This window comes from Cyprinodon tularosa, unplaced genomic scaffold (genome assembly GCF_016077235.1).
Source record: "Cyprinodon tularosa strain WSP-4 unplaced genomic scaffold, ASM1607723v1 ctg685, whole genome shotgun sequence".
Classification (NCBI taxonomy): Eukaryota; Metazoa; Chordata; class Actinopteri; order Cyprinodontiformes; family Cyprinodontidae; genus Cyprinodon; species Cyprinodon tularosa.
In genome coordinates, this window is record NW_024039435.1 from 22,382 (window position 1) to 94,470 (window position 72,089).

The following is a 72,089-nucleotide window of genomic DNA, read 5'->3' on the forward strand; positions in this document are numbered from 1 at the left end:
AGGACACTTGGAATACATTGGACGAGCAGTATGGAGGAATATTGAAACGTTTTTTGTGGACTTTTATGGACCTTTCTGCCTCGGGCGCCATAGACCTCCATTATTTGAATGTCAGCAGACAGCAAGAAGCCTCCCAGATCTCCAGATGCATTTGAGATATTAAAAAAGTACTCCAGAGTGTTGTTCAGCATGGGGGTGAGTAGAAAATGAAGGCTAATCATGTTTTGGGTGTACTATTCCTTTAATTTTAATTTAATTTACAGTAACCTTAATTTCCAGAGGGAGTCTTCCCAAGGGATCAAGTCTAAGTCTACATAAAAATAAAATTATCTGCATGTTGCTCATATTAAACTAATCTCATTTCCTGTCAACTGGGTTATAGAATCCTCTCTATAAATATTTTTTCAGTGAAAAAAAAAAACGCTGATCATTCTTTAATGAATTCCTTATCAAAAGGACATGCATGTTTTTTAAGAATGCAACAAATGCTGTTTGATCAGAAATATTTGAATAGTCTTATAAAAACAAACAAATTATGACATCGGCTCAAACACTCAATTATTATTACTGCTACACTTTCTATATATGTGACTTTTATACTGTTCAAACCGGGACTTATGAAGTGTGTCCTTCAAATTATTTTTCTTTCCATAGATTGAGAATCAACACTCCCTGCTGCTCTTGCTGCTACTGATTATGATCACATTTGTCAGTTTTTACAATATGACGTCTTTTGAACATTGCATACAAATTATTGTTTTTCTGCTTTTCAGTAGCTGCTTATGGTGACAGCCAAGTGACAGTATTTCATAAATTAGAATTTCTGTGTTGAAACTGTGTTTCATACTTCTATAAAGGACACTGTAAGTAGTAAAGCACTCATTTTCCCTGCACCAAACTGAGAGCTATGAAAATATAGATGGGAACATTTCATTTACTTTGTAAAATTAGCAAAGTTCTTGATCTGTTCATAGGGTTTATGGTTTTCCAGAAATATTAGACCTGGTAAAGATCTGTCAGGTATATATCAGTGAGGGTCTCAGTCGTATTGTTCTAGTTCATGCATGGTGTTGTTTTGACTCAATGTTTTGAGAGATAAAGCAAGATAATCAGTACAGTGCTGGGTATTATCGGCTGTTTTTTATTGTTTTTTTCCTCTGTCCACCTGAAAGTAAACACAGATTTTCATTACTTTGTAAGCAATGTTTTATGTTTAGTTCTAAAATGTTAGTTTCTATTTAATGCAGTTTTGACATCTATCTTTTTTCTATTTTACTTATTAGTTTGTGCAAAGCTTTTAGCTAAAAGGTTTTCTCCTTTCTCATGAGAACAATTATTTTCATAGTCCTGAAAAAGTAAAGGAATGTTGAATGTGAAGACTTACCAGTATTTTATTCCGTGAATTTTAGAAGCCATCATCATCAAACTCTTGAAAGTGAATTTTTATATAGATCAAACGGTATCCTGCCTGGTCAGTATTAGGTTGGTTGGACTGACCTTAGCTTTGATAACAGCACACAATATTTTTTCTCATCCATTTGGATGTCACAACATTGACTTCTTTCCAAAAACGTCTTTATCCATGTCCTCAGCATCCACTGTCTCACTTTTAAATTAGCTCACACAGAAGAGTTATTCAGGACAGTTGTTAAAAACTGAACGTCATCCAGAAAATAAATTTCTGTATTGCAATAGTGCAATTCGTAATACACCAATGTATTTATTTATCATCTATTACCAGGGGAATTTTAAATCAGGATTAGCTTATATCCAATCTAACTTCAGTTGTTTTTCTATAGTTTTAGCATTTCTATGAATTTGGAAGATTGATTAAATACCCTACTGTACATCAGTTATTGTTCATATTTAATGAAAAAAAATAAGTTAATGTTAAGGCTTTGAAACCAAATGGTTGAAAGATTTATATCAATGATTCTTTTTAGCAGAAGCTGCTTTATTTTTTCCTTGAACAGCATTTAATACATTTTCTTTCTTCTTACAGGTGCCTGGCTGACTCCCTACCTCTCTCTACCTCTGTTTTGGCCTTTCTAGCTCTCCTATCCCATTTACCCATTCTATCTAAATTATTGGACATTCTATCACTCTATCACATCTATTCTTTACCACTCTATCTGGTTTTTTGTCTAAAAACCAACTTTTCTGGAAAAACGATTTTAAAGCAACTTGTTTCTGGAGAAAGCAATTTCTAAACCAACCATTTTTTTCTGGAACGAAAAGCTTTTTTGAGTACCATATCTGACTGTTTTGCAACATCTGAGAGTTTCTTTACTTTCACCGCTCTCTGTCCTATCCACACTCTTGCACTACTTATTTACATAAGTACCAGAAATCCATCAAAACTTTTTCATATTAAACCATTTTTGGATCTCTACGGAGAATTTAACTTAATTTGACCCACACATAAAACACATTTGATCATATTCAGTATAGAAATTATTAGACATACACATTAATAAAAATACATATAATAAAAATACATCAATATAAATATTTGAACTGCATTACTCATGAAAGGAGCTGTTGCCTGTTTCTGATCCTCCTGGTTTCGAATCAAATATAAGGTTTGAATTCACATATATATTATTACAATTTTTTCATAGAAGTTTATGTATATGAAAGAACAAAAATACCTTAAGAAAACCTGGCCTCTGTTTCCTGCTTTCGTGAATCAACAAGTTCAACCAGATGCTACCTGCTGTGTTTGTGAATTATTACACTGCAACATATCTGACAGGGCAGAGTTTTGACTGTAACCTGAGAGTTGTGTTCTTGGCATTTTATTTTATATGCACATCTACTCAGTGGGGTTTTCCCAAATTGAAAAACATAGATTTTCAAGGGGACAATTGTAAATGGTTTAATTATCAAATCAGTTTCACTTCAATTCAGTGTATTTATATAGCGCCAATGCACAACCTGTAATCTCAAGGCACTTTACAGAGACAATACTGCCAGATTGGTTAGGAAAGCAAGTTGTGGTCCCAGCAACAAAATCATCAATTTTTGAAGGGGAATAAATTAAATGTTTGCCCTCTGCAGTATTGTTCCAGTATGCCAAGGGAAAAAAGTGGAACAGATTTTTTCTTACTGCATTATCTGTCAATGATCTGCTAAAGTGAAACCTTCTTTTAGGGGAAAACTTAAACTAAATAAAAAGTGGTCAGAGGACCGGGTTTTGAGAAAGTATTGTTATTTCTCTACATGCAATGCCTTATTTCAGCACAATGTGCAAAGTATGAAGGTGAGATATGTGTGACAGTGTGAGGTCCTGTCACTATGCCTTGGCTACTTGGCCAAGGGGATATCCCTTTGGCTGACCTGGGATTCTCAGAATTGAGCAGCCCTGTTGTTTACTTTGCCACACATGGGACTCTTCATATTTGAACAAAGCCAATCAAGTCTAAGATGCATAAGAAACATTATAAGGCTGCATTTAAGCTAGTCTGCATGAATAAAAATCTTCCTATATTTAACATTATCCTTTGCAAGTGAGGTCTAACTCATGGATGTTATACAGCTAGGTCTAACACCTTCACCTATAAATCTACAAAAATACTACACATCCGTTATCTTGGCAGCTTCTGCAGTTTTAACTTTAATTACCTAAGTGAACACCAACATTCATATTCTGAACACTATCCCTCATGGCTTCAGATATTTTTGCACTTCTTCACAGTTGATTTCAGACTTTTCTTCTTTCTTTCCAAACCTTCACTGTGGTAACAAACTAACAAAGAGGCCAAAAACAAAATGTAAAACATAGAATATAATAAGACACAATAAGACACCATAATTTCACAGGAAAGCCTTTTCACAAGAATGAGCAACTGAAATAGAGGTTCATAGTCATAGTACATCTCTGAATCCTAAACTGTTAGAGAAATCAAAGATTTTTCTGTTATAGATTTATTAACTACATCTTTACAAAAAGTCCATACTCTACCACAAGCACCACAGTAAACACTTTTTATCACAATTTTATTGTCCAATGAACTGCACAGGCAAATGAGAATGAAGTGATATCATCAGTGCTGTCACATCGGGGAGGTGAGTTTACCTCCGGCTTACTGAGCCTGAATCTGATCAGGCTTTTCAGGCTTTCAAAGTTGCAACTTTGTGTTTGTTTTCATAATGATCCACCATCTGATGTTTCTGGCCCGTCAAACAGTCGCACCACGTCCTGCTTCCTTGCCAGCTGTCGTGCTGTTGCACCAGAGGCATCCTTAGAATCCTTGTGGCCAAGCTGAAAGAGCATCCTGACTGCTTCCGCATTTTGCCCAATGCAAGCCATATGAAGAGCTTACAGGGGGAGGAGACAAGAAGAGCAGTAAATTATGCCAATAAATTACACTTTTAACAAAAATAATAACATGATGGCTGACACACTTCTTACCAGTGCGTCCTTTATTGTCCCGAGCGTGAAGGTCTGCTCCAAGTTCCACCAATGTTTTTATCATGGCAGCATGGCCTTCCTTAAAAAGCACAGCTTTATTACCAGGGTGTAGACCTTCACTTTTACCAGGCTTTGGTGAGATTTCTTTAATTCACAGATCTCTATAGGCTTCTGTTACGAAATCTTAAGCAGTCACTATTGTATCAGTGGTGGATAAGTCTCCTAGACTTTTTCTTTCTTCATACGTAGAGCTTTATGACTAATCTGATTTATCAACTTTAGTTTATAAATATAATATTAGGCCATATCGATCAATCTATCAACATTATTGTCATCTACAATTTACATTGCAATCAGAATTTCATTTTGTAAAACTTCCTTGACCACCATTTCCATTAAAATTCTGTGTAAACTTTCTTGCTTTGTTAATGTTGAAAAAAAATTATTTTCACAATAGTGTTTTTATTTAAAGAGAAATTAAGGTGTTTTCCTGTTGCCTGGTCTGGTTGATAAATGTAAATTCTCAGCTCTGGGACCTTTCTGGCTCATATGTATATATGCTCTCTCGCTCTCTCTCTCTCTCTCTGAGTGCATGCTGGGAGTTTGGTGGTGGAGAGTGTGGCTGAGAGCTTGTGAGTAATCTCAAACTTTTCTTTTTTTTTTCTTTCTAACTGTTTACTGTGTGATTGTTTGTTAATTGTTTATTCTTGTATCACCCCAAGTTACCGTGTGTTTGGGTGCTTTGGGGGGCGGTAGGCCGTGTTTCTTGACAGGGATGGCGTCCTCGGTGGCGCCGTCCCTGTCTCTGAAGCATGGGGTGAGGATTGTGCCGCAGCCCAGCACTACGGTGGAGCAGGTGCTGCTGGCAGTAGGAGAACAGGTGGGACATGGAAACATCTCATATGCCTCACGCATGAATAAGGCAGTGGTTGTGTTTCTAAAAAATCTGGAACATGTAAGTCAGCTCATAGAAACCGGACTGGTCCTGGATGATGAGTTTTTTCAGGTTTCCCCGTTGGCAGTGCCTTCGGTCCGGATCACCGTATCTGGTGTCCCCCCGTTTATTTCCAATGAGGCTCTGGAGACAGAGCTGAAGCGTTTTGGAAGATTTGCGAGCGGTTTCCGGGTGGTGAATCTGGGCTGTAAGGATGCCAAACTGAAACATGTTCAATCTCTGCGGAGACAAGTGTTTATGTTCCTAGATTCTCCAACCCAAACGCTGGACGTTTCGTTCCGTGTCAAACATGAGCAGGGATACTACATGGTGTACGCCAGTTCTGGAAACATGAAGTGTTTTGAGTGTGGAGATGTGGGCCACAAGCGGGTGGCATGTCCCCACAGACAGAGTGTGGTGGGGCCCGCGGCGGGTCCCGCGGCGTGCGCTGCGGCGGGTCCCGAGGCGTGCGCTGCGGCGGGTCCCGAGGCGGGCGTTGCGGGAGAGGATAGCGGGGAGGGGAGCAGTGGACAGCGGGCGCTGCCCGAGGCTACTCCTCGTAATAATACTGAGGGAGACTGCTCCGTGGTAGGAGCTGACAGTGGCTCAGTGGTTGGGACTGAGGGTGATGGTTCCCTCCAGTTGACAGACAGTGCTGTAGGTGAGGAAGAAGCTGTGGACAGGACAGGGCAGAGAGCGGATGACCTGGGGAGGTCAGAAAAGGATGCAGAGTGCAGTCCTGTGCAGGATGCAGAGCTTCTGCAGGTGAACCCTGATAGTGAGGCAGATGATCAGATGGAATCCACTCATGGCCATAATGATTCTGATTCTGATAGTTTCTCTATCGCAGACAGCTACTTTCAGAGTGTTGATTTGTATTCTCTGGAGGAAATCAATGGTTTTCTAGATGACACCTTTGGAAAAAAAGTAAAAGATTATTTTCCTGATGTGGATAAATTTATGAATCGGTCACTACTTTGCAGAGAGTTGTTGGTTATGATTTACTGGACAGCAAGAAACGTTTTCGTCTTAAGAAGCACGTCACAGGTCTAAGGAAAACTCTTAAAACAACAAAGGGTAAAATGTCAAAGAAAATGAAACTTTAACAAACAGTAACATGATTGTACAACACTGGGTGTTTCAATTCTGTTGGTTTTCCCTACTGGTCTGTCTCTATTCTCCTTACATGCAGGGTCTAAGAGTGGCCTCTTTAAACATAAATGGGGGTAGAGATGGAAAAAAAAGGGCTATATTAACAGATGTTATCACACAGAAAAGACTGGATGTATTTTTCCTACAAGAAACACACACTGATAGCACGAATGAAATAGATTGGGGCTTATGATGGGGAGGGCATCATGTCCTTAGCCATGGGACAAATCTAAGTGCTGGAGTTGCCATTCTGTTTTCTTCCAAGTTAAATGTAACTGTTATTTCCAGCACAGAGGTGGTGAAGGGCAGAATGCTTATGGTGAGAGCTGAAGTAGAGGGTTTCAGCTTCATTTTCATTAATTTATATGCACCAAACCAAGGCTCTGAGCGGGAAAATTTTTTTAAAATACTGAAGGAAGAACTAAATAATATTGGTACAGGAGAGTTTATTGTATTGGGTGGTGACTGGAACTGCTGCACTGATTTTACATTAGATAGGACCGGAGAGGAGCCACATGTTCAGTCCTCCTTATTTCTGTCTCAAGTATTTACAAAAAACGATTTGGTTGATGTGTGGAGGATGAAACACCCTTCTGATAGGCAGTACACTTGGGTCAAAATATCAGATGGGAGAGTAAGTGCAGCTAGACTGGACAGGTTTTATCTACCTGCTTCTTTCACTACTAGAGTTCTTAGCTGTCAAATATTCCCAGTAGTTTTTACTGACCACCATCTAGTCTTAATGGAGCTGTTTCTCTCTCCCACTGGAAAACAAACATCTTTTTGGCGTTTTAATGTTAAATTATTAAAGGATCTTACTTTTTGTGAAAATTTTAAATTGTTTTGGGCCTACTGGAGATCCCAGAAAGTTGATTTTCTTTCCCTGGCTCAGTGGTGGGAGGTAGGAAAAGCTCAGGTTAAAGTTTTTTGTCAGGAATATACAGTTGGTGTCACTACAAAAACCAAGAGAGCTGTGCAGGAGTTAGAGGACCAGATAAGGAACTTGGAAAATGCCCTTAAAGAGAATCAGCAAAATGATCTTTTACGATCAAAAAAGGGGGAGCTCAACTCTTTCCTGCAGGAGAGAGCAAAAGGAGCTCTAGTCCGAGCACACTTCACAAGACTACAGGACATTGATGCACCAACCACCTTCTTTTTTAACCTGGAGAAGTCAATTACTTCAAAAAAACAGATGGTGTGTCTCCGTCTCCCGGATGGGAAGGTGACCACAGACCCAACGGAGATGAGGAGGCATGCCGTGGACTTTTACACTGACTTGTTCAGGGCGGACGGCTGTGATGTGGATGCTGCTGCGGAGCTTCTTCAAGGACTACCTCAGTTGGATCCAGGAGATCGGGAGGCTCTGGGTTTGGAAATAACTCTGGATGAACTGACTGCTGCCGTGTCTCAGATGACATCTGGAAAGGCTCCGGGAATAGATGGTCTGCCTTCAGACTTTTTTAAACATTTCTGGACCATCATGGGACAGGACCTTTTGGATGTTTTTAAAGAGTGTCTTATGAAAAAGACACTTCCAGCTTCTTGTAGGCGTGCAGTTCTTTCTTTGCTCCCTAAGAAGGGAGATTTAGCCCTTTTAAAGAACTGGAGACCAGTAGCTCTTTTATGTACGGACTACAAGATTCTTTCAAAAGTCTTATCAAACAGACTGAAAACTGTTATTGATTTTCTAATTGGTGCAGATCAATCATATTGTGTACCTGATAGGTCTATGTTTGATAATTTGTTTTTAATGAGAGATGTTTTTGATATTTGTAAAATTTATGACATTAATGTTGGTATCATATCCATAGACCAGGAGAAGGCCTTTGACAGAGTGGATCATGATTTTCTTTTTACTACCTTACAGGCTTTTGGTGTTGGGGAAGGTTTTCTGTCTTGGGTAAAGCTGTTGTATCGAGGTGCCTGTTGTGTGGTGAAGGTGGGAGGTGGATTGAGTGTTCCAGTGCCAGTTAGGAGAGGGATCAGACAAGGCTGCCCCATTTCAGGCCAGCTTTACAGTATTGCCATTGAGCCTCTCCTCTGTCGGTTGAGGAGTAGACTGCGAGGTCTCTCCCTGCCAGAGTTGGCTAACATGCCCCCTGTTATTGTATCAGCATATGCTGATGATGTAAACATATTTATTTGCAATAAGGGAGACGTTCAAGAGTTACAAGAAAGTTTGTCCTTGTATAGAAAAGCTTCCTCTGCTAAGGTGAACTGGGGAAAAAGTGAGGCTTGTTTAGTGGGGGAGTGGGCTGTGGGGAGCATTCCTTGTCTTCCTGGTAACCTTAAGTGGGGAAAAAGGGGTATAAAAAGTCTTGGAGTTTTTATTGGGAAGGAGGATTTTCAGAGACAGAACTGGGAGGGAGTGCTGGAAAAGGTAGAAGCCAGGTTGTCTAAATGGAAATGGTTGCTACCTCACCTGTCCTATAGGGGAAGAGCTCTGATAGTGAATAACCTGGTTGCATCATCTCTGTGGCACAAGCTCATCGTGTTGGTGCCACCATCAGGCCTACTGAAAGAAGTGCAGCGGCTCCTGGTTGACTTTTTCTGGTCTGGTCAACACTGGCTGAGGGCATCGGTCTTGTATCTCCCTGTGGCAGAAGGAGGACAAGGACTTGTAGACATTCTTTCCAGAACCGCGGCTTTCAGACTGCAGACGGCACAGAGGCTGTTGTATGGTTGCAGTCGCTGCTGGTTATCCCCTGCTCGATTGCTACTTAGGTATGCTGGACGGCTTGGACTGGATAAGCAGTTATTTCTGCTAAGACCATCTGAAGTTGACCTGACAGGACTCACACCTTTCTACACGTCGGTGATTAATGCCTGGCAGACACTGAAGGTCACAAGGAATCAGGACTCTGGGCCAGGGATGTGGATCTATGAGGAACCACTGTTTCACAACAACTTCTTTAGAAACGCTACTTTTTCTTCTGCTATATTAAGAACAAAATTTGTTGAGGCCGGCATTACTAAACTGCGCCACCTCACCAAAACATCCCTGGAGACGCTCAGTGACATTACAAGCATCCAGTCTTACAGAGTGCTGAATAGGATTATGGAGGAAGTCTGGCAGTCCCTGTCTGAACCAATGAGAAGCTTTGCTAAGAATCACGCTGGCCAGTGGAGGGATGATGGTGTGTATATTTTTCCCTCTCTGAGTGTCTGTCCAGCTACTGAGGAGCAACAGGAGAAGAGTTGTTTTCTTCTCAGCATGAAAACACCAGAGCTGGGAATTTTCAGCTCCTGTGGGAGGAAGCAGCTGTACTACAACTGTGTGAAAGTGCTGAATTTTCACTCTCTGGCTGGAGTGAAGGAGTCAAAATGGTGTGAGATATTTGCCTCAGACGTTACCCCTAAAGGCAGGTGGAGGGTCCTGTATAAACCCCCTGTTGAGAAAAGGATGGCGGACCTTCAGTGGAGGATTATACATGGAGCAATAGCCACAAACAGACACAGAGCTCACCTGGATCCAGGCACTGGGGAGGGCTGTCCATTCTGCACTCACAGGGAAACATTAGATCACTTAGTGGTGGGTTGTCCTCGGCTAGTTGATCTTTTTAAAGTTTTGAAAGGATGGGTGGAAGCTTTGGGGGAGGTTTTCTCTCTTCCTCTGTTTGTTTTTGGACCCAGATACACAGTGAGGAGAAAACTGAAATTAGTTTTAATTAATTTTTTGTTTGGGGTGGCTAAACTAGCCATTTGGAGAACCAGGAAGAATCAGATGCTGGGTCAGGGTTGGACAGATGTGGTGCAGAGCCTGAAAGGTCTGGTTGCAGCTCGTCTGAGAGTGGAGCATGCTTTCTACAAACTGACTAATAATGTGGAGGCTTTTAGCGCTCTGTGGGGGACTAGACATGTTTTATGTTCAGTAGAGGAAGATGGCTCCCTGGTTCTTAATATTTAACGTTTGGGGTTTTTTTTGTGTGATAATGGTTGTTTTTTTATTGTGATGATGGAAACAGACTATGTTTTCCTGATGTAAAGTAAATAAACAACGTCAAACCTCTCTCTCTCTCTCTCTCTCTCTCTCTCTCTCTATATATATATATATATATATATATATATAGAGAGAGAGAGTATATATATATATATATATATATATATAGAGAGAGAGAGAGAGAGAGAGAGAGAGAGAGAGAGAAGAGTTATATGTGTAATATATGAGTATTTCTGATTCTAATATAAGGTCTACATCACACTTTGTGCATACTCACACACAGACACACTTTAGACTATGCGAGTGAGTTAGTGAGCATATGTGTGTGATTTGCGCATTAATGCTGTCAAGTTTGCTCAAATGTTGTTCTGCAGGTAGTTTTGCTATCCGTGTTCTGTGATGGTCCTCTCAAGGTTTCCCCATGGATGCTTCAGGAGCAGTTTAAAAGAAGCTGGTTGTTGGATTCTGTTATGTTGTTTCTTTTATGTTCCCCCTCACTCTTCACCCCCCTCTATCTCTCTCTGTCTGTCTGGCATCAGAATGTATGTAGTATACTAAGAATAAATGAATCCTCACGTCAGAAAAATAAGCCTACTTGCCAAGCAGTAAAAAAAAAAAGATATTTAAAAGTGTTACATCAGTAAATACATCAGACTTTTCTGCACTCTATTTTTAGTTTTGAAACATTTCTGACTTTGTATTTTTTCTCATAGTAGCTTCATCTGGTCTGTTCCTGTTTGGCTGTGACTCCATCCTGGAGAGAAATATCAGCTGTGCTGCTGCCATCAACACCTTTGTTTATAGATGCTGGAGATCAACCTGTTTTCCAGTGTAGTCCTGTTTCTCTGACTGTGACTAACTGGATTTGCTCTCTTCATCCTCTGACATGGGAGCTGGCTTGGAGCTCGTCTGCCTGGCTGTGTGTTTCCTGGAGGGGGCCGCCTGTGAGCTGGTTTACAGTTGCCTTTTGTATCTATGCTTCTTTTTCTATGTCTGCTTCTGTCTCCTTGAACCCCAGTCGGCCTCAGCAGATGGCCGCTCACACTGAGCCTGGTTCTGCTGGAGGTTTCTTCCTGTTAAAATTGATTTTTCCTCTCCACTGTCATGGCATGCATGTTCAGTGTGAGGGATTGCTGAAGAGCAAAATTCAAACAAAAAACATTGCCACATTGCTCTTTTACAGCAGCTATATCCTAAAGCAGCAGTAAAATACTAAGTACACATTTCCATGCCTCCATCTAGTGCCGTGAATTCATTTTAGTTAGTTATTTTTCATATCAGTTCCCAGATCTACAGTCTTTCACTGACTCGGATCAGACAGATCTGCATTGTTTTCAGCACCAATTTATAACCCTAAGAAAATGTTCTCAACACTCACTTTTTCTCTATGAACTGCTATGAAAAAGCTTTTGAGGTCCATAAGAAACTCAAATTGATCACTGCTGATCTAACCTTTGCAGCATAATGCAGGGCGGTGAGTTGGATGGCGGTGGCTCTCTGGTTAATGTCCACACCCAGGTCCTGCACCAGAAAACGTAGGGCTTCCTCCTGACCAGTGACAGCCACTTGATGCAGCGGCTGAGTACCGAGTACATCAGCTGCCATCGGAGATGCCTGCAATGTCATGGCAAATATCGAGTGATTAGCCATGCAACATTTATTGTAAAAGTAAAACCTTGTCACATGCCATCAAATTTAGATTTTGGCTCAGATAGGAAAACCTTAAAGCCTCATTTTAAGAGGAACTTGTATTTTACCCTTTTTAAGACACAGTAGTGCATTAAAGGGGTCATAGAATGATTCTATAGGGTATCTGGTGCTCGTCCTTAAGGTCTCTGAATAGGGTGTGTAACATTGGTTGGCATGAAAATGGCATATTTTCTGTTCTATGAGCCCTAATGCAGCCTGGTTAAAAGCCCTAGAATGAAACGACAGGTTTTCTTCCTTTTATGGTATGCTCATGAATATTTAGATGAGCTGTGCTCTGATTGATTGGTTTACAACGAGCAAAGCTGCTGAGCAAAGACGAATCATAGCAACAAGCACTTACTCACTGAAACATCAAATAGTTGGTAGGGTGACCAGACGTCCCCTTTTTCCCGGACATGTCCTACTTTCACACATTAAAAAATGTCCAGGGGGAATTTCAAAATCGTCCCAACCATAGATATGTTAGCATTGCCATCAACAGCTTAGCAACAGATTCATAATTACAGCCAGTGGTTGTGATGGCCTTACGGTGGGAACAGCCCCTAGTTTCAGTAAAAGAAATTTAGCAAATCCTGCTTTGAACTGTCCAAGATTTTGAAAGCTGTCTTCAGTAAAATGAGGAAATGAACAGCTGAGCATCAAACTTTGCGTGGATCTTCTGATAGACAAAAGTAATCCATGCCTGTCGAGTCTTCGGGAACACTGTGAAAATTTTCCCCTTTCGCTGAGCAGCCTGGAACACTTCATTTCCGCCTGTGGACCTGGCTTATTTTCCATAGAGAAACTGCCTGCTTTGTAACTCTTGTAGAAGTAAACCCAACTGTGGGCTAAACAGCTAAACTGGTGTCTTCCATCTACCTCAAGGAGGTTTCGATGGGGTTTGAACTTCTCTGTACGTCCATTTCACCCACTGAATTATCGTCATCCATCTATGACAATGGAAACTAGGTTTTGCATTCTTTGACCCCTTTAAGGACTACTTGTGGAGGCTGGTGTTTGTGTGGGTGTTTAAAAGAAAATAAAAGGGGGAGGATTATTTTAACATCATGGTTGCATTACCCTAAAGAAGTCTTTTAAAGAGCAGATAAATCTTTTAGCCTCCTCCGCAAATTAAATTATCTTTCCCCTGCGATGAGGATTTTCTTGACTTGTTGTATGTCTCAAATGTACGGTAATATAACCTCTGTTTACAACAGTTAAATAAACTAGTCCTGAAGATATTTACCAGATTCTCACTTAAAGAAAATCCCACATTTATTTATTCCACCTGGTGTTTCTCTAAAAGCAGCCGCGCCACAGGGAGGTGTCCGTTCCTGAGAGCGTCCATGAAAGGCGTGACTCCGCAGCTGTCTGTGCTATTTGGGCTGTAGCTACACCTGGAAGAGTAGCAGTAGAGTTAGATCTCAGTCAGAGCATTTTATGCCTCATGGCATAACTATTAACTAATAACATTACAGCTGATAGGTTATGAGGCCTAGTGTTGCAAAGTAATCACCTCTCCATAGGTTTTTCTCAAAATTATAATCCCAAACTTAAGTGATTTATCATGCTTTCACTCAGATCTGCATAACTTTAGAGTTATGGGATGTGCCTCCATCACAAAGTTTTCCAGTGGGACTGAAGCATTCAGGGTAATCTACAGTGTTATTTTTCTACTAATGAGGGTGGATGTAGGTCAAACAGTTTCATGTTTGTCTCATATAACCAGAGAATAAAACTCCACCTGATTACATAGTCCCCCTATATGGAATGTGCTATGAATAGCCCATTTGATAAAGCTTCAGTAGCTAGCTCAATAGTTATGCCAATATGGGCTTAGGCTACTGGATGACATAGGGACCGCTTTTCTTCATTATGCATCGTTCTATCTCTTGTTTTTTTAGTCTGCAGTATTTTTTATTTCAACCACTCACTTTATGTTCTTTCAGTTTAATAGTAGCTTAGTAGCTTCATCTACCCTGGTTCTGTTTAGCCGTGACACCATCTTGGAGGGTGGTATCAACTGGATCACTGCCATTATGAATGATAGAGATGGGCCTCTTTTTCAGGGCTTATTCTTGTTTCTCTCCTAGATATAGCTATGCGGTGAGCTTTAACTGTGACTAACTGTATGTTCTCACTTTCATTCCTCTTTCAAACTGGTTCAGAGCTCATTTGCTTAAGCGTTTCTTTCCTGGACAGAGAAACCTATGGAACTACTTTACTGTTACCTTTTCTAACATAAGTGCTTCTATATTCCTTTTCTGTGTCTGCTTCTGTCTCCTTGAACCCTCAGCCTCCGCAGATGGCGGTTAACACTGAGCCTGGTTCTGCTGGAGGTGTCTTCCTGTTAAAATTAAGTTTTGCCACTCTGTCGCTGCAAGCAGGCCCAGTGTGAGGGATTGCTGTTGAGTCAACCACAAAATGTGACAGTAGGTCTGTTTTTACTAAATGCTTCTCCAAGAGGAGAACATCCAGCAAGCAGCAGGGGTTCTTTAGATAGGAAACTTCTAACAATTCTGTCTAGATGATTCGATTGAATTGTCTTTGGGACAATAAGTGTTGTATATTGGGGCTTTGTAAACAAACAAAATTCAACTGAAGTTATTTATAGGAGTTCAAGCTTTTTTGCAGTTCCACTGACAGAAACTTCCTATCTAATGCTCCACATGATTTTAATTGCAATATTTAACCCTTACCTCTCCAGCAGGATGCTAACGACCTCCACACAGCCGTGCAAAGCTGCAGTAAGGACAAAAATGATGATAATCTGGTAGATCGTGATGATGCCGTGTTAAGTCATCAAATCATTTGTACACAAGATTAATTTACAGATGTGAAGATGCATTACCTGCAGTGTGCAGCGGTGTTCTGCCAGTCTTGCTTTCAGTCCTCCAAAAGTCTGGCGAAGCATGCAGCAGGTATTCCACAACCAGAGGCTCGCCCTCCCTGCAGGCGATGTGGAATGAGTTCCATCCATCCTTGTTTTGCAACCTGGGGTCTGCACTGTAGGACAGCAGCTTCTGAATCACATCAAGGTTCCTTCGAGTGCATGCCATCATAAGGGGAGTCCTGTGAATAAAACCCAAACTTGTTCTTAAAGGTGCAGTAGCAGATACTGGACGGTTCCAGCAAGCTATATTTTTGAAGATACACAACCATGCGTCTCTCTTTGAAACCCTTGAAGCCACGCCTTCAAAACTCATGAATGCATGCTGTCTGCAGCCGCGGCAAACCACGAGGAGATCTTAAAGCCACATGATAGAAAATGCGTCAGATAATATCTCCTACTGCACTTCTAATAAACCAAAGTACTGTAGCTGCTTTAAAAGCTGGAAGACAAACTAGTCAACTATGTTGATTGAAAGGATTTCAGGCCTTCAAATATTTCAGATATAATATATATATATATATATATATATATATATATATATATATATATATACTATTATTTTTATTTATTTATTTATTTTTATTGCACATCTCAGATGTTGGTGCTATTTTCAAATAACCATTACTGTAAAAATGTCCATAGCTGTAAATTGGATATTTATTCTCCTGGTGCACAATATTTATATTGTTAAAACACATTATTTTACAGTATTTTGTTTATTTTTTTAGCTCTTCATTATTATATTATTCTTATACATTTTTCTAAGGCCCACATTTGTGTGACCATTTTTCTATAATCTTTTTGCTGCAAACCAGAATTTTCCCATCGTGGGAAAAAAAAATAAGGGATATATATATACATGTGTGTGTATATATATATATATATATATATATATATATATATATATATATATATATATATATATATATATATATATATATATACAGCTGGCTGGGATAGGGAGGCATAAATAGCAGCAAGTATAGCTGGATGAGAGATGAGAGCATCACGGAGGAAAACAAGACACATCACATACACTATAGAAACGAACTTTAAAAACTCCTTCGAGCCGGATTCGAACCAGCGACCTAAGGATGTCAATTGTTTATGAACTACAGTCCTCCGCTCTACCAACTGAGCTATCGAAGGGGCTCCTAATTCAGCCAATATACACCAATCATGTTATTTCCTACCAGTCGCCTTTTTTTAGGCTGTCTACGGTAGCTCCTTCCTCCATTAAATAGCTCACACACTTTATATGGCCCATAGAGGCGGCTTCATGCAGCGGTCTCTTATAGCCATTATTGTACACATCTACGTCTGCGCCAAGTTGCTTTATAAGGAACTCCATAACATCCAAGCGTCCGTGTCTTGAGGCATAGTGCAGCAGAGTGTCTCCGGAGCGCCCGAAGTGTGTGCTGCTGATAGAAGCAGCAGCTGCAGGGCTCCATGATTTCACATGTTTCTGCAGACAGATTAACCGTCCCTCCTGAGTTAGCTTCACCAGCAGTTTCAAGTCACCCTCATCCATAACCATTTACTGGACAAGATTAACTAAACTCAGTAGATACAACGAAACGCTATGACAAGAGGCAGGAAATAAGATGGCCAAGCGCAAATGATTACGGAGAATTGTTACTAATCTGAAATTAGATAATAATATTTAACCTGAATAATAAAGAAACTTCAGTTACAGTGAACTATTAGCTAACCTTAGTTCAAAATGTAAAAAAAACACCTGAGCTCCGATTTCGTTGTCTTCAAATCGATATAAATTCTTGCAAATTATTGGAGACAGGGTAAGTAAGCTAAAAAAAACTGTTGAGAAATAAAGAACCTTTAGGGTGAGAACAAAATAAAGTAAATCCAGATTATCTCGAAACCGCGCAAACGCATGCGAGGAATTTAAGGGAACAGGGTTTGTCATTTGTTGTCCGTTTGAAGCACAAATAATCACTAGGAACTATGGGAAATGTAGTTCTTTTTCCTGCGTGTTTATTTGCGGCGTCACTACCCTTTTTTATTGAACAAAACTTATTTAGATTTTTTAGTAGGAATCACCACATTTCTTTCTTACGTAAAAAAGAGAAGACAACATATATCATAAACTTAAATACTGCAAAGCAACATAGATAAATGAATAGATAAACAGGCAGTATTATTACAACTGATGGAAACATACAAAACTTAAGAAAAAAAAGAAAAATTTTAAAGAGCCAGCCTCATTCTGCAATAAGACAGTTCCTTACATCACGTTAGCTTTAGCATTTTGTTGAATCAAACACCAGAAATTTTGACATGTCACTACATAGTTTTTGGATATGTCCATATTTGTCAGATAACAGAGATAAAGCTGAGTAGAAGATTTTGAGTTCGTTTAGAAACTTATTACTGAAGGTTTTTGATTTTTCCATTTACATGCATGTATATAATATCTTCCCATATTTATAGCAATATTGACCATATCAGATAAGTCCTTCGGGAATGTCATTCTAGTATGTAAATATTTGATTTATCTCAAATGTTCCAATGGCTAACTGTTTAAGTTAAAATTTCAAATTTGAACTCCCATTTGTTCATATGTGACATATAGGGTGGCCAGATGTCCGGCTTTAGGGCGGACAGTCCGGATTTTCATTGCACTGTCCGGCGTCCGGCGCTGCACCCAGCCGGACGTGTATTTGTCCTCCTTTACCCCCAGATTCCACATACTCCGTCAGCGCTCCGCCCCGCTCGCGTACGGAGTACTTGTCTGTCATGTAAATCAATGAGAGCTGTTCCACATCCTCCGCTCGTCACCGCCCACGTACGTCTTCTCCGTCCTTCACCGTCAAAATACGGAGCTGAGCTATTTTTTGCTCCCCTCCGGTCCGTCCAGATCAAGACCCGCTATTGCAATCGCAACAAACAGAAAAAAGAATGTAGAGAAGACCCGGTTTGTCAAATTAAATTATAGTAAAAACAGATCGGTATCTAGAAATTAGAGCATAGTTTGTATATATTCCCAAAAACTAAGAGCAATTAATTAAATAATTGGATGCAGACTATTGGTGCTTCAACAGACCAGGAAGAAGTTGTGAGATTCTAGAGTGAATCTCACAACTTTAAAAGAAAATTCTTATTGCAGGAATGGATGAAGAGATGATGTGTTTGGAAGCAGAGAATAAACAGAGTTCATACAAACTATGTATGATCCTAGTTATCCCTGTTACAAAAATCCACAACAGAAAGAAAATATTTGGGCAGAAACTGAACATCTGCTGGATGATGATGGGGATTTTTTTAATATGTCAGATTAAATTAAGCGTTCACAGGTTTTATACAGGAATGAGGAACTCTAATTTAATGCTCTTTTAATGCTATTAGAAATAATTTTAATGCCATCAACAAGTATCATGTACACAAGTTATTAGTTTACATGAAATAAGGAGCTGTAAGCACAGTTCCATGACTCAAGTTTATATATATATATATATATATATATATATATAGATAGATAGATAGATAGATAGATAGATAGATAGATAGATAGATAGATAGATAGATAGATAGATAGATAGATAGATAGATAGATAGATAGATAGATAGATAGATAGATAGATAGATAGATAGATAGATAGATAGATAGATATATAGATAGATATGGATAGATAGATATATAGATAGATATGGATAGATTGAGAACATGGTGAAATCATCTTTACTCTCGACAGGCTGCAGCCATGTCATGAATTCCTCTTTTCCAGCCACTTTTTGCAGTTTGCATTGTCCTATTCTCTAGCTCTTTCTCGAGCTTCTTTTCCAAACAACTGCTTTATGATCAATTGCAGCAGTTCTGCGCAAATTAATTGTGTTAAAAAATTGTCACTTTTTAAACACCACAATGTATTAAATAAATACAAATGCTGGGAACCAATTCTTTTTTACATTTCTTTAATATTTTGTTCTATTCAGCTACACAAGCATCCTCTTTAAACTACTAAGAATTGTGCTATAAATATGACTTTACCCGATTCTTATGTACACCTTAGTAATTTATTGATATGCCACACAATGTCCTCCTTTTTGGTGCTATAGAAATGGCCACTCTAGTGACATATCCAGACCATTTATGTTTTGAAAAAGGATTAACTTGCCTACAGAATTTGGCATTAAGTAATAAACTATTATTGAATTTCCAGATGTTTGCTGATGACTTGGGTTGTTGAATTATTCATAATGTCAATTTAATCATACAGTGGTTAAATGTACTATTTAAAAACATCTTTAGCTATAATCTGATAAATTAACCAACAATCTAATCTTGAACACTGATTGTTATCTGCAGAGTTAGACCAAGTGTATTTTACAGAGGTGGGGTTGGATATTCTCCAGTAATCCACTGTATGTGTTGATGTACATAGACTGGGCAAAATATCATCATATGCAGGATGCTGACCTCTATGAGGTTTGCCATCAATCTCTGAATCAGGAGCTATCTTATAATAACCACCCATTACCACTTTCTATGTCATAAAAGTAACTTTCCACTCATTTACGGGCAAACTTAGTCTTTCCATCATGACCTTATTAGTTTTTCTGTTGTCATAACCATACACACGAAGTAGAATATATCTCTGATCATGCATTTCTACTGCCATTATAAGCCAAGGTCCATCCGTATGGGTTTTGTGTGCAATTACCTTTCCTGGAAATGTATTGAAAAGCACCATCACTCCTGCAGAATGAGAGGTTCCAAGAGAGAAAAGTATTTCATCTCCCCATTGCTGTTTCCAAAATTTTTCATCTGTTACCTCTGAGTGAGTCTCTTGCAGAAAAAAACTATTTGTCAGTTGTTCCTTACAGAATAAAAAGAAAGCCTTGCGTCTAACATTTATAGAAACAAAAGATACAGACATAACTTTGAAAATTCCTGAAATACGCCTTTTTTTAACCTTATTAGACGCAGGAATGTTTATAAGGTCCTAAATTGGAAATATTTATTAAACCAACCCCCAGAACCCCTTTAACCTCACTGTTTCATACAGTTTAACTTTGAAGGCAATAAAACAATATAGACAAAAGCAGGGCTTTTGTTTATATTGTATATATATATAATATATATATATATATATATATATATATATATATATATATATATATATATATATATATATATATATATATATATATATATATATATATATATAATATAATATATAGGATTTATATTATAAATCCCTGGCAGCCTTCAACATCTTTTCTCCCTAGTTACTCATAATCCAACATTAACCCTTTTTTATGCATCTTCTTTTGAAAGAAAATTTTTACTTCTGGGATTATATCTTTACTGAAAACTCTCAGTCAATACCCTTTACGGCATATTCAGAAGCATTTTTCATTTTTTGTTTTGTTTTGTTTTTTGACTGGATTGTGATCACCATGGTATTTTTTATACATAAATAAATGGAATGGAATGGAGTTTTAATGTCTGTAATTTTTCAGTGTGAGAAATTGGGAATATGGAGTGAGAGTGTGTGAGAAGACACTGAGATGGGTGAGTCTCACTGTCAATGGGTGAGAGTTGACAGCCCTGAAGGAATATGAAACCTCTTAGAGGGCATCATGCATCAGATGCCAAGGAAATAAAGTTCAATAAAAACATCCTGTGTTAAAAGAATGACCAAAGCTCAGTTTAAAACATCAGCCGGTCATAATTTCTGTGAGCTTCTCCTACAGGTTCTTATTAGCTTTGATCTGAAAGTTGACGCCCTGAAACTTTAAAAAAAAATCTCAGCAGCTTTTCTGACACCTTTTGGTACTTCTGGCACATTCTGTCCTCCAGTCCCTCCACAGGGTCCATTAGGTCTCCTCAGACCTGCAAAGCTGTGATGAAACCTTACATGAGTCTCACAGTAGGAGCTGAGACACGCCATGCAGGACTTCTGAGCTGACTTAGTACAGACGTCACACAGAACCTCTCCTGCATTGGCTTGATGCTCCGCGCTGCGACTACTGGCTGTCTCCTTTGCAGAGTCGCACAATAGATCCATTAGTTCAGACCTTACTGAATTAACTTCAAGTTTGGGTCTGGTGCTGAAGCATTCATTACACAGAGGAAAGCGACATCTGTCAGTGTTGTCCCAGTATTGGGTGATGCATTTGCAGCAGAAGTCGTGTCTACATGGTAGGGTTACAGGCTCGGCGAAGGAATCCAGGCAGATGCAGCACAGCAGCTTCTCAGAGGCAGAGATCTCATCAGCTGCCATTCCTTAAAACAAAAAGGGACCAGATCTCAGAGACTGATATTAGATGCCAGGAATAATCATTATTATTATTTTTTTTTTTTTCAGAAAAACAAAAAAGCAAATTCTCCAAAAGTATTAAAAAATGATTTTGAACAAACTGCACATGAATCTTATACCGATATTACGATTTACACTGTGTTAGAAAAATGCTGTAAATGAGTTTCAGCTTTCTTGGATTTAACTCAGTTTGTATGAAATGGAGGTAAAGCTATTCGGACTTACCAGGTGCAGAGTTCTCTCCTGTCTGACTTGTACAAGCAAGAATTTTTTTTTTTTTTAAGCTGTTTGACCAAACAGTGTAGGATAAAAACATTTTACACATAAAGACATTCTAGTCCTTGACTATATAAGCAGGGGTGGATCCAGGATTTTTCAAAGGGGGTTTTGTAGCTAAATGACCTTCTTTACTCTTTGTGGGCACGCGTGTGTGCAGGGGGGAATTTTATTTTACAAAGAGGTATTTTACTTAAGTAACCTGATAGTATGGGTGGAGGTGATGATTGATGTTTGTAGCAGATCTAAAATGATCTAAAATGGCGAATGTGTTTTCACCCTTTGATTCTTACTTTTCATGACTTTGGTGGATTATCACGACACTTGAGTTTATTTTATGGGAAATACAACTGGATGTTTTCTGTGGAGTAACACGGAAAAAACAAGACGCCTTTTTACCATTATGGATCAACACCCTAATGGCAGAAGACGTACACAAGGTAAGAGCTAGAAGTTATAAATCATAAATTGATGTCGGATTAATAGTTATTGGTGTTTGTAGTTGTTACGTCCACACAAGACACAACATATTTAAGGACACGAGACAAAAGAAGATGAGGGTTCAATCAGTTTTTATTTTCAACTTCTCCACTTTTCTGATCTTTCCTAAAAGGGAAAAGGAAAAAGATGGTCAGTTGGCCCTCAAATCCTGTGTCCCATAAAAAAAAAAAATCGAAAAAAAAAGAGAAAAGAGAAACAAAACCTTCCAAAAAGTATTAACAGAAAGATGGACTTGGTGAGCCGGCAAAAACGAACAAAACGGCACAGCCGGGGGCCAACCCTATACAGGGCCGTCGAAGCCTCAGCTGAAGCCGGACTAAGCAAAAAAGAAAAAAAAGGAAAAACCTATATTAAAGAAAAGATCGAAAACAGGACCACCGGTCCCACCAGGCCAAAATTGGCAAACCACAAAAAGATACAAAAATTACCACATGGCAGCCTCGAGTCTAAGTTTCAGCCTGCTACCACAGGTCGAACTCAGGAGCGAAAAGAAAAGCAGCGTCTCAGCAGGGCGGAGTGGGGCGGCCTGGAGCGTTCTCACATTCTGAACGCCGGCCTATTTATAGGCGGGCCACAATGCCGCAAATTAACGTAATTAAATAAACAAAAGAAATAATAATGTGCCCGGAGCATATAACAGTGGTGTATGATTGGCTTACAATGTATTTTATGGTTGTTTTGCTGTTGGGATTTATCTTCAACCTGTTGGGATTTATCTACATACAAGCGTGATATTTGATGTGGCAAAAAATGTGATGTCATATTGACCTGATATCGGGCGGTAGGTGTTAAGAGGCTAAATCATAAATATGCCTATATTTACATTATATTGTGATCAAGCTGGTTTGTAGTAACCTTCCTGTTTGATTGGACCAGAGATCCAAAAGAAACTGTTGTTTGATTTTTTTGTTTGGCCTAAAATTGCCTCCCCTTTCACAGTCTCCACGTGATTGCTTTGACGATGTATTGTGAATCGCGTCACGTTTGCTGAGTTTGTAAAGTTTCATTAATCTCCTGCTATGCGAAATAGGTCAGGGGCATTACTTATTGAACGCCCCTCGGACATGTATATTGGATGGTGTAACTGATGATGTTTGTGGTCATATGGTGAGTAGGAGAAATTGATGAATAATTGGATCAATGGAAATACATATGCATTTATCAATATCAATGTATTTGGAACATTCACTCACAAAATATGTGTTTTGATAGTTTTTGTTGTAAAATGCGATCTTACCAAAATTTTTGTAGTGTTTAAAAACGAAATAAATATACTTACTTTGTCCTTAGAAAAGACTGTATACTTTTCTGTCCATATGTCATTCTTAATTTTAATTTCTTTATCTTTTTCAGTGTAGTGTTGTTGTATGTCAATGTTTATATCTTCATTTGATGATCTAATTTACTATTGACTAGCTTCTCTTTTATTTAAAATAGCTTTTTTGCACTTTTTCCTTAACTAAGTATACTTTGTTTTTTGTTCACTTTCACTTTGTTTACTACAATAAAAGAAGAGAAAAAAAGAAATAAAAAGAAACAGCTGTTTGTAAAAGTTCATATCCATTCTTTTCCTGCTTTTTGTGTGAACTATCACGGTTGCTAGGCAACAGAGCATAAGGCGGTGAAAGCTGGGAAAGGCTGGACCTTTTTCAAACCACAGCCAAAACTCTTTCTTCCTTCTTACTTTCACGGACTTGGAAGGACCCAGTCCAGATAGACGGGTCCTTGGAGGATACAGCGTCCAGGACCTGAGACCTGAACTGTAAGCAATTCCAATTCATGCTCGGATATCTGCCGGAGAAAAGATTGCTGCGCCCGCATCAGTGCATTCTAGGTGAAGGTACTGGCTGTTAATTTTAATATAATGAAATATGTTTAAGATTTCAGGCAGCGAAAATGTATTTTGGTCTCATAAAGTGGGGTGCATGAGCCCCCTGCGCCCTCAGGATAAAAAATGTTCTCCATATTCATATTGGCATGTTGCAAAAGAATGCAAACCTAAGACCTTCCCAGCAGAAGACACCTGATCTACCCTCCTATGGAGAAAACATGAATTAGTTCTATGAGTGGCAACCTTCCTTCGTCATCTTAATATTAATTCATCAAAGAAAGAAGGATGGAAAAAAAATCACTTAATTTTCAGTTGTGTCTGTTTAATGCAACACAAAAATGGAAAAACAGGAAATAAAACTCAGAGCATAGGGCATCTTCATAAAAATAAACAGAGCAGTGAAGTTGTCACCTGACTAAATAGCTGCTTTGGTTTACTTTCACTTTGTTCATTTACTAAACACAAATAAATGTACTCACCCCTTTATTCTTGAGAAAGTGTTGAATTTTATTTGAGAATTAGAAAGAATAATGGAAAATAAAGTTGGTGTAGATCCTGGATGTTGTCTTCAATCTGTCAGCTGATCTTCCGTTTGCTTTACTTTCACTTCCTGCACCTTCAAGTCGTCTTTTAGAATTAACACTTGTCTGACTTTGCTCCTTCTGAGCTGGAAGACCAGCTGATAAGCCATCCTCTTTTTCAATCTTTTATCACTTGAACCAGTCAATGAAAAGTCATATTGACATAGAGTTGTGCACGTCATGTACAATAACATAAATAAGCGGTGCTGAAGGATGTACAAAATGTTCTATACTGACCGGTTTCAGCTCTTATCTTTTTGAAACCAATTGACTGACTAAAAACTGAAAGGTCACAGGAGTTCATTGGAAATTAGAGAAAGCAAATGTAGATTTACTAAAGTTGACAATTCTTTAGAATCAGAACCAGAAAAAGCAAAATTTCTGCCAAGTAGTTCTGATATGTATAGGGGATTTGCTTTGGTGATAGAGTGCTATGCACAGACAAGCTGACATAAAAACAAACATAAATATGCCATTTGGAATTTAAAAAAATACACAACACTATGAGGTGAGAATAAAATGTATGCATATACTCACATGCACATACTGAGATGTTTATGTTCAGCATGACAATTTCAATGGTGATCCTGTGCTCTTCATCAGGTTAGTAGCTAAGAAGATGTAGATGTTTCTGTGTCTTGAGGTTCTGGTCCTGATTGACTCAGCTGCAGTTATGTCCCCAGGTGATCATCTCCCACCGAGAGATAGATTTACCCCCCTGTAGAGATGAGCCCAATGAGCGTGGTGTCATCAGCAAACCTCAGAAGCCTGACAGATTGGCTGTTGATGTACATTGAGATGAGCAGAGGAAAAAAAAACAATCCGCCTTGAAATTCACAGGTGATGATGGTCCTGCAATCATATACCTGTTCTCCAGCTTCATCTGCTGGTTCCCGGCTGTGATTAAGAACAGAATGACGAGAGGGATGGAGCTGGGTTTTCCTCTTCATCGTACCTTCATCTTTGTTTAGCTTTGACATGACCCTAGAGGGAGGCATCAGCTGGGTTGCTGCCATAAACAATATAGACTTAGACTCAACTTTATTTCCCCTTGGGATTAATACTTCAGATAAATTCTGGTTACAGCAGCTTATAAAGAGTGCAAAGAGTTACAGTAAAGCAAGATCCGTTAAAGAGAGAAATATGAAATGCATTATAAAAAGAGTGTATATAGTATAAAAAAAGTTGTAATGTCCTTGAATATGTTTCCCTTAGATCTAAAAATTTCTACGCAGTAGAGAGTTAAGGGAAACTATATACGTAGTAGTTGACATGGAGTATATATAGACTTATAGACAATATAGGCTCATACAGGACTACATTTTTTTAGTGCTTAGTTCTCTTTTGCTCAAACATAGGTATGGGATCAGCTTTTACTGTGACATGAGAAGTGGCTTACAGCTTTTTTTATTGTTTTCACGGCCTAGAATGTTCTCTTGTACAGAATCAATTGTTGTAGGAATTTACAACTGAGTTTAAAACTGATTACTTCTACACAGTTTTTTATGCATTAATTTAAATGATAGCTGCAAGTCTCTCCCCTTGTTTGTGTGGGTGACCCCACTTTAAGTGTATTATTGTCACCTAAAGGGCTGAAAGAAGGAAGTCAGGTTCTACTATTGTTGAATGTAGTGCAACCAGTGTAGTGCAAGTTTACCAGAAGATTATGAATATATTAAGTAACTAGAACTGGAAGTTATGGTTAATTAATAGGTAATTCAAAGGGTGAAATTAATTAATTATTATCAGTTGAATGATTTTAACAGTAATTTGCTCACAGATCACAGACTTTAGCCTCTTGTATAAAAGGTATGACTCCTGAATCTGGCTGTGAAAAATTCTGTTGTCTTTCAACAATTTTGTAATTTAGACTTTGGCTACTAGCAAAGTTATTAATCACCAACCTGCATAACCATGCATAATTTGCAAATATTAGAGCATTAACCGACATACTTGTAATTCAGTCCTGATGTAAAATTTAGAAATTATATATATAACATATTACGTATGATCTCAAAATTCTGGCACTTAATATATGTAATATCAGTCATAATACATGATTTATAAACTTAATTTTCTTCATAATGACTATGCAATGTGATGTGTCTATGTTTTTATTATAAGTTTAATAATCTAATGATGGTACGAAACAGCAATTGTGTGCCAAAGTGATGAATTTATCTTTATTTTAAAAGTCTTAAGCCCCCCTCAAAATGAGAACATCATTGATGGTCGATGTTGTAGCGCACACATTGTTTACATTGCCACTGGTCTAACTGGGGAGTACCAATATGGCGGCCGGTGGCTTCACTTCAACCCCATACTATCAACGGGCAATCAGCAATTCAGTGAGTAAAGTAGTGGTGGAAGTAGAAAGCTTATTTCATATAAAACACAAGCATGACTACCTTCTACCTAGTTTACCCAAACAGAGCACTTATTAAGCATCAGATAGAAAGTTGAATGAAGGATGTCACTGTTTAGCTTGGTTGAGTGGAAGGGCTGTTTGCCTCAGTTTGGTTCTTCACCTCTTTCTGGTTCTGGTCCAGTCGTTTCGTCCAACGGCAGCTCTCAAACATATTTTGATCAATCAGATGCAATAACAAGAGGCAATTTGCAGGGGTTAATTTTACAACTCACAGTAGCCCGTTGTGAAATTAAAGTCTAAATTTAACACACATCTTTGCAGCTTCTCTACTGTTACCTACTCCTTACTCCATCCAGACAGTGTCTTGCCCACGACCAAAATCTAATAAATTAGCAAAGATTCCCAAAGGAGTAAATCATGATAATCTAATTAAAATTAAAATAACTCCAATTGGGGAAATAGTTAAAACGATTAAATGAGGTCTGTTTAACATAAGATCTCTTTACTTTAAAAGTCTGCTGGTTAATTACTTGATTTGTGATAATCACATTGACTTATGTTGCCTTACAGAAACCTGGCTGCAGCAAGAGGATTATGTGAGCATAAATGAGGCAACTCCTTCAAGCTATTTAAATTGTCACATACCCAGAAGTTCTGGGCAAGGAGGAGGAGTAGCAACAATCTTTCAGTCTGACTTACTGATTAATCCCAAGGCAGTTAATACCTACAACTCTTTTGAAAATTTAACCCTTAATTTCCCTGATCCAAATTGCAAAGCAAGAAAACATCTTCTTTTAGTAACTTTGTATCGTCCACCAGGTCCTTACTCTGAATTTTTAGATGAGTTTTCAGAGTTCCTTTCTGATTTGGTATTAAATACTGACAGGGTCATCATAGTGGGAGATTTTAACATCCATGCTGACATTGAAGGCAATAGCTTAAGAGCAGCATTTAATGCTATCTTAGACACTACTGGCTATGTTCAAAATGTGAATAGTCCCACACATTCTCATCTTCATACTTTGGATTTTGTGCTCACATATGGCATAGAATGTGAAGAAATAACAGTATTTCCTCACAACCCTGTCCTCTCTGACCAGTTTCTAATTAGATTAGATTAGATGAGCTTTATTGATCTCACAGCGGAGAAATTCACTGGTCACATATTGGCATAGTAATTAAAGAAGGTGCAAACAAGGAGGAAAAATGTCCATTAAGAATAAACAATATATATACAGTATATCAAGGTATATACAGTATATCAAGATAAATAGGATTAAGGTGCAAGTATACTGTACATGTATCACACACAATGAAAAACAAAATAAAAATAAGAAATAAAAAAATTAAAAATACAAGGGAGTAACACAGAGATTTGAGGCGTCATATGTACAATCAGGATGGCTTATATACAGGTGGATTGATTTTGATTACATTAAAGTGTAGTAGGTAAGGAACAACGTGAGGTAGTGGTATGACTATTCTATTCACATATATTGCACAGTCAGCATATTGCACAGAATATTGCACAGTCAATAAATAAAAAAACTATAATATAGTTGCACAGTGGTTTTTACAGGAGTTATTGTGGTTATAGTGCAGTATTATAGAGTCTGGTGGCAGCAGGAATGAATGAACTGTGGAAGTGCTCCTTCTTACCGACAGGGTGTCTAAGTCTCTGACTAAAGGAGCAGCTCAGCTCCTCTACAGTCTGGTGCAGGGGGTGAGAGGTGTTGTCCATGATGGATGTTAGTTTGGACAGCACCCTCCTCTCAGCCACTTCCTCCACCGAGTCCAGAGGGCAGCCCAGGACAGAAGTGGCCTTCCTCACCAGCTTATTCAGTCTCTTTCTGTCCCGCACTGAGCTGCCAGGGGCCCAGCAGACGACAGCGTAGAGGAGGGCTGAGGCCACCACAGAGTCATAAAAGGTTTTAAGGAGGGGCCTACTGACTCCAAAGGCCCTCAGCCTCCTCAGGAGCTTGAGGCGGCTCTGGCCCTTTTTATACAGAGCGTCAGTGTTGTGAGTCCAGTCCAGTTTATTATTGACGTGAACACCCAGGTATTTGAAACTCTCCACAGTTTCTATGTCCTGTCCCTGGATGTTCACGGGGCGGTGGGGGGGTGGTCTTCTCCTGAAGTCGATCACCATCTCTTTGGTCTTACTGGTGTTCAGAGACAGATGGCTTCTCTCGCACCAGTCCACAAAGTCCATGATGACCGACCAGTATTTCAGCTCGTTCCCTTCAGACACACAGCCATCAGTGGCCGAGTCATCGGAGAACTTCTGGAGGTGGCAGCTGTCCGTGTTGTAGGTGAAGTCCGAGGAGTAGAGGGTGAAGAGAAATGGAGACAGGACGGTGCCCTGGGGGGCCCCGGTGCTGCAGAGTGCCACCTCTGAGGACGGTCAGTGAGGTAGCTGATGGTCCAGTCAGCTAGGCGCTTGTCCACCCCAGCGTCCTCCAGCTTCCCCCTCAGCAGCAGTGGTCTGATGGTGTTGAAAGCGCTGGAGAAGTCAAAGAACATGACTCTCACAGCACTCCCAGTGGTCTCCAGGTGGGTGAGCGCCCGCTGCAGCAGGTAGATGATGGCGTCATCTACTCATGATGTTGGGCCGGTAGGTGAACTGCAGCGGGTCCAGGGTGGGGCTCACCACGGTGCGAAGGTGGGCGAGGACGAGGCGCTCTATGGTCTTCATCAGGTGAGAGGTCAGGGTGACTGGTCTGAAGTGAGCCAGTTCCCTTGCATGCGGCGTTTTGGGAACCGGAACCACACAGGAGGTCTTCCACAGGGTGGGGACCACCCCCAGGCTGAGGCTCAGGTTGTACATGTAGCTGAGGACCTGACAGAGCTCATCTGCAGAGGTCCTCAGGAGCCTGGGGGGGAGACCGTCTGGTCCTGAGGCTTTCCTCTGTTTCAGCCTCATCAGCTGCCCTCTAACCTGCATTGGTGTTACTGTGAGGGGGGAGGAAGGCACGACTGAAGGTGTGGATTGGTAAGGGGTTGGTGGGAGTAGCGGCGGTGGGGAAGGAAGGTCTCTGGGGGGCTGGTGGTTGGAGGTGCGTGGAGAGTTAAGGGGAAGAGAGGGGACCACTGTGAGGGTAGTCAAACCACGTGAAGAAGCTGTTTAACCTGGTGTTACCGTCTACAACCCTGCTGGTCCTCTGCCCAAAGCTGGAGATGTTCTTCAGACCTCTCCACACATCTCTGACGTTGTTCTGCGCCAGCTGCTCCTCCATCTTCTTCCCATAGTCCTTCTTTGCCGCCCTGATCCTCCACTGGAGCTCCCGCTGAGCTCTATGCTGCTCCTCTCTATCCCCTGAGTAGAAAGCCTGTTTCTTCCGATTCAGGAGGACTTTCAGCTCAGGGGTCAGCCAGGGAGGGTTGTTTGAAAAAGCATCATAGCTGTCGAGTAGGCACAATGCTCTCCACACAGAAGGTCATGTACTGTAGTCAGTGATGCATTCAGTCAGGCTGTTGATGTCCTCACCATGAGAGCTTTGGAACATGCTTCAGTCTGTGGTTCTGAAACAATCCCTCGGCTTCTCAGTGGCATCGTCCGACCAAACTTTCACTGACTGCTTCTGTGCCATTGTCCTTCTCACTAGTGGAATGTAATGGGGGGCAGGTAGACAAGGTTGTGATACCCTTCAAGATTACTTTAACAGAGTTCTCCTCCCCCAAAAGAAGGTTCAATTTTAGTAGATCTTTACCAGATAGTGCAGTTATAAATTTTAAAGAACGTGCTTCACTTTCTCTCTCCTCTGTGTCGCTGAGCAGTGCTGCAGAGTGCAAAAGCTTAGCTTTTTCCCCTTCACAGGTTGATGATTTAGTTGCTAGTTTTTTTTTCTAGGTTGCTAGTTCTCTGCGTACAGCCTTAGAAAACGCAGCTCCTTTGAAAATGAAAACCGTTAAAAATAGAAAGCTTGCTCCTTGGTTTAATGCAGAGCTGCGTACTTTGAAGAAAATGCTAGGAAACTGGAGAGAAAATATCGCTCCACAGGCCTGCGGGAATCCTACCTAGTCTGGCAAAATAGTTTACTGCTGTATAAGAGGACCCTTTGTAAAGCAAGAGCAACATACTTCTCCTCATTAATAGAGGAGAATAAGAATAATCCTAGATTTCTTTTTAATCCAGTTGCCAGACTCACCCAGAGCCATAGCTTAGTTAAACCGTCCATTCCACCAGCTCTTAGCAGTAATGGTTTTATGGGATTCTTTATAAATAAGATTGATCTTATTAAAAAAAAATAATTAGCACTCCTCTATCCACTATTGGTTTGTCTCTGGAGGGTGGGGCAGCAGGTAGTCATGGAATCTGAACCGGGTTTAGACTGCTTTGATCCAGATTAACTTTCAGAGCTCATCATAGCACTGAAACAGCTCTAGTGAAAGTCACTAATGATATTCTCATGGCCTCAGATAATGGACTTGTATCTGTGCTCGTCCTGTTGGATCTCAGTGCTGCATTTGATACAGTTGATCATAATATTCTTTTAGAAAGACTTGAATATTTTTGTTGAAATTAAAGGAACAGCACTAGACTGGTTTAAATCTTATCTATCTGATCTTATTCATTTGTTCACGTTAATGATAGATCTTCCTCATGCTCAAAGGTTACCTGTGGAATACCACAGGGATCAGTGCTAGGACCAATTCTCTTTACTTTATACATGCTCCCAATCTTTAGAATTATTAGACAGCATGGGATTAATTTCCACTGTTATGCTGATGATACCCAGCTATATCTGTCTATAATCCAGATGAAGCTAACCCATTACATAGATTACAGGCATGTCTGAAGACATAAAAACCTGGATGACTCTTAACTTTCTCCTTCTGAATGCAGACAAAACAGAAGTTATAGTCTTTGGACCAGAGTCTTTGAAAAAGAAGCTGATTACCCAGTCACTTCATTTGGATGGGATTAAACTGATTTCAGATAATAAAGTAAAAAATCTTGTTTTTGATCAGGACCTGTCATTTAAATCCCATATCAAAGAGGTTTCTAGAATTCCCTTCTTTCATCTGAGGAATATTGAAAAATGAGAAATCTTCTGTCCAGGGCTGATGCTGAGAAACTAGTCCATGCATTTGTTACTTCAAGGCTGGACTATTGTAATTCTTTACTATCAGGAAGTCCACAAGCTGTAGTTAAAAGCCTTCAGCTGATCCAAAATGCTGCAGCCAGAGTTCTGATGAAAATGAAAAAGAGAGATCATATCTCTCCTATCCTGACTTCTCTTCATTGGCTTCCTGTTAAATCCAGAATAGAATTTAAAATCCTCCTTCTCACATATAAAGCCTTAAATGGCCAAGCTCCATCTGATATCAGAGATCTGATTGTTCCTTATGTTCCTAACAGAGCACTTCGCTCTCAATCTGCAGGTTTACTAGTGGTTCCTAGAATTTCTAAAAGTAGAATGGGAGGCAGATCTTTTAGTTATCAGGCTCCTCTCCTGTGGAACCAGCTACCAGTTTTAGGCCCCGTCCACACGAAGTCAAAACGAACACGAAACGCTGATTTTTTCCAAAACGTTTGCCGTAAAGACGGAGACGTAAAATAAATGTGAGCGTCCACACGAATGCATGAAAACGCTGCAAAATGTATGCCAGGCCTGTAAGTGGCGCTGTGGTGCCAAAGCAAAAATAAGCGACGAAATGTTGGGCATGCGCACTAATATTTATACATGGTTGCCCTGCGGGTCCATTTTCGTGGTTAAGTCAAATTCAGGTGCTGAACTATGTCGTCGATATTGCTCTGTTCTTCCTGGAGATATTCCAGAAGAAGAAGATTCTGTTGTAAGCCCGTCAGCAGGGTGAGTAGCATTAGCAGCAATGGCGCCATTGTTGTTGTGATACTGGTCGCGCATGCGTGTGTAGAGGCGACGCTATGACGCATGCGTGTAAAAAAAAATATGCGGTTAGAGCGTAAAGATGGAAACGCGAAAACGGCGTTTCGAAATCTTCCCACTCTGAAGGCTGAATAAAAAAAAGATCGTTTACAGACCCCCGAAACGCCGGCTTCGTGTGGATGAGAGGCTGGTTTGGTGAAAAATTTGTGCGTTTAGGCCAGGGTTCGTCTTCGTGTGGACGGGGCCTTAATCTGTAAGGCAGACACCCTGTCTACTTTTAAGACTAGGCTTAAAACTTTCCTTTTGATAAAGCTTATAGTTAGAGTGGCTCAGGTTATCCTGAGCTATCTCTATAGTTATGCTGCTATAGGCTTAGACTGCTGGAGGACATAGGGACCCCCCATTTCATCATTCTGCTTCATTCTATCTCTATTCTCCCACTCTGCAGAATCTGTTAGTTCAATCTCTAACGTTCTGCTCTCTCTGCTTTTTCTCATAGTAGCTTCATCTGGTCTGTTCCTGTTTGGCTGTGACTCCATCCTGGAGAGAAATATCAGCTGTGCTGCTGCCATCAACACCCTTGTTTATAGATGCTGGAGATCGGCCTGTTTTCCAGTGTGGTCCTGTTTCTCTGACTGTGACTAACTGGATGTGCTCTCTTCATCCTCTGGCATGGGAGCTGGCCTGGAGCTCGTCTGCCTGGCTGTGTGTTTCCTGGATGAGGCCACCTTTTACAGCTGCTTTTTGTATCTCTGCTTCTGTCTCCTTGAACCCCAGTCGGCCTCAGCAGATGGCTGCTCACACTGAGCCTGGTTCTCCTGGAGGTTTCTTCCTGTTAAAAAGGAGTTTTAACAGGAAGAACAACCATGCTTAGTGTGATGGATTGTATTTGAGTCAATGAGTCAATGCAATCAACTGGTTTTCCTTAGATAGAAAACTTTGTATCAATTTGACTGGATGATCTGGTTGAACTGTAAAGTGCCTTGAGATGACTTGTGTTGTGAATTGGCGCTATATAAATACGCTAAATTGAATTTAATTGAATAGTAATGGGTTAGCAGAGAGAGGGGTAAAAACATTTAAAAGAATGATGAAAAAATGTCCATTATTCAGCTACAGGGTGACTCCTCTATGGAAGTAAAGCTGTGCCGCTGGGATTGAAGTTAAAAATGTCACGGAAATATAAATGCTGTATGTTTGTATTTACTCTTCCAGTGTTAAAATATATTCAGAAAACATTTTCAACCTAAAAAAAAAAAGATTCATTGTCACTATATCTATATAGTTGAAATGTTATTTGTTGTTTTCAGTTCAAGCTAAATTTTCACATTACTATTTCACAGTTAATATATTTTCAATGCCTTTTTTCAGTTTGGCTTTTCAGTGTTAAAAACAATCAGCATATAAAAAATTCAGTCATTCAAAATTCAAACTCAATATTTTCAGCTACTGAGATTCAACTGGCTGAATTTCACTGTGTTCAATTCAGAAGGTAAATTCAATGTAAAAAGGGAAGGGTTACTTCAGGTCACAGACATTAGCAATGGATTGTAGTGTCCAACACCCAGCAAATCCTTTTACAGTTTTTTAGTAATAAGACGGGACGTTTGTGGCGCTCATACTGAAGGAAAACCAGCATCACGGAGGCGGCGGTCATGCAGGCTAACGCTGATGCATCAGTGAATTTATTGCTTTCATTTTTCTGTAGTTTTGCTGTTCTTCCATGAAATTCAATAATTATTATTCTACTTAATAAATAACAATTCTGGGCATCTGTGAATCAAACAACATGTATTTTTAGCATAGTACCCGTTACCTATTTGCATATTACTCACCCCTCGCCCTCTAGAGTCAAGCCTAGCATCTAGAAGGGAAACCATTGGCCACTTTCTGGTATGTGTGTTTTTACAGGTTAGTTGAAAAAGACTGAGACATGGGGTCTCGTAACTTCCCAGATGATTGTGTGTGCATTTTTGTGATTTTGTCATTGCAGGAAAGTCAGGATGATACCGTTCAGTCAGCCAGGCACTTGCTTAACTTACTGACTTCATCCGAAAGATCAAGGAGTGGAGGAAGGATTGACTCCAACAACCAGGATGGCAGTGTTGTGATTTTATGATCTTGTCAATTCCCAGCCAGCTGGGAATTTATATTTCTGATCATTTAAGATGGTTATTGCCCTCCCCGGTAGGGGTGGTAAAATATCTTATTTAATCAGATTATATTTCAGCTGTTATATATTGTTTATGACACACAGTCCTACTAACTGTGTGTTAGAACAATAGATGAAAGAGTGATTCGAGCACTAATCATGGTCACACAGTTAATTCTGCACATACATGCAACAAATTCACCACAACCTCTGTTCAAAATATACGAGTTTATTACCAAAAATCATTCCTCTCTAAGCCAAACATATTCCAGTTTAACACTCTCAACTAAGACTAGTAAAACTCAACTAAATTAAACTATGTACACAGAGGAAGGGAGAAACGGTTGAAAACCATATTACAGATTAAGATGGATTTTGTGTTTGAAACCAAAGTTTATCTGGAAGAATTTGGGATGTGATCAAATTGTCATGATGGGTATTAGTGCTAGCCCAAGATGCAGAAACACACACGGAGAAACTGGGAAAAAGTTCAAATGTTTAATAAAGTTCAGACACACAAGGTATAAGCACAGGGACTGGAATGGATCAGGGGCTGGTTCACTGGAGACATGACTGGGACTGGAGACTGAAGATCAGCAGAGTTCATGTGAAGCTAAGCACTTAGCTTCAGGCTTAGCCTGGCAGTTCTGAGTTTGAGCTTCCAGCTCACAATAGGAAACAACAGGGAAAACACGAGGGAACCTTCAGGCTGAGCTTCCAGCTCAACGTGGGGAACAACAGGGGACCTCCATATGGGAACCTCTAGGAAAACTCCTCATTGAAGTCGTTAGGTTCACACCATGTAGAGATCTTCGGGGTGGCTCACCAGGGCAGATAGCTGGTTAACTCTCCTAGAGCTGCAAGCCAGAGACAGGTTGCCTGAGAGACAGTTCATCCAGAGCTTCACAAGGAGACAGAAGGTTAAGCTCATCCAGAGCCTTCACGAGGAGACAGGTGGTTAAGCTCATCCAGAGCTTTCACGAGGAGACAGGAGGTTAAGCTCATCCAGAGCTTTCACGAGGAGACAGGTGGTTAAGCTCATCCAGAGCTTTCACAAGGAGACTGGGGTTAAGCTCATCCAGAGCTTTCACGAGGAGACTGGGGTTAAGCTCATCCAGAGCTTTCACAAGGAGACAGGTGGTTAAGCTCATCCAGAGCTTTCACAAGGAGACAGGTGGTTAAGCTCATCCAGAGCTTTCACAAGGAGACTGGGGTTAAGCTCATCCAGAGCTTTCACGAGGAGACTGGGGTTAAGCTCATCCAGAGCTTTCACAAGGAGACTGGGGTTAAGCTCATCCAGAGCTTTCACGAGGAGAAAGGAGGTTAAGCTCATCCAGAGCTTTCACAAGGAGACAGGTGGTTAAGCTCATCCAGAGCTTTCACAAGGAGACTGGGGTTAAGCTCATCCAGAGCTTTCACGAGGAGACTGGGGTTAAGCTCATCCAGAGCTTTCACAAGGAGACTGGGGTTAAGCTCATCCAGAGCTTTCACGAAGAGACAGGATTCCTGTGAGGCAGAGACAAGGAAGGATTAGATTCTGATCTCACACTAGAGAAAACTAAGGATCTTCTGTAACAGAGGCTCAGGAAGCTAACCAGCTAAGATCAACACTGCGGCGTAGAATCCAGGTCTGAAGGTAGCTTAAATACTGTGGTCCTCCTGATTACTAGATCAGCCACAGGTGTGTGAGAGGCTCAGCTTCAGGAGGACCCACGGCGCACTCTGCTGGAGGCAGAGGGTAATCTCCAGAACCTGACAGTGACTCCAGCCCTAAGAGAAAGAGACAAAAAAGAGCAGAGGAGGATCCTCGGCGCCCTCTGGTGGGCAAGCCTGAGGATCCCAACACAAATTAGCTTTTGACTAATTTTAAAGAAATTGAAATGTTTTTAGACCAATTCACAATGCAAATCCATGAGGTTAATAAAACATTATTTGGCCAAATAATGTTTTATTGAATGATTTGTTTAATCAAGAACCAAAAACCTTTAGTCAAATGATTCTTTACCCTCTTTGAAATAGCTAGCATCAAATAGACATCAGGATTCCACTAAATGACTCTTGGTCATACTTGGTAATGGAAATGTAATGAGCATCTGAGGAACAGATGAACACTTATGTTATATCAGTGTTTAAATCCTTAGTGAATAAAGCTTGTCCAAGCTTAAGCAGCCACTCAACACATATTCCTGTAGCATAGCGTAGCATGCAGTCCATTCTTTAGTGTCAGTTAGCGTTGTCTTTACTCTGCAGTAAACACATGATATAGAACATTGCTTCTCAGGTGAAGTTGTGCTTTATGGCTAAAAAATGTATCATGATTTAAAGCTTTTCTATCAGAGGATAAGAATTGTTACTGATAAGTATCTTTTCACATATTTAAAACAAGGACCAGTGGGAGAAAGCCTGAATTTAAACTGGAACTCTATTGAAACTAAACAATGTTCAGACATAAGTCGGCCTCTACTAACTTTGCTTAGTTTGGTAATAAGATGCTAAATGCTTTCCAGTGGAATAACTGAACATTTTATGGGATGTATTTTATACTAATTGGTCCATATTTTATACTAACTGATCCATTGTCTTTTCCAATATAGATTGATTAATATTGTTTCCAAATTGCTCAACTAATTTCAAAGCCCCAAAGGCAGTACAGGTAAGTAGGGAATGCCTGACAGGTGTAGGGAGGTGTTAGAATACATGCTATAAAAAACAGAATAATAAAATATGGATTTTACTCTTTTCACTTCATTCCCTGGTTCTGCTGTAGGTTTCCTTCCGTTAAAAGGGAGTTTTTCCTCTCCACTGTCGCTACAAGCATGCTTAGTGTGAGGGATTCCATTTGAGTCAATGGGTCGATACAATCAATTGGTTTTCCTTAGATAGAAAACTGTGAATCAATTTGACTGTATAATCCGGTGGAACTGTAAAGTGCCTTGAGATGACTTGTGTTGTGAATTCGCGCTATAGAAATAAACTGAATTGAATTCCTTTATATTATTCCAGGCTGAGAGAAAAGCATCAACATGCTGCTGAAACAGGATAAGTTGCTAACTACAGTCCATAGAAATGGCCCCTGTGCTGTCTGGGGGCACCAAACGTCGCTCATGATGAAATGGGGGTCCCTATGTCCTCCAGCAGTCTAAGCCTATAGCAGCATAACTATAGAGATAGCTCAGGATAACCTGAGCCACCCTAACTAGAAGCTTTATCAAAAAGGAAAGTTTTAAGCCTAGCCTTAAAAGTAGACAGGGTGTCTGCCTCACAGACTAAAACTGGTAGTTGGTTCCACAGGAGAGGAGCCTGATAACTAAAAGATCTGCCTCCCATTCTACTTTTAGAAATTCTAGGAACCACTAGTAAACCTGCAGATTGAGAGCGAAGTGCTCTGTTAGGAACATAAGGAACAATCAGATCTCTGATATCAGATGGAGCTTGGCCATTTAAGGCTTTATATGTGAGAAGGAGGATTTTAAATTCTATTCTGGATTTAACAGGAAGCCAATGAAGAGAAGCCAGGATAGGAGAGATATGATCTCTCTTTTTCATTTTCATCAGAACTCTTGCTGCAGCATTTTTGATCAGCTGAAGGTTTTTATATTTATTAGGAACGTTATTATTTACTAGTCATTACACATTTAAAAGGCCAAGGATGCTGGATTGTGTTGCTATTCCTCCACTAGAGGGCAGGATGATCCTAGAAATGCTTTTAGCTATAAAGTCTTTGATGTATTCAGTGAGGTTGAGAGTTCATGGTCATGGCTTTCTTCAATTATTCCTTGACTGGTTACTAATGTTTACTAGCACACTCCATGTCCAGATAATCAATGGCCCATCAGTAGATACTTCTCAGGGGCAATGCTATAAAGCCCACCTGATCAGTTAAAGCACTTTAAAAAAACACTGAAGCTTGATCACATTTTGTTCACATCATCTTCAAATACAATGTGATACACCAACAAAGACTAGTACTTGCAGTACCCAAACCTTTATAATGGGCATCAAAATCATCAAAGTACCAACACAGAGATTATTTGTTCAGAAATGAAAACATTTATTTAACCTTTTCTAATGAGAAGATCAACATTGTTTTTCAATTCCAGTTTAAAATCCTGATGATGACCTTCAGGGCCTTTCACGGTCAGGCTTCCTACTGCATTAGAGACTTGTTGTGTCCTTAAACCCCCTCTCGGAGGCTTAGTCCTGGTCCCTCATACTCGTTACGGGACCAGGGGAGATGGCTCCTTTCAGGCAGTCGCGCCGGCGCTCTGGAACAACCTTCCTTCCTTTCCTTGAGCTTACTTGATTCAGTTGATGTTTTTAAGAGTGAACTGAAAACCTTTACTTACTTATTTACACTGTCCAATATTTGTTGAAGGGAAACTCTAAATAAATATGATAATTAATCATAGCCCTTTTTTAAAAGAATATTGCGATCGACTGAATCAAATGCAGATGATATTGTTCTGTTGGTCTCGTGAAACCAGGACCTTCGACGTGCACTGGGGGTTAGCAGCCAAAGTGAAGTAGCCGGGATGAGGATCAGCAAGGCCAAGGCCATGGTTCTCCACCAGAGAAAGCTGGACTCCCCTCTTCAGATCAGTAAAGAGTCCTTGTCTCAAGTGGGGGAGTTTAAATATTCACTTGTTCACGAGTGAGGGACGGATGGAGCATGAGATCGATCGATGGATCGGTGCGGCATCGGCAGTGATGGAGTCGCTTTATCGGACTGTCAAGGTGAAGAGGGAGCTGAGTCGGGGGCAAAGCTCTCAATTTACTTATTGATATATGTTCCCACCCTCACCTGTGGTCATGAGATCTGGGTAATACAGTAACTGAAAGGACAAGATTGTGAATACAAGAGGCTGAAATGAGTTTCCCTCTCAGGGTGACATTCGAGATCGGATGAGGAGCTCAGTTACCCGGGAGGAGCTCAGAGTGGAATCGTTGCGCCTCCATGTCGAAAGGAGACAGTTCCGGATACCTCCTGGTTGCCTCCCTCAGGAGGTGTTCCAGGCACGTCCTATTGGGAGGAGGTCTCGTGGAAGGCCCAGGACCTGCCTGAGGGACTATGTCTCTGAGCTGTCCAGGTGTTGCCTTGGGGTCCCCCTAGAGCAGTTGGAAGAAGTGTGTGTATCGGGAAGTCTGGGCATCTCTGCTTAGACTGCTGCCTCCATGACCCAGCCCCGGATAAAGTGGAAAAAAAAGGGATGGATGGATAATCAAAGTTTTACCAACTTTTGTGATGGTAGAATACTTTAAACTGCCTTATAGTTGAAAGAAATGTTTTGCCTGCAAGCCAAAAGAGCCCAAGTCTGCCTTTAAATGAAAGCTACTGCATGATTGTTGCCTTTCTTAATATGATGTTAGGGTGTGACATTATAAAAGATGAATCAGCAACATTTGGAACATTTTTTACAGACTCTAAAACTGAGATAGACAATCTAACCCTGAAGAATGAAAATAGTTTTGATCTGCCTCTGCAAATTTGTTAAATTGGCTTTCTTACTAAAATTAGTTCAGGGAGCCTTACTAAATCATTACAAGGGCTACAAATGGCTCCCAGACCAAGTGCAGACAGGTCTCAAAAAGTGTTGTTCATTTATTCATGTAGCTCAAACCAAGGCAGACTAAATGCATTATTCCTTCTGTGAACTTAATTTCCTGCAGATTCTCCATTGTATGTATGTTTGGACTTTGACTGATGCAACAATTGTAACATCTTTGGGTGTTTTATTTATGTTCATGGTGTCGACCTTACCTTGTTGCTTTATTATGCCTCACTGCTCCATTCTCCACTATTTGATTTTGCATATGTATATATCATATTCTGTATTGTTTCAGAATCTTTTTCTTTGCTGTTTTTCCAGCTCTGCACCTTTTGTGTGGTCTCTCCTTCTGTTACTTTGATGAACTCTTCTACCACCAGTGTCTGTTTCTCCGCCTGTTTTCTTTCCATGTTCCTTGTCACTGTGATCCAAAGTCAGCTACTGTATAATTTCTGTTATTTTTCATTAAAGATTCTTTAACTCTCCCTGATAAGTCTGTGTTTAGATCCTTTTTATTTTTAATCCATGCATGACAACACATCAACTGATGTTAACCTAAACCATTCAATTGTAGCTCTATTTCTATGTTTATGGTGTTGGGGGGTGAACCTCCACCCCAGTTTCATATCTTTTATTCCCCTTACAGGTTGCTCTGTCCTTCTGTCCATCTACACTGTGTGCAGAATTATTTGGCAAATGAGTATTTCGACCACATCCTTCTTTCATACATGTTGTCCTACTCCAAGCTGTAGAGGCTTGAAATCCATCGACTAATTAAGTAAATCAGGTGGTGTGCATCTCTGTAATCAGAAGGGGTGTGGCCTAATGACATTAACACCCTATATAAGGTGTGCTTAATTATTAGGCAACTTCCTTTCCTTTGGCAAAATGGGTCAGAAAAGATTTGACAGAGTCTGAAATTTTTTCAGTTAAATTAATTTGTTTACTATTTTAATACAGGAAATTAGGGGCATCGGTTGCTTGCATCGGTTGCCTTCAAGTCTGAAGAAACCTGCACCTGTTGTACACAAACAGTGAAAACTGATCAAGTACTTAGCCTGAATGTTTTGACTCCGAGTGGTCATGACTTTAGGGCCTCACGGCTAAAAATAAAGTCAGGATTACAGGGAGGTCATTCCGTTCTCTCCAATCTTGAATAGTGAAAAACCTAGAGGATGCAGATTGACCCATATGTAATGTCTGGTCAATGGTTGCTTAATCCCATCCTATCAATATGAAGATAAGCCTTGTTTGTTCTAAATAAGATCTACTGGACAGTCACCCCTTCACCATCCAATGTGACTTGTCCATCCAACTCCAGAACAAGTGCATCTCCCCTCAGAGTCATCTAGATGCACCCATTCCATCCTTATCCCTTTCAATTCCTGAAGTAGATGGTAATATGTTGTTAGCCAGAAAACCCACCAAGCAGATGGTCCAGACATTACCCTACACTTCAGAGACCTCACTGGAGGAATGCCATGTGCCAGCCTGCACACACTCCACACTCATCCCTGTCCCCAAAAAAACTCTGAATTGACTACAGAACCTCCCCCGTGACCTCTTTCATCAAGTCTTTCCAGCACCTTCTGTTTACTCACATTAAATTCATCACAGACCCACTTCTGAATCATCTGCAGTTCAACCTGAATCATCACAGGTCTCTGATACCAGGAAATCTCTGAACAGGGACGGGGATGGTGGTGGGGGGTGATCAATGTTTTAAATTTAATATTTAAACATTGATCATCTAATGATGTGGTGCAGCCCAAATATTCTGGAACCCAGCCGTCTGAAAACAATGAGTGATCATTTATTTAAAAAATACTGCAGCCGCACCTTCCTGAGGCTGCATTCAAGGTGAAGATTTCAAGGTCAAGGCCAAATGTAGTTAGATGGCACATTTCCAACAGGTATTGTTGCTCAAAGTGTTTTAGGGACAAAATAGGTTTTATAGAAAAACAGCAGAGAAGAAAAAGATTTAAAAACGTAACAGTTAAACCAGCTAAATCTGAACACCTGGAATGAGTAAGGACACTTAAGGCATAGTGGACATGATACGTGCTAACCAAATAGTGCTGGCAGTTAGGAAGGAAGTATGGCTAGGAAGCAGTAACACATTTATTTTGCAATGTACTGAATTTTTTATATTATTATTTTTTTTATATAAGTTTTTACACCATCTTTTTAAACTGGTTCTTTTTTTCTATATTGTTACATTCTGATCACTGCTGCACTTCATATTGGTAATGTTTATCTTGCTCCAACCGCAAGATCATTACATTGTTGTAAGCTGCATGCAGTGAAATCTCATTTTGTGTGCACTCTGTGGACACGAAATGACAATAAAGTTTGTCTAATTCTAGTCTAAGTATCCATAGCCACCTCTGGGAACTATATGGTTCCCCACAGTCCTTTGCATGACAAATGGTATTGTTATGATCTTGGCACAGATGCTTGGCTTGATTGTTTATTCTATTAACCTGCCTAGCTCTGCCCAGTTTCATTTGTACCACCTGCTCCAGTCTCTATTTAACCTTCCTGTTTCCAATCATCAGTGCCAGATTACTTAAGCCTTTGGTGACAGTTCTTTAACGTTCCTGTTGTGGTTCCAGTTTGTGGGGGTAGTTCTGTGTTCTTTTTCAGTTTCACTGTTCATCCACCAGATGGTGCCATTAGTTCACTTCTGTCCTAGAGGGCTTCCTTTCTTGTCTCAATTACCCACACCTGCAGCGAATTGGTCATCACCTTTAAGGAGTATTTGAGCAGCTGACTGTCACCACCTCATCGCCAGAGTGTTTGCCAGTTTTGGGTACTCTAGCTCCCCTAAGTTTATGCTGAGTAAATCTTTGATTTTGTCTAGGGACTACATGCTCTTACCTTGTTTTTTTGGGGGATCTTTGGCAGGAAATCTACAGATCCTCTGAGCTTAATCTGGTCCTTCAAGCCCTGGAAGAATTTCTCTCGTGGCGCTGAGAGTCTCACTGCTCATCTTATCACAACGCCTACCTCTTCCAGAAACCCAGTAGACAGTCAGCTCTGCTGCTCCTCTGGTCCTCAATAAGTCTGCCTGTCCGCCCTCCAGCGACACTTCCACCATCTACCAGCCTAGGCCTCCACAAACAGGAACCCCAGACCGTCCTCCAACTCAAACTGTGAGTCCTAGCAAGATCTGAGTTTCAGTGATTAGCCATTTTCCCAAATACCTTGAACTCACCAAATCACTCTCTCCTTAGTGCAGTCGCTCCAGGTTTCCTGGTCGCTAGAACCCCCCAAGCTAAGATACCTGTTTTATGTCACCATGTCTTTGTATCTGAACAAATAAACTTTTTTAACTCAGAACTTCTCTCTGTGAGTGTTTCTGCATGTGGGCCATCATGACAGTTACTGAGTGTTTCTTATTGCTTGATCCTGACCCATTCTATCTTTGGACACCTGAGCCTGCCTGTCCCCGTTCTGATCTGTTTGCATGACCTGTCATTGGATTTCTGCTGGATCCAACCTCTTGACGACCCTGGATCTGCTTCACCTGCTTTACCAACTTTGATTTCCCTTCTGTACCTCTTTGAATCTCTGATCTTCTGGCCCGGACCCATGTGAACCACTTTGACAACAGCTTTGGCTTTCTGCTTGGATAGGATCCCCTGCCAGTTCTGCAGTCGTCTGGAACTCTCTGGGCAGTGTTTTTGCATGTTGGCAACCGTCTGGCTGGAACACATCTCTTCCTCTGGGCACGGACTGAACTTTAAGATCAGAACTTTAAGAGCTACAACTACTTACTACATTTATGTACATTTAGATTTTTGTAGTTCTTTTCCAGAAGGCTGTAGTCCCAATTTGACCAGCATCATTCATGTGCGTGTCGGTAAGATTTAAGCCTGTCTGGAATTAGCACAGCAGTCAGGAGCAGCTTTCCTACCCTGGTTAGTGTTCTTAATGTTGACCCCGTGGAATGTCAATGGACAACAGCTGAGAACAGGAGTTAGGATCTATAGTTTGAGGTATAAGGATTGAGTCAGTGATGGAGTAATTCTTCTCCTATATCACCGTCTGGTATGCTGCTGGCACCACCAGGAACAAGGAAAGTGCAGCAAATAATTTACTTCACAAAGACGCTGATCTTTCTTCTCTTCAGGACCGTACACCTCTAGGACTCTGAGGTTAGCAGGAAAGGGGATAGCAGACCCCTCCCACCCTAGATAAAAACTGTTTCAGACTCTTCCAACTCGCTGGAGGCTGGTTGACCATCACCTCCCACCACAAAACAATCCAGACTCTTTCCTGTTGGTAAAAAATCAAGAACAAAGAAACATAACTTCATACTGTTGTTATTTATTTTTTATATCTGCAATGGTACTCTTCCTATTCAACCTAATTTTGTTATTTCATGTCATATTTTGACGTAGTTATTTATTTGAAATCTATATTTGTCTGTGTAGCACCATATCATGACAAATGCCTTGTATGATAAAGAAATACTTGACAATAAGTAAAGCTTTTAATAAATCTGATTTTCTAATGAGTGAAAAGCTGCACCACAATCAAGAAAAGCCTTCTCCACATCTTTTATACGCACTGACTGTCACTCTAGCTGCCACAGGCATCGGGACACAACTCTAAAGATTTCTTCCCTTCAGGTTGGGTTTGGTTTTAGGGCTCGTTATAAATAGAGCTACGGTTCAGGTTTGTGTTTGTGTCACCAACTCGATGTCAGATGGTCATGCTGGACCTTTCCAGATTAGCCTTGCTTGATGCAGCACCAAGTGGGTTCCATGCTCAACAAGTCCTGCATATCTGTCAGCTATCATACATCTGACTGGTATCAGAAGCTAAAAAACCAGAATGAACTACAGAATAAAAAGTTTTACTTTCTTAGATTTGGCATTCATTTTAATCTCTGCTGCTCAAGCCGGGCAAAAAAAGAGTTGTTAAAGCACAGACATATTCAACCAAATGCTAATTTGTTTTCATTAAAATACTAAATATGTTGAAATATGTAAACCAATAGAAGAAGGTGTTTCTACAGCTAACCACTCAGTCCTCTTTGATAGAAGTCAGTCAGCATCCCAACTCTTCTACAATGCTCGCAATTCAAAAAATGTTGGTGATACATTTTGTGGTGTTTGCTGTGCCAAAGTCACACTGCAGTCTGTGTATTTACCCTGCTGTTAATATTATATGTGCACTGTAAAGTGCCTTGAGAAACTGTAAAGTGCCTTGAGATGACATGTGTTGTGAATTTGGCGCTATATAAATAAACTGAATTGAATTGAATGATAAACTGAGAGAGAGACAGTGTATTCAAAGGTTTATTCAGAACTTTTGGAACCTGCTGAATGAAAGTTGAGTGATGGAAATGAGCCCTGCATGCGTCAGAGGCAGTGTGTGGTGCTTCTCATCAAAGGAGGTGAGAGTTCAGCTTTAGGCTGAAATGTAAGACCTTAAAATGCCTGATTGGCAAGTTTCCAAAACCCCAAGGCAAGGGGGAGAGAGGGATGAAAAATGAGAAAGTCAAAAACCTTTTAGCATGGTAATAAGCTGTGTGTGGATTCAAACCCATTGAAGTGATTGTCATGTAAAATAATTTGTGTGCTCCACATGAGCAGAAAGGGGCAGCGGAAAAATCCTCCTGGCGCAGTTTGAGGGAGAGGCTGGGGCCTGTGAGAAGGCTATGTGTGAAGCTGCACGTATGCTGCTCACAGCTGGCAGCCAGGGAGTCTGAAGCAGAGCCTTATTGTGTGTCTGTGTGTGTGTGTTTGGGGTGGAGGTGGAAGCATAAAAGTCTAACAGGTGTGTACGTTGTCCAACAGTTGCATTTTGGAGGTCATAGATAACAAGTCATGTAGGATTATGAGTTTTAGGTGACTGTGTATGTGAATGGAGTCACGTTTATCTTGATTTGAGCTGACTGCCTGCCTGACTGACTGACTGACTCACCACAGATCACTTTCCTTTACCCGCGGGGAAAGTTTCACTCAGAAAAAGATCAGATTTTTTTGTAATCTTCTAATTTCTGTGTGACTTCAGTAAAATGGGAAACTCGTTTGTCTGAAAATCATGTCTTGTTTCTATCAACTATTCATATGAGGAAATATTAAAAATAAAGGTAGAAAACATTAGCAGGTAAGAGGAAAAAATGTTGTAAAGGTTTGGCTAGTTTTTTTTTTTTTCAATTTGGACAAAGTTCAGCTTTCACTTTTCTTAACTGGCACCATATCTGGCTGACCTGAAATATCAATACAGATATATTCACACTATTTTCCCACATTTTCCCATGACAAAAAAAAACATAAAATATAATACACAGTTATGAAAAGGAAGAAAATGTTCCCCTTCTAAGGAGCAAAAAAACAAAATGTTCAGCTTAAGAAGTTATATTCAGTAATTAAGAATATCCATGATGAGGCTCTGTCTATATGATGTTTTACTTGACATTCTTTTTAAATATTATTCAATAAGTGGAGGAATCAGAGCACACAGCATATCTGGCTTTGACACACTAGGAACTGACTAAAGTTCTAACTTTAGTCCATTTTTTCGGAACCCCCCTGACCCCTGCTGAGAAGTGGGGCAGTAGATCAGGTCTGCAAACATGCAGACTCATATCTGTTACTGCTCTATCATGTCCGTTTTGCTCCAACCCCATTTGCCTTAGGGTTTCCCTCGGATGGAAGAGGAAACTGGCTTTAGTTGAAATAACCTTCATTCTCAGGAAGTATTTCAAAATGAGTTCATTAAACAACAAGGGGATTTGTTGCATGTTCCTAATATTTATTCATTTTGTTACAGAATTTCATGTGGTGCGTCAAAAAACTCTCTGGTCCTCCCATTTTCATAGAGTGACTTGTTCTTGCTCAAGTTAAAAGCTCACGGTTTTATTCCTGCCCCAGCAAGAACTAACCGACAGCAGATAAAAAAACTTTGGACGTGCTTCCTGAAAGCAGTCAGAATTTAACTGGGCCAAAGGGCACAAAGGCTTTTGAAAGGCAACGAATAGGAATGAGGTTAAGTGTGGAGTAAATCACTTTACATCATGGGCTCCTTTCTCAGAGCAGACTGCCTTGTTCATTTGATTACATGCTGCAGCCCACAAGATATTTGTGTTATCCATAAATATTCAAGGTTCCTATCTTTGACTCAAACCATCTCAAATGCAATATTTTCCGTTGCCTTTAAACCAACTGTCCAGTTAACCTTTTCAGTACATGCTAAAAAAAACGCATTATAAACATACATGGTAAATTTCGCAGTATTACAGTAACACATTAATATTTAAATTTAACATCGATCCAAGTGCATTTGTTCCCACTCTGAATTAAAGTTAAATGAACTCTCTAAATAGTGTATATCTTACTCCAGCTGTTTTTGTAATAACTCTAAAAGAGTCATTGTACTCTAAAACTGAGCAATTTACCTTCTGTAAGCTGTTGTTTGTTTTATTTACAAATAAACACATTTTTCTAATTTTCTTTTTTCTCTGTTCTCATTCTACAGAATCTGTTAGTTCAGTCTCTAACATTCTGCTCTCTCTACTTTTTCTCATAGTTGCTTAGTACTATTTCTTCTCCCTAAGCCAGCCATGGACTGTGAGATTTTTTTTAATTGTTGCTACTGCTCACACTGTACGACGAAACTGCAGGGTTTCATCATACAGTGTGAGTTTCACAGCTCCAGCTGTATTCTGTCAGACTGTTCGACCCGACGCTCTGAGGCGATCTACCTGCTCACAGTGTACTTCTAAAAACCAGGTGGGACCCAGCTCCGCAGTGAGGCGGCGCTACTCGGACTCGTCTATCTGGAAGCCAAACTGTCATTATGGGTTTGAGTAATCGAGACCACATGCAGCAGACACACTCAGAGAGCTAGTTAAGTCAACAGGTTTATTGGTGAGGGTTACAAAGCATAGAGAGAGAGATGGATAGCAGGTATTTCTCAGCAGGGAACCCAGCGGTCTGGTTAACCGGAACCGGAAACTCTAAGGGGGAGATCACAGGATGAGTTCACGGTCCATAGGGAAACTGAACAACGCTGATGAATAGTTTGAGTGGACTCTCGTTTGGGGGTTTCATTGTGATCCTTGGGTCCTGTTTGTGAGGAATTAGTCCATAGGTGCAGAACTCAGACTTGAGTTGGGTGCAGAGGAGCAAAGAAACGGGCTATCACTGGGTTTTCCAGAGGCGAGCTTGAACGGCTCAGATGAAGGTTTTCCTTTGCTCAGAGAGGGATGAAAGTTTTCCCTTCCAAGGGAGGAGAAGGACCCGGCTTATCCAGTGGATCAGGAAGGTTTCCTACCGGAGAACACAAAAGAGACAAAGGCAAAGCTTAGGCTCAGCTAATCTCAGGAGGCCAGAGTACCCAATACTGGCAAACACTCTGGCGTCGAGGCAGTGACAGTCCGTAGTTCTTATACTCCTCTGGTATTCGACCCAACAAGCCGCAGGTGAGGAGGAAAATCCCGGAAGCTGCCCTCCAAGCCAGAACAGGGAAAGAGCACCATCTAAAGGTGGAAACAAGACACAAAAAAACAAACCCCACAAACAGAAACCTAACACAAACGAGTAGAAAAGGAATATGAAGCTCATGTGAGTGAAATGTGGCAATTTGTGCAATTTTGTGCTGAAAGCCCTAAAACGAAAAGGCAACAATGTATTTGGACAAAGACATGGCTGAGCAAACTTTGCTACTATGGTCTTTTTTCACAGAAACTCAATTTCACTCATTTCACCCCCGCCATGCTTTTGTGTTTTCGTCTGAGTGGTAGAAGAAGAGGATTCCTTCTTTGAGCACAACCACCTTACGACGCCCGACCAAAAAGGACAAAAAATCATAAAGTGTGTATGCCCGACTCTAGATAAAAATATGTCTTTTCACGCCACAGTCAATGCATGCATGATGGGTTTGAGAGAATGCTGAAGAGTCAAGGACAAAAAAGCGAGCAAATGTCTGCTTTCTCATCAACATGCTCTTCAAGGAGGATAGAATGACTGGAAAGACAATGACTGGATGCACGCAGCTGCTTTTCTTAAGATAGAAAACTTTTTAATCTGTTCACAGCTCATTATATCCATTCTTAGACTTTACAACCTGATGCTCTGATGCAATCTAATTGCTTACAGCCAAAAAGCACACATCAGACTCAATCCAGCAGATAGATCGAACTGGTTGGAGTCGTCTAGGTGGAGGAAAAGTAAGAGAAGAAAAATAATTCCCTGGTTTGCACATATGCAAGAGTGGAGGTTGAGGTAAATCAGCTCATAACTCTGCTTCAACAGCAGGTCGACTGAATTTAGTCATGTTTGATCGGACCATACGTTTCCTGATTGGAAGATGGTTGTGAGAGGCTAATTGCCTCTCTTTACCTCCTATATTACTACATGATGCACAATGAGGATTAAACTATGCCCCAATCAAAAAAAAAGTCCAGAAAGTTGCCAGGGATGAAGAGAAGGTCCTGAAATGGACCTGAGGGGATAGAGAGTGGCATTGGGGGAACAGCAGGGAAGTAAAACAGGACCTAAAAGTAAGTTAAAAGAAGCTGAGTTAACACAAAAAATTGGACTTGGATGATCTAAATAATAAGAAACAAATAAGACACAGGAATAAATTTAGATAAATAACTTAAGATAAATAATTATTAAACCATGGATAAACATAATCTAAAGATAGGTGCTAACAACAATGGAGGCTAGACAAAAGCTAATCTAAATCAAAGGACATAAACTTGGAATGATAACAGAAAAAAACATGGAAAAGTTTCACTTGGATAGCATCAATCAAACAGATAAAAAAAAAAAAACTCATGTCAGCCACAGTAAAAGCTTAGCAAACAGCTTGGGACATTCTTACTTTTTAGGATATAACAAAATCTGAATCTATATCTTTAAATAATAAGTATACAGACATTCCAAGTCTCTCAAAAGTTCCGGAAGTCTCGATATAGATAGTTGTTCATTGATGCCCACGAGTTGGATAAATTATCCCGGATTTTAGACTATGGGAGGTGGAGTTTTTTTAGTGAGAGGGGGAAGGCAGTACAATAATTCGTTTATCATGTGCAGATTAGAACTACTGAGATTGCGATTGTGCATCCTGGGAAACGGCAGAGGTTGAATCCTCCAGTAAAAAACCTAAATATCTGACTAATTTTAGAGCAGAATATACTAAAGTATATCCAGATCTAGTGAAGGGGAGGAACAGTAGCGGATCTAGACCAAATGTACCAGGGGGCCAGAAGGGGCCAGCGTGTTTTCATGGGGGCCCAGAAAAGCATGAAATAAAAACAGGGCAAGGGATTCAGATATATTAAGAGAGCTGCATGAAGGGAAAGTTCTTTTCAATTAGGTTCAATAAAAATGAAAACTGGGATCCTATCTCAATCCCACTGAAGCTATCACCTTATTGTTTTTTGAATAATAAGTAAAACAGAATTTTTGAAGAAAAACAATTAAATAGATCCAAAGGACCTATCAGTAACCACGTCTGTTCCAGCCCAGATCATTATTAGAATTATTTTTAAGTATCATGTCTTCAGTACACGGGCCAAAACAGGGGCCAGGACATGATCTACAGGGGCACTGGCCCCCATTGGCCCCTGTCTGGAACCCGCCATGGTGAGGAATGATGACACCGTGGCGAGGTGCACTGTATGCTGAAGTCCCATGAAAAACAAAAAGCACAAAACATGATAAGCATCCTTGGATGTCTGAGTATGAGACATAATAAATAACTAGGAAATGATAAGCTAATCAGCATAGCTAGCTCCCTTACCTTACCAATTAAACCAGTAAGCATTAATAATTAGAACATCAAAAGAAGAGGATAACTAGTTAAACATTTTAAGTTACATGCTTTACTTTCTGCTCACCTGGCCTAGAAACATTATTATTATTAAGTTTTTACTGAAAACTGAAATATCCTTTTTATTTTACCTCTTACGGCTAAACCATGGTTTGGTGAGCAAACCGTTGCCCTTAAGCCCCTGTCACACCTTGCCAATTTATACCTGATGAATGAAAAATCTGGTAAAAACGCTGGCATATGTTGGATAAGTTATGGGTACGTTTTATATAAGTTATGAGTAGTGTTGCACCGATACCGATACCAGTATCGGACGGGGCCCCGATACTGCCCTAAAATGGTGGTATCGGTATCGGCAAGTACCAACAAATAGGGCACCGATACCATTTTGAGAGCCATAAGTTTATTCAACTATTGTCACCCACTCCAGGTAGGCAATAAAAAGTTCTACTGGATTCACTTTGTATTAGATTTTTTCCTGCTTCACAAAGGAAGGCAGCAGCTTGACAAAGCCATGATGGCATTTATTTTACTTTATTATGGTACCGGTATCGGCCGATACTGCACAGCCAGGTATCGGGTATCGGTATCGGGGCCAAAAAATGGCATCGGCGCAACACTTGTTATGAGCACGCAAAAACATGCTGAAACACGACAAAGCACACTGCATGTTGAGAAATCCTGATGTGTGCCGGCGTATGCTCATCCATGGGTCATAAGTTATCTGATGGTTGACATACGTTACGTATACGTTTCTCATAAGTCATGGCATCTTATGAGTAAGTTGTGGATAACTTATGCGTAACCTATAAAGAACCTCTCTTCAACTCATATCAACGTATCTGACGTGTTCCAGATGAGCGTTGAACATGTTTCTAACTTCCAGCTACTGTATAATGCCGTATTGGCAGCAATTCGGTATTGTAACCAGGCAACCTCTCGGCTGGATTTCCAGTGAGAAAATGAGCTTGTCAGGTAAAGTGAAGTGGAAGTATCAGCAGGTTTATTCAGCTTCACAGAATTTAGCTTCCATCAAACACACAATCTCCGCTTTAAATAGACACAGCTGATGGACTAAACCATTTACATTTAATTTCTAAAAAGACACATTTAAATCAAATATCTACACACGCATTTAAGTTTTTTTGTTTTAATGAACATTTTCTGATTTAAACACTGCATCTAAACACCATAGAAATCCCACAAACTATGTGCACAACTCCCCCTATATTTTCCATGGTCTCTCCCAGAACCTATAAATGGTGTCTGCCCCCCCGGGGAAGCATTTGTCCAAACACCCTGGAGAGGACACAGAAAAGACACGTAAATCACTTTCCTATCACCACAACAATTCTTTTGCACTCAATTCTGAGAAACTTTACACTAACATTTGCTCAAGTTTCTAAACCGTAGTCCTAGCTTGCTCTAAACATCAATTCTCTTTTCGACAGGCAACCACCTCAATTGTTAATGAGTTGTTATGTGCAAATCTTAGGTTAAGTTATATCTTATTGGTTGTAAATAATTTCCAGTTAAAACTAAATATTTGTTTATGGAATCAAGTCAGAGAAATCCCAGTCAAAATCCTACACAAATCCAATGAAGTTTGCAGACAGAACAGAGTTTATAAATCAGGGTATTTTTTTGCATTGGAAATAGATTTGCTAAACCTTTCCTGTGCATGTTTGAGTTGCATGTGTGTATTTGTAGATTCTAAGTTTTTATTCCATAAGATCCAGGTCTAACTACAGCTTTGGTAGCATGAGGTTTTAAACATATACGTAAAATTAAAATAACATGATACTGCATCCTAAAATAAGTATTTAGGTTGTTATTGTGTATTATTTGACTAAATTCCTTAATTTTCTACATTACATCTGTGGCAGCTGTTGTTCTTCTTTGGAAAGATGCTTCTAAAATAGGCTGCTAGACTTCCTCACAAGCAGACCTCTGATGTCATCACCCTAAGCACAGGCTCCCCTCAGGGCTGCGTTCTGAGCCCCCTGCTGTTCACCCTGATGACACTGACTGCGTCCCCAGGTTCACCACCAATCACATGGTGAAGTTTGCAGACGACACCACGGTGGTGGGCCTCATCAGAGACGACAAAGACCTGGACTACAGAGAGGAGGTGGAGCAGCTGGTGGTGCAGAGATAACAGCCTGATCCTGAAGGTGGAGAAGATTAAGGAGATCATGGTGGACTTCAGGAAGAACCGGCCTAACCACGCTCCACTGCTCATCAACAGCTCAGCTGTAGAGGTGGTCAACAGCACCAAATTCCTGGGGCGTGCACATCACAGACACCCTCACCTGGACTGGAAACACCACCTCACTGGTCAAAAAGGGCCCAGAAGCGCTTGGACTTCCTGTGGAGGATGAGGAGAGCCCACCTGTTCCTGCCTGTTCTGCAACCTGTTCTGTCTGTTCCTGTCTTTTTCTGGATCCCTCACCAGGATGCTTCCAGCATGTCCTCTGGGACTGCAGTACTTGGGGACATTCTAGGACTGGACTGTTAAACCAGGTAAGTGGCCAACTCAGATAATCATCTTCTGTCAGATGATCGTGGTCACTTACCTGTGTTTCTCCTACAGAGTTCTGTGATTGGGCGGTGCCCCGCTCCCCATCCTGCAGTGTCCGCGAGCCACAGCTCCACTTTTGTTTTATTATTTAATAAACCTTCTTAAACTTTCCTACTGACTGTCTCGCCTTGAATACTGGGTCCATCTGTCCTTGTTTCATGACAGTTTCTCAGATTTGGTTTTAAGAAATGCATTCTTTTTGAACTGCCTTTCATTAAATGCAGATGGAAATCTGTGGGATGGAGCTTCACCTTTAATCAGATCTACAACAGATTGGGACAATTGTGTCTGTAGCTGTGCAAAACTAGTAAAAACACAGAACAATACAGATCTTACTACAAAAGAAAGCTTAACTTGACTCTCAAAACAATTTAAATGTTATTAGTTGCTAATGCAGAATTGGCATGTTTTAACTGTGTGCAGCCTTAGGCTATCTGTCACATAAAGTCCCATCCAAATACATTGATGTATGTGGCTGTAGCATGACAAAATGTTTGTGCAATATAAATATTGAGACCAAGTATATCATGGGTAGGAATTTTTTTAAACAGACTTTTATTTATTGAGAAAAATGAGCACACCCAGCTTAATTTACATTATGTGGTTTGAAGGTTGAGAATGCAGAGATCAGGCTAAAAACCTTGACAAAGTATCTTATCTCGTTACAGCCCAAACTGTTTTCAGCTCGTAGCGCTACTGTGCATGCTGTTCTTCATATCTAAGGAGTGGGTCAGGGATATCTGGTGCAGGGAATGTGTCAAACAGCAGAGCCACTGCCAAGCTGCAGCTTTCTGCAGTTAGATCACAAATTGTTAAACTAAACTTCCTGGCTTTAAGCAATCAAATGCAATTTCGAAGGCTCACTTTGATTCATGCAGGAATATTTCTTTACTGTAGATTATTCAGATTCCAGACTGATGTATATGTATATAGTTAATTTTTCATTATCTTGGTTCTTAATACAACAGAAATAACAGAACAAGCTGTCTATTTTGTGAATTTATTAACAATTGTTAAATCTTCCCATCCCCCTGAGTCCGCGACCGTTCTCAAGAAATCAACATGATCTTGACCTGTTGGTGTTTGCACTGATCACATTCCCTAATTGTCATTTTATCTGTTAATATAGTTTTTCACGTCATTCTATCTTTATGAAAATATCCTTCCTATCTCCCCTTTTGGACCTAAATCTCCACAATCCATGATAGTTCTTTTATTTTAGCCCAAACTTTTATTTTAACCCAATCCTTTCAATAAAACTTAAACAATAAAACTTAAACTAGAACATAACGCTGGTGCACTACCAGCTTTCTGGGTCGATGTCCCATATAGCTTCCACAAGGGTCGACCAAACTCTGCTCTGATGCACCACCAGGGCCCACCAATTCCGCCTGAAATGGCAACACCATTTCCTCAACACCTGATGACAGCAAACAGATGATTCTGCTCCTCACTGCCTGACAGTGGCTGACATCTGCAGCGAGATGGGACATGCCTCTTGCTTGTGAGGGGTTTGAAGACAATTCGCTTAATATTCCCTCAAAGCATCTTCTGGCCTATTTCATAGTCACCTGCCTTCCCCAGACATCTCTCTCTCTCTCTCTATCTCCCAAAATCCCAGAATTGACGTCAATTAGGGGATTTTGCCTGATTTGCCCTATTTGGTTCTGGCCTGTACTTTTATCACACCCTGAAATTGACATAAAGACCAGCCCACTGGTTCTCTGGCCCAAGGGAGGGCGAGGGGGGGTATGAAGTATCGACTGTTGGGCCGCTGACTGGACCGGACCTAAGCAGAGAGCCATGAGCCACGTGTCCTCACTCTGAGGAGGGGGGAGGGGGCCGGTAAGGCAGGCGGGGGGAAGCACGGGGCTGCCGGTGTCCAGGCTACCGTCACAGGGTCTTCTTCGGTCGCTCCGTCGCCCGCTGGCTCCCTGCCCCCGTCTGTCAGGGTTCCCGGACCAGCCCAGGAGCTGACGGCTCGGTTCGAGTGCCCAGGGTGTTTTGACTACATGCTGCACTGCAGTTGTCCAACAACCCGGACGATTTTGAAATTCCGCCCGGACATTTTTTCGGGTATGAAAAGTAGGACATGTCCGGGAAAAAGAAGACGTCTGGTCACCCTACCATATCTACCATATCAACAATTTCACGTTTCAGTGAATAAGTGCTTGTTGCTATGATGCGTCTTTGCTCACCAGCTTTGCTCGTTGTAAACGAACCAATCAGAGCACAGCTCATCTAAATATTCATGAGCATACCATAAAAGGAACAAAACCTGCCGTTTCATTCTGGGGCTTTTCACCAGGCTGCATTAGGGCTCATAGAACAGCAAATATGCCATTTTCAGCCCAACCAGTGTAACACAACCTATTGAGAGACCTTAAGGACCAGCACCAAATACCCAATTGAATCATTATCAGTGGAGGCCGGCCCATAGGGGGCGCTGGGGCACCGCCCTCCCTGATAAGAAGAGAGAAACGTAAAATACATTTTTAGAAATTAACTCATAAATGTCAGTTTTACTCTCTAGAGTGTGTACCTATAAGCAAAACAAATTATATAAACTACATTTCCCTATCTACTGTCATTCATTTGTGGATTTCCACAGACAGACTCCTACCGTCTCTGTCTTGGGGCTCTGATTAGACTGCCTCACATGTGCAGAGAATCTGCCAATCATGTATTATTGCTAAGTCAATTTAATAATTTTATGGCCAATCAGCGTCTCAGAATTTTATGGTCTTGGGGCTCTGAAAATACTGCCCTTTAACAGGCTTCTGCACCCAACGTGCAGGTGCAGACAATTAGGGGGACGATGGCGAACGTAACGAGCTGCTTCTGTCTCCTTGAACCCCAGTCGGCCTCGGCAGATGGCCCCTCACACTGAGCCTGGTTCTGCTGGAGGTTTCTTCCTGTTAAAAGGGAGTTTTTCCTCTCCACTGTCACTACAAGCATGCTTAGTGTGAGGGATTGTATTTGAGTCGATGCAATCAACTGGTTTTCCTTAGATAGAAAACTTTGTATCAATCTGACTGTATGATCTGGTTGAACTGTAAAGTGCCTTGAGATGACATGTGTTGTGAATTTGGCGCTTTATAAATAAACTGAATTGAATTGAATTGAACGAGCGAGGTGCGGCTTCCACCAAATTCTGTGAGATCCTTATTTATGTTTGTCAGATTATACATTTTTTTTATTTTATGTTTAAAAGTTTGGTGTAATTGAATAAGTCAATGAATCTGTGTAAAGGAATTAAGTTGTAAAAATTATTTGTTTTTGTACATCAATTGTTTGTGGAGGTAATATATGGACAAAACTGATTTATGAGAAGAAATCAGAAATAAGAGAGCCTGAGGGGAGGGGCTTAAACTATTTAATGAGGGCTGTGGGAAGAAGAGCAGCCATTTCTGTTTTCTGTTTCTTTGTTACATTGCTGGTAACTGGAGGGAGGCTGAGGCCCAGAGTAGCTTGTATATGTTTAGTTTCTTTTGCACCCTGTTTTGAGTTTTTGAGCACAATAAATCACCAACACCGGTAACCCGACTGAGCATGGATTCTTGGAGGCCAAAGAACCCCGTCACAGTGACCAAAACCATCGGCGTTACTGTTATTATATAGTAAATTAAATCATTACTCATTTTATTTAATTTCCAATTTTTTATTTGAATTCTTATTCTGGATTAGTTGGAGACATACACTAGGCTTTATCAGCCCCACCAAAAATATTTTTCACCAGCCGCCACTGATCATTATATGACCCTTTTAAAGGAATCCCTCCACAATGTGCCTCCTGGTCCCCTGTTGCCACTTCGGTCCTTCATTACAGCAAAATATGACAGTACTCCACAGAGCGTGTTCAGGTAAATCGTGGGGCAAGAGGGGACTGCCTCTTTAAAAGTCTATCACAGGGTAAGACACATTCTTAATACATTTAACGAGTTTTCTTGTCCCATTCATTAAAATAATTTTTAGCTGCTAGGTTTATTAATCTCTTAGCTTTGGTCAGATGGTATTAAAGCAAATGATGACTAACATTAACGATGATAAATCAATGTTTTGTGAGGCTGTCTGTGAATGTGGTAAGACAGGCAGAGTGAGTATCTGTAGTGTACAGCATAAACCTCCCATGTCACTATGAAAGCAGCAGACTCTTTCTGTGTCACAGCAGAACAAGTCGGGCTTTTGGTCTTTGTCTGGTCGGAGTGGGGTGCCTTGCGGGTCTAGCCCTGGGGTCTGTTGCCCCCATCGGGGCGGGGCCTGGGACGCCTCGGGGCGTCCTACGGCGGCCGAATGCGGTGCTCTTGGGGGGGCTACTGGCCTGATAGCTGTGCTGCTGCTGGGTGGGTGGGTCCAGGGGGTCTGGGATCCTTGGAGCACATTGCCGTCGGGCGGGGGCCCCTGTGGGGCGTCTGTGGGGAATGGTGCTTGGTGTCTGGGTCGGTTTACGCCCGGCTGTCCAGCCCTGCTGTGGCCTCTGGTGTGCTGGGGGGCCTCGGGGCCTGTTGGGCTGGGGGGGGGCATGGACATTAACACCTATGGCAGATGCTTACCCCTTCAGGGGTTTGCACTCTGCTAGTGGGGAAAGGGGAGGGAGGGGGAGTGGGAATGATCTCGGCCTGAATGTCTTTTGTCGCTTGTGTGGTGAGTGGTTTGAGTGTTAATGTGGGGCGGATCACCTCTCCGATGGGGGGGGGGCGGGGAGGGGGGGGGGGTCGATGGAGGGAAGAGGATTTTAGAAGGGCTTCGGGTCTGGCTCCCTGCCTCGGCCCTGGTCCGTGCCATACCCAGGTTTGGGCTTCGTCCAGGGTGGGGGCTCTGTGTGTTGCGAGTGGGCTGGCCGGCCGGAGTTGTCTGCCCCCACCCCTTTTTTTTGTGGATGTGGGGTGGTGGTGTCGGCCCTGTGGCCAGCTGACTGGTGGGTCCTGCCGCCGGTGCCTGGCCCCCGGGCTATGGTGGTGCGACTGGTGGGGCCCCCCTCACTGGTGGGGCTCTCGGGGAAAGGGGGCTGCCTATTGGAGTCAGCATGGGAGCTGTCTCCCTAGGAGTGCAGTAAGCACCTCACTCCTTTGCTCCCCATCCCCGAAATCCTCTCTCTGCCTGCTCCATCACACTGCCACACATGTAGATTTTTGGGGAGGGAGTCGTTACTGGAGGGCCTTCTGATGATGTCCCCCACCCCAATTTTATTTTGCATTTTAGACACTTTCATCTACAACATTTCCACAACACACATCTATGTAGGGCATTTTCTAGGGGGGTGGGGGTCAAGGGCACCTGGGGGGGGGGGGCTTTTTTCATGGGCCACACCACGGTCGGCTCCCCCATCCCCTCTCACATTTAGACACTGAAGATTCTGGGTTGTCAAATGGGGGGGTGCGCTGGCACCGCCTATCTCCCGGAGGTGGGAGTGGACTGTGCTGGACACCCCCACGGACACGTATTCACACATTGTTATGTGTGAATGCATGTCTGTGTTTTCTTTTGTTTGTTTTTTTTCCTCCTTCTGTGGTGCGAGTGGGGTCACTAGGGTGGGAAGGCGTGATTGAGACTGTGAGTTTTTTATTTACAATTTATGTATTTTTTTCTCTTTATTTCCCAGGTTAGGGTCTGAACTGCTTCCTCTCCCAAACACATCTCAAGTCTCTGCTAAGTGCAGAGCCCATTCCCCCCCATCCTGCTCTACCTCCGCTGGCTGGCATTGGGGCTCGCCAGTGCACTGGTGGAGCTCGGGGTGCGGGGTGGATGCCCGGGTGGCTGCTGGCTCATTTCTGGTGGCCTCTCCGTGGGGCCCGGCCGGCCGGGGCCTGGCTGGGGCTGTACTGTACTACAATTGCTATACTGCTACACTTTGAAAGTAAAATCTGTTGGGCTCTTTTTGGCATCAAGACAATTATTCTTATTGCCAAACTGCCAGACAGGACACTGTAAAAAAAAAAAAAAAAAAATGCTAACCCTTAAAAGGTAGTAAAAAAAGGAAATGCACATTTCCATTGCATTTCATAGAGTTTCCTCAACCTCTGTTTCTGCTGCCGTAGTTACATCCTCCTTAGAGCTAACATGCTCAGCAGCAGGTTTTCTTCAGTAAATTCACTATTCTATTTATTCTCATCCAAAATCCAAAAAAATGCTCTCAGTTTGGTTGTTTTAACTTTCAAAGAATAATAAATCTTCACCATTAGAGGACAGTATTTTCAGTCAAACAGGTAGGACAACCATCTGTGATTATCTCAGCCACACAGTCCTCTCTGTTGGTAAAACAGAGCTTCCAGCTGCCTTCTTATCTCACTCCCTTAAGGCCTTCAGCTGTGTGCCACACTGTTAGCAGATTTAATGAAAACTGAATTGAAAATGAGGGGAACATCATAACAATGACCTTACTTAGATGGATGGTTGTAAGTTACGACCTAATGCAGTGAATCAAGAGTATCTTTCAATTATTATTTGCTGACAGAGCAGACAAGTGGGCACATTTTTCAAAGACAGCTCAGAATTTGGTAAAGAAAACAAAGATTCTGAGGTATAAACACGGCCCCACTGTTAAGAATTATCTGACACTCGATGGCATTTCTGGGAAATAAGCAGATTACTCCTAACATCCAGATCCCAGCGGTTCCAATTAACATTCAGACAGGTTTCCTTTCCTCTTGGTCTGATGCTATCCTCTAGTTCTACTCAAAGACTGGAAAATCCAACTGACAGGTCTTACAAAGATGCAGTGAAAAATAATTTAGGCTTTTACTTTTATTTTTATCTGGTGCAATCAAAAAGGACCTCCCTACCACCCCCAACTACAGATGACTGAACTCAAATTCTGTGTCAAACTCTTCTGGTTTCTTTTAGGTGTTTAGTTGGCACACTGAAATGTTCATCAAAAGCCAACTTTTAAAGCAATATGCAAAGGTGTTCAATATATTTTTGGTACAAATTTGACTGATTTTAAAAGCGTATCTTCTCTGTCTCATTGAAAGATTGTTTGGGGTGTTGCTTTTTAAAGATGTTTAAATATTTATTTTCAAATTATTAAGCAACATTTTACTGATTAGATTTCTCTTAGATATTCCCTTGTTTCCTCACTCTCTGCATTCCTATAATAACGGATGTTCTGCACATATGTCTGGAGTTATCTCATTGCAAGAGTTTGACAGAGATACATAAAGCTTGTTTTACATAAAGGCTGGGCCCTGTGCTAAATTGGTCCCTTGGAATGTAAATGTTAGGACCGTTAAATTAAGAGAAAATGGCCTAGAAGTATGGTGGCCGGGAGGTGCAAACCAACATTGCAAGATCTAGAAAACTTTTACAAGTTCCAAAACAAATGATCATTTCAGAAAACAAATTTACATAAAAAAAACCTTTCCAAACTTTTAACATATCACAGAGCACAAATCTGTTATTTTAAAAGTAGAATGGCAATGTCACATCTGCAATTTAAATACAGCTATGCTATAAATAAAATTTCTAGGCGCAGGACCATGCCGTTGCCTGCAGGTGGAGCTGTATTTATCTTGCTGTACTCTGTTTCTATTTGGATTACCGTCACTTCTGTGTCACTGTCTTTAATTGAGTATTTTAAGGCTTTGTTAAATTCATGTTGTTTACTAACTGAGAAAAGCCTTAAATTGCGGTGCTGGACCTCTTTAGTTGTGTTATCGTGGTTAATTGCTAGGTAAGTGTATGATTAAGGCTCTCTCATGCTATTTCATCTTACTGTCATTACACTGTAACAAGAACAGAGCAATGAAATGAACTCCCTGCATTTAACCCATCCCCTTGGGGGGCAGTGGGCTGCCATTGTGCGGTGCCCAGGGAGCAGTGTGGGGTTAATGGTCTTGCTCAGGGTCCCACAGTGGCAGTCTGCTTGAAATCAGAACCTCTTGATTCCAAGCTCTATGCCCTAACCACTAGGCCACCACTTCCAAACCTTGTGATTCCCTAAGATAGAACTTTCCAAACCAAAGCCTTCAGTCATCTTTTCAGAGGGAAGACTCTTCCTCCTGGGAACCATTCCAGACAAGCAGCTGCTTTCTCTCTTCATTCCCTTTGGGAGTCACAGGGGTGTACCTACTTTCCAATTAAAGCCATTCCATTGTGACTTCATCTTTGTTTTAATGAAAACTCACCGCATATGTATTTCTGGACACTTGAGGTTTGGTTTGAACAACTTCAGCTTATGATGATTGATTTTTAGAGTCTGACATACATGACTGGGATGTTGGGGAAAATGCTGTCTGAAATTCCAGTATGGACTTTTGATTACTGTTTTCCTGGGAAATATAAAGACTTTTTCCCAGCTTGCCTGTTAAAAATACCTCAATGTTTAGGAACGTCTTTAGAAGGTGAAGAGAGACCAACTCTAAGTTTGGTGTTTAAATTGTGTTACACTTCTTTCCAAAGAACTTAGCTACAAGCAAACTGTCATCAGAACTAGTCTAGAATAAATATCCATTTGTGGCACATGTGACTAATGTTGCTGTGCTGTGCACACAGATTTCTGGGGGGGGGGGGGGTTTGTTTTTTGTCCTGTTTTTGCTTTTTTGATACACTGAAATGATTCTCCAATGTTTACATCAGTGGAGGAAAATCAAAACACAGTTCTAAAATGACTAATTATTTTTACAGTAATACTGAAACCAGCCTGACCCTGTGTAATAAAGTAATCCCTGTCCTTGTTCAGCATGAATTAACGCTAGGTACATTTACACTGATGAGAATGATCCGGGGATCTGTCCAGGGATTGGTCAATCAAGAGATTCAGGTTTGTGCAGTATTAACAGTTCACTGGAACTTACCGTGGCACAAATATGGAAAGGAGGGCGATCTCAATGTAATATGACGAGTGGTCAGACCTCTGTCCACCTTTTTACCCAAAGCAGAACAAATAAGGTGAAGAGAGGAACTTCTGTGCAGGAGGCCAACAGCCCTGAGGCCAACTGGTTTGAGCCACTGCTCCCTCCTCCAGAGGTTGACAGTTTAAGCTCCATCAACCATCTAAAATATCAGTAGATATCAAACACTGATAAACAAAACATATAACTTTTATGTCTTGTGACCCAATGATACAAATGGAAGGCAAATCCTCATTTTATATTAGACAATCTATTAAAACTCATTTTCAATTTTTTTATAATTCTTTCTTCAAAATAAATGTTTTTCCAATAGTTTTTATGTGACTGAATAACTGAAGCAAAACTAATGGCAGATCATTATGTAAGACTGTACAGATGGTACAGAAATAATTATACAGTTTTAATACATTTACTGCCTAGTTTTTAATAAACATTTAAAATCGAGAAAAAGATTATTTATATTAATTTCCCGCTACAACAAAGTTCTTTAATCTATTGTCTGTCTGTAAGCAAACATCACTTCCTGGGGTGCTGTAGTCATTTCTCCTAAATCACATCACATCCCTGGCTAGGCCAACAGCAAAAATCTGATTCAGGGCTCACACAGGAGTTTAAGACAAAAACAAAAAAAAACAAAAATTTGAACAAAAGTACAGTAAATCATCGAATGAAAGCCTGGGACATGTAGAAATCTCTATAAAACCCATATTTATTTATTGTCAAAAAAAGGTTCCATGCAGAAACCAGAATCTGGCATAAAAGTTACAAAAGTTTATTGTAAAACTAACAGCCCAAACCACAGCCCCTCATCTTTCCCTTGGATTTGTCAGCCTGAATCTGCCTCCCTATGCTGGACTTTGTTTCTGCACCACAACAACCTATTCCAACATGACCCTCGATTCCTGCCGCCTATTTCTGCTTTCAAGGTTTTGACCACGTTTCTGTCTCAGAGTCCTGCCTTTTCCCTGGGTTTAAACAACCAAAGAGTCACGCCTGTGTTGTTATAACTTCTGGACTGTATTTTTCATCCAAGATGTTTCTCTTGCAACAGGTCAAACACAGTGCTGTCATCCTGGTGCCAACAGCCTGCTACACCGGAGAGCCAAATTCAGTTTTCTTACTCTGCTACAGATTCTTAAGGCCAATTTATACTTCTGACGCATAGCCTCTGCAACCGTCAAATCTGTCCCCGCGCAGAGTTTCTGCAACCGTCTTTCCGCACCTCAAAAAAATCCTGACTACACGTCGGACGGTCGCAAATCTGCACAGACCTCAAGCGGAAGTGCGAAGACAAAAAACAGCTGTGATTGGTCCTTGGTATGCCTTTCCAGCTTTCTGTGTGGTTGTCCTTCTCGATTCAGTGCCAAGGCGTGCCATTTTTAAAAACCGAGGAGTAATAACAACAATGGATAACCACAACGAAAGGTTGATCAATGAGGTTCGGAAGTACAATCACTTGTACAATGCCTCAGACATGTTTTAAAAAATATACACTTCCGCCAAAGAAGTTCTTGTGACCATCCACTGAAGTTCTCGCGAGTTCTCGAATAGGCTCCCCCTAGCGCTTTGGTGGGAAAATGCTGTGCGTCCCTAGAAATTCCAGACCGACGTTGCAGAAGCATACCAGCAAAACTAGTTTATGACCAGACGCAAGCGACAGTTGATGTGCGGTTGCAGAAGTATAATCCGCCCTTCAGTCCACCCTGGTTTCTTTATGATTTAACTTGTCCATACCTTTAAGTTTTGGTCCAACCCATTGGTGTTACTTTCTTCCTCCAAAAGTACCTGCCTTCCTGCCAAACTATAAATAATTTTCCAAATAAATTCTTGAATTTACATGTTTTGTCTGGCTGAACGTTTAGGTCCTTAAGAAGAAAATCTTTGTAGAACCAGTCTGCCAGCATGAAATAGGCTAAAATATACTTTATAGAAATAAAAGAACAGACAAAAATACAATCTTTTACATCCATTTGTCTGTAAAATATTACAAGGGGATTTTTAAGCTGTGGAACAGTCATACACAAATTAAGAAAGCTTTAATGCGGTAAACCTTTCCAGGAGTAGCGAGCTGACCAAAATGGTTCCAGGAACTAGTTGAAATTTTTATAGAGGGGGTCATAAAATAACCCAGAACATTTCCACTGCTTCAGGCCTCACTTGCCTCAGCTAAAGGTCAGTGTTTGTGATACAACAACAAAAGAGAGAAACCAGGTAAACATGACATCCAGTGGAAAGGTCAAGGCCAAGCAAAAAAAGGTTGCTATTCCTGCATTTCAGAATAAGCATGCCAACAGTTAAATATGATGGAAGTATGATGAATAAGGAGGCTTTAAGATGTAGACCAGTGGTTCCCAAACTTTTTTGGCTCAAGGTACCCCTACACATTTTTCCACCCAGCCGTGGTACCCCTAAACTGATCATGATTATTTGACATTATTTGATAATAATTATTTTTCTGTCATTTTTTCAAAGTAGTAAAGAAAACATAAAATGAAGCCCCCCGCCTTAGAATATATTTGCTTACATCAAAATAAATTTACAAAATTGTTAAAATGTAAAAATTCAATATTCTTTCAATACTCATTCAATATAAAACTCTCATCAATCTATGAAAAAATCCTGCGGCACCCCTGTAGTGACCTCATGGTACCCCTAGGTGCCGCGGCACCCACTTTGAAAACCCCTGATGTAGACAACATGCTGTAATTTCATTGATTGCAGTTTCTACCAACCGTGTCCAAATGCAGTTTGTTCAGCTCTTCAATCAGTTTATGAGGTCAAGCTCAAAGCCACCATCAGTTATGCAGAATAATAAAAAATGAAGTTTAAACTGAAATCCAACTCAGATGAGGTGGATTTGGATAAAAAAGTCCCCCTTATGCTCAAATATGTTTACATCTGGCTTAATTAAAACAATCCTAGTAGCTGCTATTTCCAAGGAAGGCACAGCCCTTACATTTTTATTTAAAAGGGCAAATATCAAAAAGATGAAAGTAGGGACATACTGCCTCATTGCTGCGTTATTTCAACCTTCGTCACAAATTTCCAAAATAATCCTACTGAGACACAGTTTAAAGTCTGGTGTAAATATCTTCGATTCAACGTGTTTGTTTCCAAGGTGAGACTCTTTACGCAAATGATCCATCTGACCAGTTCCCATCAGAGTCCCACAAACAATATTTAGAGTCAATAATCCGCTAATTACTGTGGAAACTTAACAAGAGTAAACCTTGTGCAAATCTGCCATGTGTCAAATGCTGTGCCATTTTTCCATTATGCAACATGAACCCCTCCCTGTGAGTTTCCACTGGGTCAGAAATCACCACAATAAGTCACCTATACGTGGAGTCACTTGACTCTACTAAACCTTCAGTGATTGATAATCAGGAGATTCTGCAATGATTTCTAACCTTTTTCACCTTCTAACATACAAACCAAACACTCTTGCCTGACACTCTGCTGTCTAAAGTTTAAAAGTTGAAGTAAGCCCTGATTTTGAATCCAATGTGACACTTTTGTTTTTGCACACTTGCCTGACCGACATGCTTTTAGCATGGACAGAATACACCTGTACTGTCTGCAAGTGACAAAACTTAAGAGGCAATCCGATCACTAAAAAGGTTCAATTGATTTACAATTCATTTAAACTGGCTTTTCAATGTTTCCCAATGTTCAGTGGCTGATTGGGTGTAAATTTGGAGAAAATACAAAAATGCACAACAGATACAACAAGTACTGCAAATAGAAAAAGGCTTGCAAACACAAACATAGGACAGAGACAAAAAACACATGCAAAGGAAGAATAATGCATGCAGCAGAGAAACAAATAAATTAAGAGAAGCTTCAAGCTGGCTCTGCATGAATGATCTGCATCAGACAACTGGGTGTTTCCACCTTGAAGCTTTCTCACTCTAGTTGTTTTTCTGAGAAGCGATCACTCGGGACAAAGTCTTAAAATAACACTTCATAATCCACGTGTATTAAATAAACATGAGACATGACAACAGATTTTGATAGATGTTGTAATCTTCTCAGTCCAGAAAAGTTGCTTGGAGTTAAAAGGCATCTGCTTCCCAACCATGCTCACATTTCATGGCTCCAAATCACAGTTAGAGAATTCAATTACGTTCAATTCACTTTATTTATATAGTGCGAAGTGACAAATGTCATCTCAAGGCACTCTACAGTTCACCAGATCATCCAGTCAGATTGATTCAAAGTTTTCTATCTAAGGAAAACCAGTTGATTTCATCAACTCATTGACTCTTCAGCAATCCCTCACACTAAGCATGCTTGTAGCGACAGTGGAGAGGAAAAACTCCCTTTGAACAGGAAGAAACCTCCAGCAGAACCACGCTCAGAGTGAGCGGCCATCTGCTGAGGCCGACTGGGGTTCAAGGAGACAGAAGCAGACATAGAAAAAGAAGCATAGATACAAAAGGCAGCTGTCAACCAGCTCCACAGGCGGCCCCGTCCAGGAAACACACAGCCAGGCAGACGAGCTCTGAGCCAGCTCCCATGTCAGAGGATGAAGAGAGCACATCCAGTTAGTCACAGTCAGAGAAACAGGACTACACTGAAAAACAGGCCGATCTCCAGCATCTATAAACAAAGGTGTTGATGGCAGCAGCACAGCTGATATTTCTCTCCAGGATGGAGTCACAGCCAAACAGGAACAGACCAGATGAAGCTACTATGAGAAAAAGCAGAGAGAGCAGAACGTTAGAGATTGAACTAATAGATTCTGCAGAGTGGGAGAATAGAGATAGAATGAAGCAGAATGATGAAAAAAGGGTCCCTATGTCCTCCAGCAGTCTAAGCCTATAGCAGCATAACTATAGAGATAGCTCAGGATAACCTGAGCCACTCTAACTAGAAGCTTCTAGGCCTACCCTTAAAAGTAGACAGGGTGTCTGCTTCACAGACTAAAAGTGGAAGTTGGTTCTAAATGAGAGAAAAGAAGCATTTTATACAACTCCAGTCTGCTGCATCATCATATCGTTACATCATACATGTTTGTAAATGAGGAGACATCACCGCTCTCATTCCATTCCCAAATCTTTGCAACGCATATAATGCAGATAACTGTGTATCCAGACAGAGGAACTGTTCTAATTAGATTCTACTTGGGAGAAAATTACTTCTGACAAGCAACAGTCAGGTATTATTAGAGTCTGAAAGGCTCACACATCATCAATAAGAATAATTCTAACAGACAATTACCAGTTCATATTGGACCAGGCCGACAGACATTTTCTGCAAATGAATGTATTTGGTCAGAACATCAGCAAAAATATAAACTTGATCTTCACCTGAAGGACTTCCGAAGGGAAGGAAGAAAAGTTTAAGTTTAATTTTCATCTTTTTAAAACTCTTAACTCCCTGGGCTTCCTGCTTAAGTTAGGGCTGGTCTAAAATGAGATGGTCATCATCTCCACCTCATGGTCTGGAGAGCTTCTGTTATATGAAGCTAGTTTGTAGCTTGTCTTGACTTGCAGTTGTCTCTTGTCATTGCAGCTTTTTTCTTTATATGTATATTGTCTTTTTTTCTGTTAGCATCATTCATGTATTTGCAGCTTGATTTTTGTTTATAATGGAGCCTAGGCTTCATTATAAACAAAAATCAAGCTGCTTCAAGGCTTCAGTTCAACTGAAGAAACTAATTGTCCTCCTACATCCACCTGTGACACAGCCAACAAGCTTTGAACCACACCTCCACGAAAGCCAATCAGCATCCAAAGTTCATCTTAAAAGGCCTCCGATCATCTGCTCCGTCTGCAGGCGGTGGTTACGCTGTGTGACTTCATTCAGAGGACTGTGTTTCAACTCAAAGTGAGCTTTGGATCCTCCGCTCTGGCTGCTGCTCAGATCCCATCCTCTGACACGCCTGTTGATCCACCCAATGCTGCAGAGATTTGCGGTTCCACCACGCCCTGTTCCCTCGTCTCCAAACATTTCTGTGTTCCAGCCATCAGCAGTCAGCTGGCTCGCTCTGCATTCAGCGCCCACAAGGCGCCTTATGGTGCATTATATCTGTCGTGGCGGAAGTTTCTGCCACCCTTTCTCAATCGCTACAGGCACTTATGTGCCCTCTTTCAGCACTGCATGCGATTATGGTGCCCTCCATCATCGCGGCGGGCGCCTCATGGCGCCTCATGGCGCCTCATGGCGCCTCATGGCACCTTACATCTTTGTGACAGGTGCTTCATGGTGCCTTCTATCTTCCGGCCGCCTAGATCATCATATCCCCATCTCATTGCTGTACGTGTGTTTGTTCTCTGCTCAAACCCTTAGCTCAGCCCTTAGCTTAGCACCCTTAGCCCTGTTCTTTGCTCCTGTTCATTCATATCTATCAAAATTAAGCGTTAAGGTCTGAGCGCCAAAGACTAAGTAATTGTATAAATAAATTTCTTCTAATTATCTTTTCTCTTTGTGTGAGTTTTTCAGATTAAATAGCTTTTCAACTTTCATGTTTGCTAGTTTAATGTTTTTGTCTATGCACTACTAAGGACAAATATACCAGAGTATCATCAGCAGACCAGTGGAAATTAATCCCATGCTGTCAAATAATTCCTGTGATTTGGAGCATATGAATAGTAAAGGGAATTGGTCCTAGCACTGATCCCTGTGATACTCCACAGTTAACCCCGGAGCATGAGGAAGATTTATCATTAACGTGAACGAACTGAAATCAGTCAGATAGATAAGATTTAAACTGACCTAGTGCTGTTCCTTTAAATCCTACAGAATACTTAAGCTTTTTTTAAAAGAATATTGCAGTCGACTGAATCAAATGCAGATGATGTTGTTCTCTTGGCCTCATCAAACCATGACTTTCGACATGTAATATGGGTTAGCAGTCGAGTGTGAAGCTGCCTGGGATGAGGATCAGCACCTCCAAATGCGAAGCCATGGTTCTCCACCAGAGAAAGATGGGCTCCCCTCTTCAGGTCGATGGAGAATCCTCAAGTGGGGGAGTTCAAGTACCTCTGGGTCTTGTTCATGAGTGAGGGACAAATGGAGCGTGAGATCAATAGATGGATCGGTGTGGCGTCGGCAGTGATGCGGTCACTGCATCGGAATGTCAGGGTAAAGAGGGAGCTGAGCCGGGGGCAAAGCTCTCGATTTACCAATCGATCTATGTTTCCACCCTCACCTATTGTCATGAGATCTGGGTAATGGCCGAAAGGACAAGATTGCAAATACAAGCAGCTGAAATGAAGTTTTCTGCACAAGTGGCGGGGCGCACAGGGGTGAGGAGCTCAGAGTAGAGTCGTTGTTCCTCCATGTCGAAAGGAGCCAGCTGAGGTGGCTTAGGCATCTGTTCCTGATGCCTCCTGGTCGCCTCCCTAGGGTGGTGTTTCAGGCATGTCCTACTGGGAGGAGGGCTGGTGGAAGGACCAGGACATGCTGGAGGGACTATGTCTCTAACAACAGCCAAGAAACTAAGAACAGCCCGTGCCATCTTAAACCATGCCATCAGATCAGTGAAGCAGAACCACAGCCAGAAGATCCAGGATCTTTTCCACGATGACAGCAATACCAGGAGGATGTGGAAAGGCATTCGGATGATCACGGACTACAACTCCCAAAGCCCCCAACCCCCATCTTCCCCACCTTCTCCAGAAGCACCATAGAGAGCGTTCCGAGCAGCTGTCTCACTGTGTGGTGTGGAGGCTGCAGCGCCTCAGACTGGAAGAAGGTGAGAACAGCAGAGAGGATCATGGGGGCTCCTCTTCCCTCCATTAAAGACATTTCATCCCAGCGCTGCGTGTCCCGAGGCCATGACATCATCAATTACCCCTCACCCCCCCACCATGGACTGTTCTCCCTGCTGCCCTCTGGGAAGAGGCTTCACAGCATTCAATGCAGGTCCAGCAGGTTCTGCAACAGCTTCTTCCCCACCGCCATCAGACTGATGAACTGTTGTGTAAAATGGGTTATTGTATTGTATTTTATTATTATATTTATTATATTTTACCATTATATATATATATATATATATATATATATATATATATATATATATATATATATATATATATATATATATATATATATATATATATATATTCATTTATTTTTATTTTTTGTTAGAACTATACATTTACAGACATTTTTACTATTTTTCAAGGCTGCACTTTTAAAGACGAAATTGTCTTGTGGGCTGTTTCCAAACGAAATTTCTTATGTAAACTTATGTACACAAAATGACAAATAAAATCTGTCTAAAGTCTAAAGTCTCTGAGCTGGCCTGGTGTTGCATTGGGGAGCCGCTGGTGGAGGTGTGTGTGGATCAGGAAGTCTGGGAATTTCAGCTTAGACTGCTGCCGCCACAACCCGGCCCGGATAAAGAGAAAGAAAATGGATGGATGGATGGATGGATGGATGGATGGATGGATGGATGGATGGATGGATGGATGGATGGATGGATGGATGGATGGATGGATGGATGGATGGATGGATGGATGGATGGATGGATCATATGCAGCCTTGAGATCTAACAGGACAAATACAGAGAAATAAAATCCTTCTTTCTGACTAATTGTGTCATCTGTTGCATTTCTCAATGATTATGCCCAACCATTAAAAACAATAAATGAATTGCCTTTAAAATAATTCTAAATAGGGTGCAGTATATAAAAAAATCTGGTGAAGTTTTTATCAGGGAAGGGCCTTGATTAGAATCCGTCTCTTGTAAGTCTTCTGCTTAGATTCCCCCAGCTATTCTAAAAGAACAAGCTCTATACAGCTTTCTTCATTGGAATTTCTTATGTTGTAAATTGATTCTAGTAAAAACAGAAAATAAAAAATGAAAGCAACATTACAAGAGATTATGTAGCAAACACAGTTTATTCTCATTCTCTCAGTGAGCCTCATGTGGAAGCCACTTGATAGGATTTTCAAACTGTTCGAGTATTTCTGAGGTAGTGATAAAAATAAAAAGTTAACATTGAACAAGGTGGTGTCACTGCTCAAACATTTAAACAGGAGTTTACATTATGTTGAAATACCATTTGTATCTAAATCGTTCAACCTTGTGATGAAGAATGAGACAGAAAGACAGCTTTTGTCGCCAACATATAAATATTACAAATCAAAAGGTTTCCGCAATTTGCTGGACTAAATAAACCTAAATAAAACTTTACGCTCAAAAGCATTTGGCTCCAAGAAATATGTCAAAATAACATTAGTCCCCTCCTATCTTTCAGCCCCCTCCTCTTCATCCCACCCCCTTCCAGACCTCAAATCCCTGCCTTGCTTGTGGCCAAACTCCCTCCATCACTCATTAACTGTGTCCCGTCATTCCAGTTCCAAAGCGGCAGCTAGCAGATCATGTCCTGATCTCTGATGTTTCTTTCACAATGTCCCAAGTCCTCCCATAGACTTCTTCCTGTAATGATTGACTTCAGCTCAGACATCAGTGGAAGAGACACAGTGGAAATGGA

At 40.9% G+C, this 72,089-nt stretch overlaps 1 protein-coding gene and 1 non-coding gene across 2 annotated transcripts; both read right to left on the minus strand.

The window, feature by feature from the left end:
* Positions 1-3,767: 3,767 nt before the first annotated feature.
* ankrd16 (ankyrin repeat domain 16) lies at positions 3,768-16,626 on the minus strand. Its single transcript, XM_038267801.1, has 7 exons — positions 16,216-16,626; positions 14,981-15,201; positions 14,829-14,871; positions 13,418-13,526; positions 11,893-12,054; positions 4,415-4,493; positions 3,768-4,320 (listed from the first exon to the last, which is right to left on the minus strand). The coding sequence occupies exons 1-7, from the start codon at positions 16,557-16,559 to the stop codon at positions 4,148-4,150; spliced, it is 1,131 nt and encodes a 376-aa protein (XP_038123729.1). The 5' UTR covers positions 16,560-16,626; the 3' UTR covers positions 3,768-4,147.
* Positions 16,083-16,171, minus strand: trnay-gua. Its single transcript is given in 2 exon segments — positions 16,083-16,118; positions 16,135-16,171. It is a non-coding gene; the product is annotated as a tRNA-Tyr (tRNA).
* Positions 16,627-72,089: the final 55,463 nt, after the last annotated feature.

Excerpts from the sequence above, each read along its gene's own strand:
- ankrd16 (XM_038267801.1), bottom strand. The coding sequence starts at position 16,559 with ATGGTTATGGATGAGGGTGACTTGAAACTGCTGGTGAAGCTAACTCAG. Across the intron at positions 15,202-16,215 it reads AGCCTAAAAAAAGGCGACTG|GACTCCCCTTATGATGGCAT; the intron begins GTAGGAAATAAC and ends TTTTATTCACAG. Across the intron at positions 13,527-14,828 it reads GTTAGCATCCTGCTGGAGAG|GTGTAGCTACAGCCCAAATA; the intron begins GTAAGGGTTAAA and ends CTACTCTTCCAG.